This window comes from Pinus tabuliformis, chromosome 3_1 (assembly GCF_031772625.1).
Source record: "Pinus tabuliformis cultivar Carrire ecotype Pingquan chromosome 3_1, CPIR1, whole genome shotgun sequence".
NCBI classification, from domain to species: domain Eukaryota; kingdom Viridiplantae; phylum Streptophyta; class Pinopsida; order Pinales; family Pinaceae; genus Pinus; species Pinus tabuliformis.
Window position 1 is genome coordinate 866,037,393 of NC_142301.1, and position 72,089 is coordinate 866,109,481.

A 72,089-nucleotide genomic window follows, 5' to 3' on the forward strand; every position below is an offset into this window, starting at 1 on the left:
GCCTTACGTAAGTACAGCTGAAGCACGAACAAGGTGTAAAATGACCGATTGGAACCTAACATGACGATGAAAAATCTTTGAATGATGGTACACTCAGCTGAATGGTGACATGAACCAATACTTGAAAGACTTTGGAAGGAGTGAAAAAAAATCCTAGACCTAATACCTAGTGACCAAATTTTACTTGAAGACTCACTAAAATGACAAAAATTTGACTTTGACACCCTAAGACCACTTTATAAGAGCATATTTGATCACTGGTGGAAGACTGCAAAGACTAACACTAAGATTGGCTCCATCGGGATGGTAGCTCCTTGGAGGTTCCAAGAACACTGTAGACCTAGTAGCCTTATCCATTGGGCATGGAGTAAAAGAAAACTCAAGCTGAAATTACATGACTGAAAACTGATGACTCAAAGACACAAACTGACTTTACTCAACTATAAACTGACTCGATACTAAAACACAATTGACAAACTAGAAAAGATGCTCAAAATGGAGCTTATTAAATAAAACCTACTCTAATTGTTCAATTCATCACCTGATCAAGTGAAATGAAACAACCAATGCAACCAAGTAAGCATTCTGGTTGTTGTTTGAATTCTCCTCAAGTGCTTGTTTATGAGCAAGAAAAGAGAACTACTGAAATGCAATTCCCATGAAAACTTGTAAACAAATCCGTTGAATAATATGGATTCTCTATCCGACTCCAAAAATATTGCATAAGGATCTTGAAATTCATGTGCACTGGGACTTAGCTCATCCAATGGATTACTTTGCTTCTCCTCATACCATGAATGCAAACTTTCATCTGAGCTTTGTGACGAGACTCTTGCTAAAAATGACAAAGAAACCAGCTGTTGGATCAAATTTGTATCAATACTTGTTTCAAGCTCACATTTAGCTAATGGAGAAGGACTTTGACTGCAGACATCATCCAACACATCAGCTATTGGATTGTGAAAAACTTGAAAAGATTGTTGCAACCCATTTTCTATTGGTTCCAATGAGATTGCATGATTTTTGACAGGCTGCTCATTTGAAGATATACTATGCAAATTTCCCTTCAAAAATTGAAATGATTCAAAACAGAATGGTATGGAATCATCTTGCATCATTTGATCATATGTTCCAGCTTCCAAGTCTTCATCTACAACCTAACAATCAATGGAATTCGAGGGTGGAAAATCTAGATATGGGAAGTCTTGAACAAGGATTTCATTGCCCTCTAGATGGTCTAGATCAAAACTTATTGACGGTTGATTTCTGATTGCATGAAAGTTGTCTCTGATGAACTGAAACGAAGTAAAACAAAAAGGCAAAGATCCTTCACTTACTTCAAAATTTTCTGCACTTTCCTCCTCACTTCCATGGCTGATATGTAACAGTTGATCACTGTATTCGAGTGAACTTCCTCCTTCCACAAACCAACTGCTGATTCATCTACAAGATTAGCTTCTGTTTGGAGAACATAATCATCATCATACTAATCAAACTTAGTGAAATAATCAGTATAAAACACATCATCAAGCATACATGTCAGGTCAACAGATCTCTCTTCTCCAAGATGGTCTATAAAACAATCACTATTAGATCTATGACAACTGGGAAAAGAAAGAAAATGTTTTGGATCAGCCACTTGTTCTTCTTCAATCAGTGAGCCATGGTCTTGAACATCATACTCTTTCCTTGTGGTGATATTTCGCATCATCTCTTCCACTGCACTTACCAAAATGTCGAGCTTTACCTCTAAAGATGTTGATTCCTTTGGATATATGTTCTTCATCTTTTCTTCCTTCAACTTTGCCCTTCTGATCAGTGGATTAGCCTCTACATCTACTACACTATTTTGCATCTCTTCAAGTGTTGCAATGTTTCGTTCCCTCAGCTGAAACTCCATTTCCGGATCAAAGGATTTTGGTTAGTGTAAGAGAGCGAGTCTAGGAGGAGGTCTTATATTAATAGGCATTGAATAATATAATTGGTTAAATCTGGCAGAAAATTGTTGTACTGTCTTCCCTGGCTGTCTTTTTAGCTGGTTATACTCTTCTAGAATCAAGAAAGGGTTCTGTCTGACCACCCACTTGTCGAGGAAAATTTTGATGAACTACTGGAAATCTGAGATACTTGCATCAGGTAGGGTTTTGAACCAACTCTTGACTTTGCCTTGCAAAGAAAGAGAAAAAAGCCTAATACTGACATCCTCTTCATCAATTTCAAAAAGGTCAAGAAAAGACTCAAAATTCAGTACATGTCTCTCAGCAGTGATGTTGTCACATTCACCATCAAATCTTGGTAGATATAGGTAATGGTTTTTAGGGAAAGCATGGGATATAGGGGTAAAATCAGAGGCTTGTATATATATGGAATTTTACAAGGTATAGGGGTATATACAAAAGCTATAGAATCAGTCTTGGTCTCTCTAGGCTCATCAGTTTGAAGACGGTCATCATAAGATTTGGAAGAAGGGTCTTGATCAAGATCAAAGGCATGCGAATATTTTGTATTCACAATCTTCAAAGGGAAAGAATCAAATGCAGGTCTAGGATCTTGTCTCAAATACAATATACTTTGTAAAGCCTTCTTGACATTCTCGAGAAAAGAGAAGAAATAATTTATAACAAAGAACATAATGTCTTGGATGAAATTCCAACTTGAATACTTGATCTTTCCATATTGTCCTTTCATGCTTTTGTTGGTCATGTTCATCCTCCATTGGAGTCCTTGGATCTGATCTCGAAACTGGTTTAGAGTCGCCAGGTAAATGATTTCATCCTTTAGATGTCTGATTGTTGTCCACCATCAACAATCAGATCGAAACTTGATAAATTTTGTTGAGGAACATAAAACTACATTCCCCAGTATGGTCGCCACTATGTTATCACCTAGATTGACCTCAGACTGAAGGGAGGCAATTTATAGGGTAACCACAAACCAAGCTTAACCTAGTAGCTAGCCCTACTAGGTTAGAATAGGGTTCTCTCCTTATGGATCTCAGTTAAGATGACTGGATCAGGAATAAGATTTTATGCTAGGTATAGTAGCTCAAAGGTTTTGATAGGTTTTGTTGGTGTTTGCCAGATCAAGAGGAGTTGGGCAATTTAGGTCTAAGAAACTAAGTTAGAATTGCAGGGTGTTCTATGGGGAAAGGTAGGCATAAGCTTTAGCACCTTAGGCTTGATGAGGTGAAGTTCTAGACTGATGAGGAGCTAAGAAGGGCATGATAAATTCATGAATCCTTCTTAAACAGTAGAAAAGACATGAAATACTGGTTTTTCCCAAGGCAGAGCATCAAAACTTAATGGATTCCACCTATCTGACTTGAAAACAACCAATCAGAAGCAATTATATGAAAGAGGCATACATAAATAACATGAGAACATAATAACCAAAAAATAAACACATGCTAAAGGCCATACCACAGGGATCCCATAAAAATAGCTGCAACTTTATTAATTTCCTACCAAAACTGCTACAAAGTGATATGTGTTCAGTACATGAACATCCAGCTGAATCCAACCTCACCAAATTACCAAGAAAACACATACAATATACATCTAAACTAATCATCCTGACCTTCGGGGGTCGAATCCATGAGAAGAGGGGTTGTTTCAACCATTTCCCAACAAAGAACTAGAATATAGGCAATCAAACAACCTACCTCTAAAAGAGGGGAAACTGATTCATTTGCATCAAAACCACCTCTAACTAATGAATCTACCCTCTAACACTATTTTACTATTACATTTACATGCCATGTCATCAATTACATTAGTGAAATCATCCATGAGGAGAGAGAAATCAAATTCACAGTCAAAACAGGTGAATTCTGGTTTCTTGAGCAAAAAGGCCATAAGTATGGTGCCACTGGCCAGAAGTGTAGCGCCACTTTCAGGTCACGTTTGGAGGCCTTCCCGACATCCAAATTGAGCCCATGATAGCTCATTGGAAAGATCGTCAAGTCTAGCTTCTGGAACACCTAGAATTTTTGAATTTTGAGGTCATTTTCCCCCTCAAAGATTGAATCTCCCAAGACTGCTTTTGTGTGTCCAAAAAGAGACGGAAAGGTCATTTTTGGTAGTTTTTGGACCTTTTGGTGAACCAGATCTTCTCCAAAACCTTTGAAAATTGTTAGGGTGCATGTCCTCATCATTATGAATACAAAAATGTCAACGTTTACTCCAATGGATGCCTAAGGAAAAAGCGCAGCATCGGTGGCGCTGCGCTTCTGGGCAAATTTTCTGTGTTAAGAATTTCAAAATTTCAAAAATGCAAAAACTCCTCAAAATTTGGCCAAATTTGGCATGGAACACCACCATCAATGACTTTGACGGGCTAGGGAGGCTTCAGCCAACATCTTCAATCTATCTTGCTCTTTCTTGCACTATAAGGCTCTCCTCAACCAAGCTTTTAGCTTCCTGATCCTCATGTTACAAATTTTGTTATGAGCCATGTAATGGTATGCCATGTGTCGGAGAATTTCCTTATCCTTGTTGGCCTTGTCAATGAGCCCTTCAAGATGTAGGTTGACTCTTTCAAGCCAAGTTTCCCTATGTTGTTCAATTTCTTGCTCAATAGGAGTCAAAGTGACATGAGCCTCTTTGTGACTTTGTCCTTTGTATTCAGTAGTTCAAGTTCCATGAGGACCTATTTATGAATTATTTGTTTGTTTTCTTGCTCCACGTAAGTGATGACAAACTTAGCTCTCTTCAAGTTGTCCGTCAAAGCTTGTATTTGGGCTTCTTTCTCCTGACTAATGACATCTTTGACATTTTCCCTCTCTTGAGCCTCTAGATCAATGATCTTAGTGTCATGCTACTCGGGCTCATCATCATGCTCCTCCAACTAAAATTCCCTTTCATGGTCATCATCCAAGTCATCTTCTTGTACCTTTTCCTTGCCTTTGTTCAGCTGCTCAACCTGTACCTGTTTTGTCGATGTAGAAGGCAAAGCCCCTTCCACAACTTGTGGAGATAACATTTACCTATGGAATGATGAATAAGGTAAGGTCCCTTCCACATCTTGTGGAGTAAACACTTTCTTGGCAGCTGCAAACAACTTCCTTGAACATCTTTGATATGTCAAGAACACCGGTATCTCAACAGTTCGAGTCTCTTTGGCCTTCTCATTTGTCTTCACCGGAGCACTGCTGGAAGGTTTTCCTTGTCCATGTTTGCTAAGTTTTGAAGTTATGTACCCCTAGAGATGGTATGGAAGGAGTGATTATGGTTGATTTAGGAGTGAGGGGATGGGAGATGACCTTATGGGCTGGAAAATGAGTGAGGGAGTAGGAATGATAAAAATAAAAGGGAGGGCTTGATTTGTTTGAGAAATTTCCCTTTGGGAAGAGGGATAAAGGGATAAAGGGATAGGGAAATAGGGATAGGGAAAAAGTTCAGAGTTGTAGTGATAGGTGATAGGAGGAACAATGAGTGTTTAGGGTTTTAGGCATACTAGGGGCAAATTTAGGGTTTCATATTTACCATGGGAAATGATGCTTAAAAGTTTGATTTGCAAACCAAAACTAAAGTGAGGGAGGTAAAATTACTTGCAATGAAGGTAAGAGAGATAAATTTTGAATTTTCTTGAAGTTTTGAGGGCTTTTAAGCTCTCTTGCCAAAAGCGCACCGCCATTGCCAAAAGTGCAATGCCACATGGCCAAAAGCGTAGTACCACTTTCAAACAAATTTTGACTGCCTTCCCGGTGTCCAAATTAGGTGTGGGATAGCTTTTTGGAAATTTTGTCGAGTCTACTTTCAAGAACAGCTTGAATTTTTCAATTTGGATTTCATTTTCCCTGTCAAACGCTCAGTCTTCCAAGACTGGTCAAAATGTGTAAAATAAGGCTGCCAAAATGCATAGTGTTGTTGCAGTCAACTTTTGAAGGTCTTCCCCAACTCCAAATTGAGATCATGATAGCTCATTGGAAATATATTTGTGTCTACTTATCATTTGACTCATAAAGCAAGTCATTTGGTCATTCCATCTAGGAGAAAAATTGATTTTACCAAGGTCACTCCATAGGTGCATTAACCTTCCTGAGGCAAATGATGTTTTCGACATTTCTCAAAAATATGAGACCTGTGTAAAAACTGAAGGAGTTTTTTCTTCTTGGGTCAATGGTGGAAAAACGCCTCTCTCACTTTTGTCAAATTCATCTTTTCTTGCTCAGAAACATCATTTGAATAAAACCTATCCCGATATGTGGAACAAGGGATTTGTAGAAATGAAGGGAAACGAATGGGATAAGGGGTTTCTAAATTCTTGAGAAAATTTTGGGAAGTAGGAGAAAGTGGAATTTCAAATATTGAGTGAGGGGAAGGGGTTCAAAAGGGAAAAATACAGGCCTAGCATAGAAAATTGTCAAATTGTAGCAATATGCTAGGCTTTGTGGAAAAATGATGAATTTGATGTATATGAGCGATGGGAAGTGTTTAAGAAGGTATATTAAGGATAGGGTAAGGTGTATGAGCATCAGGATACAAGTTTTGTTGATGATTTGACCATCCAAGAAAAAGTACATTCAAACCCCTAGGAGAGGGAAATGAGCCTTACGTAAGTACAACTGAAGCACGAACAAGGTGTGAAATGACCCATTGGAACTTGACATGATGATGACAACTCTTTGAATGATGGTACACACTGCCGAATGATGACATGAAGCAATACTTGAAAGACTTTGGGAGGAGTGAAAACAAATCCTAGACCTAATACCTAGTGACCAAATTTTACTTGAAGACTCACTGAAATGACAAAAATTTGACTTTGACACACTAAGACCTCTTTATAAGAGCATATTTGATCACTGGTGGAAGACTGCAAAGACTGACACTAACAGAATACCTCAAAACTCTGCTTCCCACTATACCAGTAAATAGTTGTGGACCCAACACTGAAGATAGCGCCTGAAATACTTTTACTATCTAATGGACTCCCTGCCTAATCTGCATCGGTGAATCCTTGAAGCTTCACTCCCTTTATCCTCTTGTACCATAATCTATACTTGGTTGAGCCTCTAAGGTAACATAACACATGCTTTGTTGCCTTCCAATATAACTTGGTAGGCCTCCCCACAACTTGAATCAATTGGTTTACTGCATAGCACATATCGGGTCTTCTATTCACAAGATACATCAAAGACCCCACAAGCTACTTGTATATGGTAGCATCAACCTCTTCACCTGATGTGTCATTATCCTTCCTCCATTTTGTAGATAAAGGTGTGTCCATGGGCTTACAATTCTCCATGTGAAATCCTTGAGAAACAAAAAAATTACCATCACCTTACCATACTTCCAGCCCAAGGAAGTAATGCATTAGGCCCATGTCTTTCATCTCAAATTCCCTTGCAAGATCCTCTTTGCAAGAGCGGATCAACTGCTCATAACTTGTTAATATTAAATCATCAACATACAAAACAAGAATAAGCAACTTACCATCTATCACAATGTGATAGAGGTTCACATCTACTTTACTTTTGGTGAAGCCTAATCCACTGAGATAATTGTTGATCCAAGTATACCATGCTTGGGGTGCCTGTTTGACACCATACAATTCTCTCAGAAACATGCAAAATGGGTAGAATATCTTCAAAGTTTTAATTTTGTATTGAAGCATATAACTGGCCAATCAAACAACGTAGCAGATGCCTTAAGTAGAAAAAGTGTTTTCGTTCAAGAAAGTCAAACTCAAGTGTTGGGTTTTGATTTTCTTAAAGAATCTTATGAGAAAGCTTTAGATTTTAAAGAGGCATTTGAAGTCTGTAAATATCCTGTTTTGTTAGACAAAAGTAAGTGGCTGGATTTTTTCTTGCAAGAAGGATTGTTGTTTAAAAGAAATTAGTTGTGAATACCAAATTGTTCTATGAGAGAAAATTTAATCAAGGAGAAACATAGTGGTGGACTTGGAGGAAATTTTGGTGTAGACAAGACTTATGAGCAGGTGAGTCTGTTTTATTTATGGTCGAAGATGAGGTCTGAAGTGGAGAAATATGTTAAAAATTGTAAAGTTTGTCAGTATGCAAAGGGAAGGAGCCAAAACACAGGTTTTGTATGTTCCATTACCTATTATAGATAGACCTTGGGATATGGTAAGTAAGGAATTTGTTTTTATTTTACCAAAAACTCAAAGAGGAAATGATTCAATTTATGTTGTGGTTGACAGATTGTCTAGAATTGCACATTTTATTCCATGTTATAAAACCAGTGATGCTACTCACATTGCTAATCTATCTTTTAAGGAGATTGTAAGGTTGCATGGATTACCTAAGAGAATTGTTTCAGACAGAGATACCAAATTTGTTGGTCATTTCTGGAGGACCTTGTGGAAGAAACTTGGTACTAAACTGAGTTTCAGTTCAGCTTATCATTCTCAGAGTGATGGGTAGGCTGAAGTTTTAAACAGAAACTTGGGTAATCTTCTAAGAAGTCTTCTAGGTGAACATCCAAAACAGTGGGATAAAATTTTGGCACAGGCTGAATATGCTTATAATGATTCTCCTAGCAAGAGTACAGGGCAGAGTCCATTCCATATAGTTTATTGAATGCACCGAAGAGGAGTGTCTGAATTAAGAGACTTGGGCAAAGATCAAGGAAAAGTTTAAGGATGGAAAATTTTCTTGAAGTTTAAAACATTGGCGAATCTCACTAATCCCTAATATGCAAATTATAAATGTTTATTGATATGTTTGTAAAATTAATCAAATTTATAATTATTTTATATATAGTCTCTATATAATGTTGGCGATTTTTAAGGTAAAATAATTTTATATTCTAAAATTTGGGCGAATCGTCTTTTATAAAATTGGAAATTGGCGAATCTTTTTTGTGGAAAAATCATGGAAATTAGCCCACTGGGCGAACATTAGCCCCTAAAATTTTCCATGGCAAAGATGAAATGAGAAATGCTAAAGGAGAGGATTTTGCTTCAGAGATTCAAGCAATACATGAACAAGTAAAGCAGCAGTTACAGGACAACAATATAAAGTACAAGAGCAGAGCATATTTGAAGAAGAAAGAAGTTAATTTTGAGGTTGGAGATTTGGTTTTAGTACACCCGAGGAAGGAAAAGTTTCCAAAAAGGGAGTACAAGAAGTTAAAATTTAAGAAAATTGGACCATGTAGAGTCTTGAGGAAATTTTCGGCAAATGCATATGAAATTGAATTACCCCCTGATATTGGAATATCTCCAACTTTCAATGTTGTTAACTTGTATAGGTATGAAAGTGGAAATGCAGATGATACAACATAAGACAATGAAGAGCAGGAAGTTGATTGGGTAAAATAGTTACCTACAGCAAAGGCATTGCAGCCAAAGAAGATATTGGATAAGGGAGTGTTTAAAAGGACAAGGGGACATGATTATTTTTAGTATTTGATCAAATGGAATGATCAACCAATTGCTGATGCTACCTAGATGACAGATGCCATGCTACAAAAGTTGGGCAGTTTTGTAGAAGAGCTCATGGACAGGAGCCCATGAAGAATTTTGTCTTTAGGAGTCTGATGCAGGAGCATGAGGCTTGAAGAAAAAAAGCTTCAATTTTATTCCAAAAATACAAAATAAATTTACAAGCAAAGGAGTGGGGACAAAAGGCTTCAATTTTATTCCAAAAATACAAAAAAAAAGTTTACAAGCAAAGGAGTGGGATCCTTTAGTTGTCACTTTATAAAGCTTTCTAGATAGGATTAGAGCTAGAATTCAGGGATTTGAATGATTTTGTAATTAATTCAAGTAGTTTAGACTTAGTTGAGATTCTCAAGGAGAATATCATGCAGAGTAGGTATTATCTAGGATTAGACAGATTTGATCCATTGATTGAGGATCTGATTTTTTGTATGTACTAGTATTTATGTAAGTTTTGAATTATTGTAAAGGGATTTTTTGGTTGCATTTGGCTATGGAAGATTAGACTGAGAAATTGAAATATCTCTATGTCTTTATGTATTCTGCGTATGAATGGTCAATCCCGGAGGTTTTAATTTCCTTCGAAATATCTGAGTTTCTGTTGATTTCCAGTTTGGCCTTTTTATAATTAGATTTTGGATAATTTTCTATTATCGTGTTTAAAACCTTCATTCCCTGTGTTTTGAAATAATTCAAGGTTCTTTTTCAAAGTCCCGGATAATATAAGTTAGAACCAGTCTAAACTGGCAAAAGTCCAATTTTTTGGTGGAACGAGAAAACCCTGACAAAAGTCGTGAGAACCTAGGAAAACGACCTAAACCGTCCGATCGACAGGCACAGATCTAACAATGATCGCATGCTCACAAGCGTGAATGTTAATTCTAAAATTGGACGCGAGAAATTATTTAATTGATTTGATAACTCAGTGAATTGGGACCGTCCGCTTGAAGGAGGCCGATTCGACGGTAATCACATGGTCAACATGCACGTGGTTTAATTTGGAAATCGGACACGATATTGTATGAATTGTGATTTAATCCATTGAAGTATGGATTGATCATATCCGTTCGCTATGAAGTTATGAGATCCAATGGATATCGCATCAAAAAATACACGGGCTTTAATTTAAATTTCAGACTCGAGAAGTTACAAACTCCAAATTTGTTTTCCTTTCAGTTCTGTGGGAAACGTAAAGGTTTGCGGAAAAGGTAGATGCGAGAAGTTTATAAACGGAAGCCTTGTTTCCTTTTGGTTCCGTGGTAAGCGAAGTTTTTCCATATTCCGGGTAATTTTAACAATAATGTTGTTTTAGTAGAATATCTACATTTGGAGGCGGATGACTGAAACTCCAAACGAAATTCGAGAAGAACTTCCGCCTGCGCTTGAATAGATCATTTCTAGATTTGAATGATTATCCCTTACACCTGCAACTAGACCACCATGGATACTCTATATAAATTTCCTCCTCAACAACACCATTGAGAAAGGTAGTCTTCACACCCATCTAGTAGATTTTCCACCCCACCTATGTTGTTTATGTTGGAATGGATCTGATTAAGGAATATCTTGCAACTGGTGCAAAATTTTCCTCATATTCCACTCCCTCTACCTGAGAGAATCCTTTGGCCACAAATCTGGCCTTATATTTCTCGATGATCCCATCAGCTACTTGCTTCACTTTGTAGGTCCATTTAGAACCAACCACTGATTTCCCTTCTAGTCTCGGTACCACCTCCCGTACACTGTTCTTCATGATAGATTTGTATTCTTCCACCATAGCATCAACTGAAACATGTTGAAAAATTGCTTCCTAAAATGAAGAAGGCTTTGTCTCAATGAGCTCAGTCATGAGATCCATGTAACTAGTGTACCTATCAAGTGACCTCCTCTTCCCGCATTATGATGTCAGGGCTCCAACATTATCCCTTACATCCTGCAATGGTCTAACAACTTCTTTGGTTCTCTTTCTCCCCTCTCTAGAAGATTCTAGTTGACTAGGTGCCTCCAATTTTCCTATTCTTTGATCCACTACATGTGGTTACTCCACAACCTCCTAAAGCTCATCCTAAGGCTCCTCCTTTGGAGCTAAAATACCATGCTCCTGTGGGATACTCAAATCTCATTCTAGAGAGCATATCATAGCCTTCTCCTCATCGAACTTGACATCTCTCCTCATAAATGTCTATTGGAAACTAGGACAATACTTGGGGGGGTGGGGGTTGGCGTTGAATCAATATTATAGGAATTTTACTGATTTAAATTTCCTCTTACCTTATGCACACCATTAAATACTTCAGTAATAAATTTAAATAACCATAACAGAGATTAATGTCAACATTAACGATGGAACACACAAGAACAAGTAACTTTCAGAACTGTTCTTTAATTCATTCATAGGGCAAGCTAAAACTTGCTATTAAGAAGTGTTGGCTACAACCAACAGGAATATACAAATTCGTAGTTTATTAGCTGCAATTGTAAGGAGATACAAACCCAAATATTCTCCAGCACCCACTGAAAGTAGCACCAACCCCTAATCAGCGAGATTCAACTTGTTCGACACTCATTGTTTCAATCTTTCATTCATTTTCAAACTCAAAAACATGAATTCCTTATCTGCTTACAAAAAAATTGAATCTCTCAACCACCAACACCTGCAGTAATCCCTGATCATTAACAACACCATACCCATTCCTCTCTGCAACATAATCTCTGTATAAAAAAAAAATTTCTATTGCATTCTACTTAATTAGGCCATATTTTATAGTTTCTTTGATTGCTTGCGTGCTTCTTTATTTTTTTCATTTTTCATGTTTAATTTAGTCTTGTGGAGTTTTTCACCAAGTTCTCTAATCTTATCAGCCACTTCCTGTAACTTAATCTGAGTTTATTTTCCAATTTTATCCATTCTGGTCTTTTACAGGATTTAGTAGTACACATGATATTTTTATTTGCAGTTAAGTTGGATTAACCTCCAAAACTGCTACTAAACTAACTATTCCGTTGTTTTTGCCTTTAGCCCCTTTTCTTCGGCTCCCTTACCTGTTTTACTTGTCATAAGACTAGTCTCTACAAAAATGGTATAATCCATTGCCGCTTAGCCATTTTAACTCCTATCAGGGATCTATTTCCCTGTATTAATGGCTCTGCATCATTCGTCACACCTCTACATGAGGTGACCAAACCTTAGCCCAAAGGTCAAAGCTCCTTTATTTCTACATGAAACAATCTACAGGTATAGCGCTTAGCTGCTCTTGGAGCCTTCGTGGCTCTTTTATTTTTCCACACCCCTGGTCCTTCAACATCTACATGGGACCCTATGCAAGCACGTAGCGCATAGCCTCCTTCCTCTCGACACATACTCTTTGTGTGCACCATGATACCCCACCGGGGTCTTTCTGTCAGGTTGACGTGTTCGTGGGTACCACCTGACACTTTCTCTATTGGCTACCATTCTGCCTCTATGGCTTGGTCTCTTTTACCTGGCACTGCCACAAAATTATTTCAACAAACCTATTAGGGAAATACCTACGGGATGAGTTGTCATGTGGGTCCTTGATCTAGATATTTTCACTTCAATGATGCATACATTATTGCATTTACAAGAGCATGTAACCATGTGATGTATACGCATAAAAGAAACAAATTTCAAAAGTAACCACGAGAAAATAAAGGCACAAACAAGTTGATAATGGAGTTCACCTAGTGTTGGTTACGTCTTCAAGCCCTGCTTAACGTGGGCAGGCATCTTTCATTAATCTTCAGCGCAAATCAAATTGTGTACCTTTACATAAGACACCTTATACCTCCACTTCTAGGGATGATATGAAAATTCACACCTCTAGTGAAGAAATGGACTGCATAGTTAAGTACCTGGCGAAAAATTGTGAAAAACGACTATAAACTCGACTTCTTTCTGGTTTAGTCAAAACATGGAGCCATAGGAATCGCAAAGATTCCCCAAAGATTCCTTCCCATTGGTTGAATATAATTCAGTTTCCCATATGACAAATCTTCCCTCACCACTACCCTCCTTGTGAAAAAGTGAGTTGAATGAGTATAAATTCAGCCTATTTTTGAGTTGGTTAATTTTGGGCTCTAAGGAATCTTTTAGATCCCCTGCAGAATCTTGCATGAATATTCGAGGGAATATTCCCTTGGAATCTTTCTTGGATTTTGTGCCTGGAAGAGACCCTGGGCACATGTTTCCACCTCTCAGTTCCCCAATTTTCATTCCTCTCCAAGCCAGCTGTGTGGTCTGCTTCACCTGCCCTAGTCAAAGAGAGGGTTTAAATACCTCGGGGCAGTGGGCCTACAAATGAGGGCCACTTGGCCTATTGGTATTGGCCCTCATGTTGGGTCGTTAGTGTTCCCCTCAGTTATCGATTCAAATCCAAGCTGTAGTTTTATGGTTGGTGACGTTTTTGTTGTTTTGGGCAATCATTGGAATGTTGTCGGTGATCACGCTGGGGGGTTCAACTCCCGCCGAAATTATATATATATATATATATATATATATATATATATATATAAACAATGTATTATAACTGCCTACCAATTGGCTAGTGGGGTTTGACTGGCCACCAGCTAGTGGTTAAATTTTATTTTTATTTTTATTCAAATAGGCCCAACCGACTGTTTTTCCCGTTGATTTTTTTAAGGCCACTAGACAAATTAATCAAGAAACAATTTGGTCGTCGCCAGTAGGCGGAATGGTGCAAAATGTCTCGTTAAGGAAAACTGACAGTCGGCGACTAGGTTCCTAACTGAGTTGTTGACATCATGATGAAATCACCTACCACATGTCGCCTTCTGATTGGCTACTAGCCAATTGTATCACCACATCACCTTGTTGATGTCAGCAACTGTATGACTGATGTTAGCATCTTTATTGCTGATGTCAACACCATGTCATCATCCCTTTGGGTCCTACCTGCAATATTTTTAGTTGTTTCTCAAAAACTTCAACGGGCCATAACTTTTTCATACGATGTCGGATTGAGGTGTCGTTCATGCCATTGGATTCAAAACAAGAATCTCTTCAATTTGAGATTAGTTTTGCTACATTTCAAGGACTTGAAAAAATGGCCTTTTAGGATCATCCTAGATCCATCTGCTCGACGCATTTTTATGTGGCTACCGCTACTGTCAACAGGCTGACATGTTCCAGCACTCGTTGCCTAGTAAAACCTCTTGTTTTTCACCTTGTTGAAAATCATTGGGGTCATACCTCTAGGATGATGTCACTATGACATTACTCTGGCCACATTTCGAACTCTCAGTGGTGATACATGTCATGCGAAAATGGCCCCTTTAGGTAACTGAAAACCTTGAATCTTCTTTCCACGTGTCCATGCTGATGTCATCCTCTAACGTTGTCTCGGTCAATCACAAGTTGCAACCTGTCTTCCAGAGGAGAGTGAAAAAGGTCCTCTGAGGCCTTGTTTTACCCCGTCGGGCCAACCTGTACTATGGGTTCCACCTTTGACTAATGGGACTGCTTTCCATTGCTACATTATCTCTCCATGTCATCATGGAGTTTCACGTCGAGGTTCTGCCGTTAGTTTTGGCACTTGTGCCAACTTTGGCTATGCGCCAAAGGTTCCTATAAACTCTGCTAACTTTTTTATGGAGTCCTCGGGGTCAACAAACTTTGATTGGCTCTATCTCTCACACCAGGAAGCCATTTTGGGACTTCCATATACCGTTAAAAATATTTTCATAGCTTTATCCATTTGAGTGGCTTCCATCCGCTCCTGAGCTGACATGCTGAAAAAAATTGGCTCCAAAGCCTCTACTCCTCTTTATTGCTATGTTGCTCCATTAGTCTACTCCCTTAGAACTTCTCTGACTCGTGTGCCTCTTGTTGCCACCTGCTAACACCTGCTGCCACTTTTTGACATTAATGAAAACCTATTTCCAACATTCTACCCCTTTTGAATTAATGGCAACACCAAAATCAAACAAAACTCATTTTTTCTCTTTTAAGTCCTCCCCCTAAAATAGTCACTACATCTTTCAACATTTTGTCTTTGTCATGTTGATCCTATGGACCTGGCAGCTACACCTTGATTTGTTGATGATTCAACAACTTCCCTTATTCCTTTTAAAGGCATAGATAGTGGAGGAAGGAAAGAGCCACAACTCCCAAGCTTTACCTCAAATACTCCAATTGTTATCCAGGAAGTGGCTTGGTGAATATATCAACAACTTTTTCTTTGGTATATACATACTCCAACTTCACAACCTGAGTTGCAACTTGCTCTCTCAAGAAATGATACTTGATGGGGATGTGCTTGGTCTTTGAGTGAAAGACTGGATTCTTTAACAAGTTGATTGCACATCTATTGTCACAAATAATGGGAATAGGTTGATCATAAAACACTTGGACATCCTGTAAGGTTTTCTTCATCCACAATAGTTCAGTGAAACAAGAAGCTGCTGCAATATATTTTGCTATAGTTGTAGATAAGGAAATGGAATCTTGGTTCTTGCTCAAACACGAAACAAGACTTACTCTAAGAAAGAAAACACCATCACTTGTGATCTTTCGATCATCTATATCAGTTGCCCAATCAACATTAGTATAAGCAGTGAATGAGAAATCTTTACCTTTGGGGTATTATAGGGCCGAGGAAAAGGTATGTTTTCTCCTCGTAATAAATTAATTAAGAATTTGTCTTCATGTGTTTATCTTTGTTTTAGGAATAAATATAGAAGAAACAATAACAAAATTTGGGTAAAATCGATTATTAACAAATTGGATAAATCTGGGCATGAAAAACTAACTTTCACTATTTTTATATGTACGGACGCGGATTGGAAGATTGTTGTTCAAACGATAGAACAACAGCAGCCAGGAAAGAAAAAGGGCAACGTCTTGAGTATGGAGGACAATGGAAGACCAGGAAGACCAATGCTATTTTGTGATGAAATGAGATCAAGGGTTGCGAAACCCTCAGGATCCCTAGATCCTGAGGATTCGCTTCTATCCATTTATTTTTCCAAAATTTATATAAAGCCATTAGGCGAATTGAACATCTAGTTAGGAATTTTAAGATTTTAACTATTCTTTTGGACACATAATACTTCCATTACAGTGATGTTGTAACTCTGTTATTAATTTTAATGAGGAAGACTATGTTTCATCTATAATCATATTTTGAATATCTTTCAGCGGGGACTTCTGGAGACTTTGGGCGCGGTCGATAAGAGATCTACTGCCTCAATTATGTTCTATTTATTTATGTTTATTCTTATAATTGTTCGTTACTATTATTTTGTGAAGTTAGCACTATTCCGATTGTTGTGAGGATTGATGATTCTGGTTTTTATTTGTTTTTTAGGCGAGATGCCAGATCTAGTTTTGTGTTACATCTGCGTGATAATCTTTATCGATTTGATTATGTTAATTTAAGCATTTGATTGCTCTTCATTCTAAAGTAATATTATCATAGATATCAAGGCTATAGTTGATTTCTTTCCATGAGATGTTTACATAGTTACTTGTTGTTCAATTATTGTACCTTTCCTTCATGTTATATGAATTAGTGTCACTACTGGTTAGATTGTTTAGAGTGATTCTTTCTAATTGCATTCTAATTCAGTTTCTTACAGAATAGATTAATTATATTTGAGAATGCTTGAAAGGTTTCTTTCATAATTGTTTGGATTTAATTTAATATTAGTGATTGCAATGATTCCAAATCATTTCATTATGAATTGACCTCTGAATTCACTGCATATACAATGGTGACAATATTGAAATAGACAGAGTTACCCTGGGTTGATGATTAATGTAGGTATTAAGATTGCTTTAAAAAAAACATCTTAGTGCACTAACATTTTGGCGCCGTTGTCAGGGATAGTGTTTCAATGAGATTTCTTTTTATTTTGTTGTAAAAGAATTGGGTTTTAAAAATGGGAGGTAAGAACCTACGTAACCAGTAAGTGCTTTCTCATCAGCCCGCTTTTCAGCAAACTCATAGAGCTTAAATAGGAATAGGTTTTTTATGAATGACTAGGAATAAAAATATAGAAAAAGATCATAACCCCCCACCTAAATCCAAAAAACCCAAGGGATCAGTGAATCTCGGGAGATCAAATTTTATAGATGAAATTGTAAGAAAAGAAGAGTCTCAAGCATCAGTGGGACCCTAGATTATATATGGAAAAAGCCCTACTGTAATCTCTCAAGTAGCAGGCTCACCATATGCAGCTTATGTTGAGATTCATAGCCAAATTGGAGGATTTGAACAGAGCTTTTAGGGTACAGAAAATTTACATTCTGATCCTTTACAAGAGGGAAAATCGTGCAATTTAAGAGAAGGGGAGGGAGAAACTAGTGGAACTACTAAGGCAGGGCCACAATTGTCTAAACTAGGATCTCCTATGATCCCAAATCTAGGCAGTGCTGCAAAGCGATCTTGGGTTGAGTATTCCCCACTTACTCAAAAAGCACCCCCTGAAGTCCCTGAAGGATATTGGCACATTTTTGACCAAATTGTGAATCAGCGACCTCCAGGTCAGACTTCAACATTGGAATACCCCATAGTCAATCCAGTAGCCAATGCCCCTACGAAAGCTATTCCCTTGCAAAACCTCCCAACCTTTCATGGGATGAGCATAGAGGATCTGGATGCCTTCTTATTCGAGTTTTATGTCCTCTGCAAAGGATACGATTACACCACTGACCATCAAAAATTAAAGTTGTTCCCTTCTACTCTTAAAAGGAGCATATTTGAGGTGGTTAATGGGTTTAGGCAGATGTACTATTAACTCTTGGGATGACATGAAAACTTCTTTCCCAACAAGATACCAGGACTTTTGCAGGACTCGGGAATTAAAATATGAAATCTTTAAGAATCATGGCTGCAAATGATATTGAAACTCTATAAGAATATGTTGAACGGTTTCACTACAATTTGCAGAGATCCCCTCACTCCAAAATACTAAAAGAAGTCTTGAGAGCCATCTTAATTAAGGGAATGAAAAGAAGAATGGATAGAAACTCTCAATTTGATGGGGAAGGGAGATATTTCTCAAGAGTATTATGATGAAATCAATCGCTTGTGTATTAGGTGTTCGCGAGGTAGCACACGTGCCGGGTCAGGAAGTCGAGATCCTATGAATAGAGGAAGCAAACCACATAGTGGAGGCATAACAAGAATGGAAATCGGTAACCTCCTGGAACACTTCATGACAGACATCCTGGGCACCCTTACAGTGCAGTTGGACATCCTGCAGGCTAAACGGAAACAAGCCTTACCAGAATAGAACTTGGCCATTTTTTTCCCACCCAACCAGAAGAAGCACAACCAATGGAAGTGTCCATTGGACATGGTCTAGACATGCATTATCTGCACCAAGGGCCATGCCACTGAGTAGTGCTTATCACTTCCAGGGCTGAAAGAAATTTTCAAAGAAGCAGAAGAAGAGACAAAACTAGTATATTTAATGAACTAGCGTCGACAGTGGCAGGGAAAACCCATAGGTATGTCACAAGACACATCACAGTTTTTTCCTTCTTCATCATTCAATTAGCAGTAGAATCATGGGGCAGCATGGCAAGGTCAATCACCTTACTCAAATTGGAAATCCCAACCATTTCCTATGACACCTTGGCCAACCTAGTCCTTTCTGGGAAATGGCTGGCCGAATTCTCCTTTTACTCCTATTTGGCAAGGTAATCCATATCCATACCGGCGGTCTACCTCTACGTCACAAAATCCAAACTGGTCTCTGAATTGGCAGCGACCTTTAGGGATAATAAATATGCCTATGGGGACAGGTCCTCAACCTCAACCTACATTATCAGCCCCATATCCATTACAACAAAATCCTCAGCCCCTTCTGTGTCCCCAATTGCCAGCCCAACCGAATCCAAATCCCAATAATAGACCAGTTCAGTTGGTGCAAATTGTCGAAAGCTCAGACTATGAGATTGAACAAAAAGAATGTAATGAACTTAGACTGAGGTCAGGACGCATTATCACTCCTGAGGAAGACAGAGACTAGCCATCAATTGAGTTAGAAACCCCACCTGTACATACACCATCAACTGTGATTGACACAGAAATAAAACAAGGAGAAGATACAGTTGAGCATAAAGACCCTGAAAAACTCATAGTTACTTCTCCCCCGTTCCCTGAAAGATTAACAATACCTAAACCAGTTGTTTATCTAGACTTTGATCTTGTAGGGGAACTGAAAAATATTTGCATTAAAATTCCTCTCCTCCAGGCCATCCAAGATATTCCTATTTATGCTAAAACAATTAAAGAGCTATGTGCGAAAAATCCTATGAGGAAAGAAAAAGATCCACCCATTATTTATGTTGTAGGGACCTTATCTGATTTTCTTTTGTTTGGCGAAACTCTGATAAAGTATCAAGATCCTGGGAATCCCATAGTTACCGTTCAAATATATGGTCACTCCTTTCCAAACACGTGTTGACTTAGGTGCATCCATTAACATATTTACATCATAAACCTGTAAGACACTTGGTATTATAGCTCTGGAACCAACCACCACCCTGCTAGAACTTGTTGATCGTTTGGTGGTAAGACTAGAGGGAGATTTACAGAATATTATGGTTTTTTTTATTCATGGGAGTATCCAGTATATTTTCTCGTTATAAACCCAAATAGTCAATTAGATGGGCAGCCTTTGATTTTGGGCCGACCTTGGTTGGCAACATCTAATGCTTATATAGTTTGCCGAGAGGGCATCATGACCATTTCTAAGGGGGATGTTGTAAAAAATCTTGTTTTATATCCTCCTGCCAAACCAAGTCTGCCCGTTGTAAAAATACATAAACAACCACTCGCATACCTGTAAGAAAGCATTCGTTCACCGCTTATAGTAGCAGAGGCACTTGAATTAAAGAATCAGACTGAAGATGATGTAATCAATAACTTTATCAATCAATCAGCTAATATGAATAATGTCAAATGTCAAATGTTAAAATAAATTCTTGACAATGGAGCCTCAGAAGGCCCTTTGAAAGATATTGATGATCAACATATCTAGACAACTGTTGTTCATAACAGCAAGCCTGTCGAAATTGAACCAAGTAGGTTTTAAACATTAATGATAGTATGGACAGTGACGAACAACAAAAGCTCATTTAGGTCCTGCAAAAATATAAAGGGGCTTTTGCTTGGGACTATCCAAACATGAAGGTCATAGACCCATAGTTATGTACACATCATATCTACATCGAAAAGGATTCTCGTCTTATCTGACAACCTCAATGGAGATTGAATCTGCATCTCAAAGATATTGTAAAAGAAGAGCTACAAACGTTGTTGGATGTGAATTTCATTTATTCCATTTCAGATAGTAAGGGGGTCTCTCCGCTGGTAGTTGTTCCCAAGAAAAATGGGAAGTAGTGCATCTATGCGGATTATCGGGAATTGAAAAAGGCCATAGAAAAATATCACTTCCCTCTTGCATTTATTGATCAAGTCCTTGATACACTAGCATTAAAACAGTTCTTTTCTTTTCTAGATGGCTTCAACCGCTACAATTAGATTCAAATCGCCCCTAAAGACCAAGATAAAACTACCTTTACCTGCCCATGGGGTACATTCGCTTACAGAGTGTTACCGTTTGGCTTATGCAATGCCCCAGCTATGTTTTAAAGAGCCATACTCAACATTTTTGTTGATCTGATAAATGAAGGACTTGAAGTTTACATGGATGAATTTACCTCGTATGGGGATGACTTTGATCAAGTGCTACAAACATTAGAGAAAGTTTTGGAATGATGCATCGCCACCAAGCTGTGTCTAGGTAATGTCAAGTGTCACATGATGATGACAAAAGGCGTAATTCGAAGACACTACATCTCTGCAGCTGGGATACAGGTAGATCCATCAAAGATACACGTAATTCTCCTACTACCTACACCTTGTACTCAAATGGAGGTATGTAGCTTCCTTGGATATGAATGTTATTATCATAGGTTTATAAATAATAAAAAAATCAAAAATTGTTGCGCCTTTATATGATTTAACAGGAAATGTTGACTTTAAATGGTCTGATAAATGTGACACAACTTTTACATATTTGAAGAAATTAGTTTCGACGGCTCCAGTATGCATGGACCCAACTGGCAGCTACCCTTCCACATCTCTATGGACCCGTCAGATGCAGTAATAGGCATTGTCCTTGGCTAAGAGGAGGATAGAAAACCTTATGCTATATATTGTATCAACAAAAATATTAGTGCTACTGAACTTAACTACACAGTAACAGAAAAGGATTTCTTAGTTTTCATTTATGGCATAAACAAATTTAGACATTATATAACTCGCTATCAAGTTTTTCTTTATATTGATCATTCCACCATTAGATACTTAGCTAACAAACCTATTACAAATGGTTGAGTGACTCGTTGGGTGTTACTTTTGTAGGAGTTTGATATCACCATCAAATATCGTATGGGGAAGGAAAACCCAGTCGCTGATTCTCTGTCTTGGGTTCCAAAGATAAATGATCCATTGGCAGTAGACGACCAGTTTCTAGACGAAAATTTGTTTTCCGTAGCAGTCAATACGCCATGGTATGCAGATGTAGCAAACTATCTGGCAGTAGGAAAGCTACTCAGACACTTGACAACAAGGGAAAGGAAACAGATTGTCCAGCACAACACCTGATTTTCTTGGATTGGCGGATATCTTTTTCATACAGGGTCTGATATGTGTATATGTAGATGCATTCGTGAGGATGAAATTTACGACATCCTGAAGGCTTGTCATGACGAGCCCTGCATAGGACACTTCACAAATCATAGAAAGAGACATAAGGTACTACAGATGGGTTATTATTGGCCCACTATTGTTAAAGATTCTAAGAGATATGTCCAGGCTTGTGATAGCTGCCAAAGGATGGACTGACTTGGTCAATATGATGAAATGTCGTTGCAGCCCCAATTGGTAATAGAACCTTTTGAACGATGGGCATTGGATTTTGTTGGCCCATTTCATCCACCATCAAACCAAAAAGTCTACATACTGGTTGCCACAGACTATGTAACCAAGTGGGTAGAAACAATAGATTTGCCAAGGGCTACAGAAGAAGTTGTAATTAATTTCCTTTTTGGGTTATTTGTGTGGTATGGTTTACCTCATGAATTGATAATGGATGGAGGAGGGAAATTTATAGGACACAATATTACAACCACTGTAAGGAACCACCACATCACACATAGAGTCACTTCCCTGTATCACCCGCAAGCAAATGGGTAGGTTAAAAGCACCAATAAGATCATCAAAGCAATTCTGACCAAGACAGTTTCAACACATTGGTGGAACTGGGCTGCTAGACTGCCAGAGGCCTTGTGGGCCTATCGAACAACTTGGCGAAATACTACTAGATATTATCCATACCAACTTTTTTTGGCAAAGAACCTATCTTTCCTATTGAATTTGAAATAAAGACTCTCAGAACAGCCCAGGAAGTGGGGTTGGATATGACAGAGGCCCAAACCAAACGACTTCAACAAATAAATGAATTGGACAAGGTTCGACTACTTTCTCTACAATGCAACACAATTATTCAGCAGCAAAGGGCAAAGTGGCACAACAGTCTTATTAAAAAGAAGACATTTCAGAAAGGAGATTGGGCACTCCTCTATGATTCCAGATTCCAAGACTTTCCAGGCAAGTTACAAACAAGGTGGCTTGGCCCTAATAAAATTCAAGAGGTACATAACAATGACACTCTCACTCTGACTACCATTGATGAGTCTGTCCATTCTTTCAAGGTGAATGGACAACGGGTGCATCTTTATCACAAACCACTCACCAAAGAGTCTTTCTCTCAATAGGTACGTGATGATCCCTCTATGAAAATTTTAGCTGCAGGGAGTGATGACCCAATAACTTTACTTTCATAAAAATGTATCTTTCTTCATCTGTAAATAATGTATATATTTTCTTACGGTTGATTGCAATTTAGTTAGGCATCACCATGTAAATATGAGGATTCCTCTTGTTTTTGGGTGTGTTTAATAATTTTTGTTCAATCGATCGGATGATTTTTGTTCAATCCAGCGAACATCACCAAGTTATTTTTGCATGTTTTTTTGTTCAATCGATTGAAGGACTGTTGTTCAATCAGTTGAACATCACCGATTTCCTTTCTCGTGTTTTTTTGTTCAATCGATTGAACGACTGTTGTTCAATCAATTAAACAACACTGATTTTTTTTGTGTGTTTTGTCATTCAATCAATTGAATGATTGTTGTTCAATCGATTGAACGATTGTTGTTCAATCAATTGAACAACATCGATTTCTTTTTTTCATGTTTTTTTGTTCAATTAATTGAATAGCACCGATTTTTTTGTGTGTTTTGTTTTTCAATCGATTGAATGATTGTTGTTCAACCAATTGAACAACACCGATTTCTTTTTCGTGTTTTGCTGTTCAATTGATTGAACGATTGTTCTTCAATCGATTGAACGATTGTTGATCAATCAATTGAACAACACCGATTTCTTTTTGTATCTTGTTGTTCAATCAATTGAACAACCCCGATTTATTTTTGAATGTTTTTTCAAATCAATTGAACGATAGTTGTTTAATGAATTGAACAACAGTGATTCATTTTTATGTGTTTTCTGTTCAAATCGATTGAACAATAGTTGTTCAATCAATTGAACAACACTGATTCATTTTTGTGTGATTGTTGTTTAATTAATTGAACAACTATTGTTCAATCGTGTTAGGTTCCTATAATACTAGTGATTACCCCATTACTATTATAGTTGTATCCCTTATTAATATTGTTGTGCCCCTATTGTCCCCATATTATTATTATTGTGCCCCATAGAATCCCTCTATTGTTATTTTTGTGCTTTATATTATTATTGTTAGGCTGGCTGGGTTATATTTTGACTCCTTAGACTCCTATATATAGAAAGGAGGTTTTGTCATTTGAATCATCCAAGAATTGTTCATTTGTGTAATGTAAAGGAGGTTGCCCCCTCGAAGAGGCTAAATTCGAAGGCGTTCAACTATCTTTTCTGTCTTTTTGTGAGCTGGTTTCATAACATTTGGTATCAGAGCATCGGATTCTAGGATTTCACTGCTTCAAATAGGTCATCGTGGCATTTTCGCTATAACTTTTTTTTCTGCGACGTTTCAGAAGCTAAAAAAAGTCCCATTTGACACGAAATTTCACTGAACCTCGGGTCTGAATTTTAGAGCTTTTTGACCTATATTTGCAGAGATATGATCTGAGGAAGTTGGTCTTTTTGCAGACTGTTGAATTGCATTCCAAACAGGTGACCTGGGGAAAATAGTCATAACTTTCTCTCTGAGCATCGGATTTAAATTTCATGAGAAGGTACAGAAAGAGGACAAACTATAGTTTCTTGTACATATTTTTCAGAGCAAAAGGTCGAAACAGTGATTCGTGGCACATCGTACACGTTCGCTCTACTGAACTAGTCTATAATGAAGTCACTGTGGGAGATTTGGCATAAATCTTCCCTGGACAATCCAATTGGGATCAGACTAGTGGCATTGGAAAGAGGACACAAAGGGCTACTGCAGGTCACAATTTCAAAACTGGATGATTTGAAATTACAAAGATACATCAGATCCAATGTCAAGCTCCTACAAAGTGAAAAAAGGTGTGTAGTTTTTTTTTAATTTTTGAATAAGCTTGGTTTGAAAATTTTCTTTGAAGAAATTCAAAGTGCACAGTAAAGCATTATTATCAATAATTGATGCCTCGAGGAAAGAAAATGCAAACACATAGTAAGCAACCTAAAATCTCTAGCATGACTCATGAAGAAGAGGAAGAAATGCAACATGATATATCAAAATTACGAGACTAAGTGCAACTAGTGTCACTTGCACAAAAAGGAACATAATCTAAGATGGATGGTTTAAAGAAAGATGTAGAAGCTAAGATGGATGGTTTAAAGAAAGGCGTAGAAGCTAAGATGGATTTCTTAAAGAAAGTTGTAGAAGCTAAGATGATTGACGTGGAAGCTAATATGGATGATTTGAAGATAGACATGGAAAATTTGAAGACATGCATGGAAGATTTGAAGACAGATTTGAAGATAGATTTAACAAAGTTTCTACAAGAAATGCTTACTAATGGTGAAAGGGTAGTAAAGGAAACTCATGATGAGAACAAAAGAAATGTTAATCATGATTTCATAGACTCTAATGTTGGATCGAAGACCCACCATATTCCAAAAATCGATATGAGGAAGTTTGATGGCAAGGATCCCGCAACATGGATATTATAGATGGAGCAATTTCTTGATCTCAATAATGTGCAAAACGCACAAAAGGTATGTATTGCAACTTTATATTTGGAACCAAATCAGTTTGTATGGTATCAATGGCTTCGCTCTCGTAAACAAATTATCACTTGGGCAATCTTTACAGAAGAATTGACAGCACATTATGAGGATACAAAAAGCAACACTTTTTTTAGCCAATTGATAAGTCTCAAACAAAAGGGTTTAATAATGGAGCACATTGAGGAGTTCCAAAAATTGAACATAAGGGTAAAAAATATTCCAGACGAGCATAGGATTGATGTGTTCATAGGGACTTTAAAGGATAATATCCAACATGATGTTCGCCTTTGGGAACCTGATTCATTAGAGAAGGCATTCAGGTTAGCAAGAAAAATGGAAAGCAAAATTATGGCAACCAGGAAGCATACCACTCACAACTATAAATATGGAAGTGTTTTTGCCCCTAGTCTTCCACAACCTATAAGGTTGACACCACAACAATAGGAAGAAAAAAGAGCAAAAGGGCTTTGTTACCGTTGTGATAGCAAATACACTAAAGGTCATAAGTGTTTTGAGAAGAAATTATTTTACATAGATTGTGAAGAGGAAGAAGAAAAGGAGCAAGAAAGGTCAAAAGAAGAGGATATACTCCAGGAACAAAGCCTAGATAAAGAAGAAATGAATCCAACCATATCTTCTAATGCATTGGCTGGAATTATCACTTCTCAAACCATCAAGATATAAGGACAAATCAAGAAGAAAAAGGTAATAGTGTTGATTCATTCAAGAAGTACCCACAATTTTATTCATTGTAAGATAGCAAAAGAATTGAATTGCTTCCTATATCCAGCACCAGAGTGTCAAGTGATGATTGCAAATGGAGAAATGATAAATTTCTCTGGAAAGTGCCATAATATCAAGCTATCCATGGGAGAATATGTATTGACTAGCCAAATGCTTTCCATTCCAATGGGAGGTGTTGATGTTGTACTAAGAGTCTAATGGCTACAATCCTTGGGTACAATAGCTTTTAATTTTCAAGAACTTTTCATGAAATTTTCTGCAGAAGGAAAGGAAGTTGAATTAATGGGTATTGCAGGGAAACCGGGAAAGATAATAAGCTCTAACAGTATGACAAAGCTTCTAAAAAAGTAACAAAAAGGTGTAATTGCACAATTATGTTCGCTAGATGTTTCCACATCGGAATCATCTACTTCTCTAGATCTCCAAAAAGTCTTGGACAATCTATTAGGTCCATAAAATACTAGTGACTACCCCATTACTATTGTAGTTGTATCCCTTATTAATATTGTTGTGCCTCTATTGCCCCCATATTGTTGTTACTGTGCCCCATAGAATCCATCTATTTTTATTTTTGTGGCTTTATATTATTATTGTTAGGTAGGCTGGGTTATATTGTGACTCCTTAGACTCCTATATATAGAAAGGAGGTTTTGTCATTTGAATCATCTAAGAATTGTTCATTTGTGTATCTTTTGTGAGCTGGTTTCATAACACAATCATTCCAAGGTATTTGAGACTCCAAAAGGTCTTCCACCTATTCATGATCATGATCATGCTATTCATCTTATTCCAGGAAGTGTTCCTCCAAACATCAGGCCATACAAATATCCCTATGCCCAAAAGAGTGAAATTGAACGTATGGATGTAGAAATGCTAGAGGCTGGTATAATTCAACCTAGTCAAAGTTCTTTCCCTGTTCCAGTAGTATTGGTGCACAAGAAGGATGGATCATGGTGCATGTGTCCAGATTATATGGAGCTCAACGAGCTCACTATTGAATATAAGTTTCCCATTCCTATCATTGATGAATTATTGGATGACTTACATGGATCAATTTACTTCACCAAGTTGGATCTTCGTTCAGGATATCATCAAATCAGAATGAAGACTAAAGACATTCCGAAAACAACATTTAGAACTCATGACGATCATTATGAATTTTTGGTCATGCCTTTTGGCCTTACCAATGCACCTTCTACATTCCAATGTTTGATGAATTCCATTTTCAAACCTACACTTAGAAAATTTGTGTTCGTATTTTTTGATGATATACTAATCTACGACAAGTCTTGGAGGGATCATGTTGAACATGTTGACAGGGTGCTACAACTATTGGAGGCGAAACTATTATATGCAAAAAGTTCCAAATGTTTCTTTGGAGTACAGGAGGTGGAATATCTGGGTCATATTGTATCTCATGAAAGAGTTAAGGTAGACCCTAGCAAAATTAAAGCCATTAAGGAATGGAAAATCCCCACATCCATAAAGCATCTGCGAGGATTTCTCGGGTTGACAAGGTATTAACGCAATTTTTTTAAGAATTATGGGAGAATAGCAGAACCTCTAACAACATTATTGAAGAAAGATGCATTTTCATGGACTCCAGAAGCAACAAAGGCCTTCGAACATCTTAAAGAGGCAATGTGACTAGCACCAGTCTTAGCTACACTAGACTTCACAAAAACCTTTATTGTGGAATGTGATGCTTCAAGAAATGGAATTGGTTCTATTTTAATGCAAGATGAAAGACCCATTGCTTTTGAAAGTCGTCCAATCAAAAGAAAGTTTTTACACAAAGCTATTTATCAGAAGGAAATGTTGGCAATACTACATGCACTTAAGAAATGGTGACCCTACCTAATGGGAAGACACTTCAAGGTAAAAATGGATCATGATAGCCTTAAATACTTTTTAGAACAAAGATTGTCCTCTGAAGAGAAACAAAAGTGGGTCACAAAGATGTTGGGTTATGACTTTGAAATCATCTACAAAAAAGGGAAGCAAAATGTGGTGGCAAATGCACTCTCAAGAAAGGATGAGGATGTGGAAGCATTGTTGTGTGCCATTTCTATTATCTAGCCAGATTGGATAAATGAAGCAAGGGAGGAATGGAAAAATGACGAAGAAGTGTGGGCACTTATTCAAAAGTTACAACAAGATTCTAATACATCTGATACATTTATCTGACAAAATGACTCGATATGGTACAAAGATCGCTTATACCTCTGTAATAATTCCCAACTCAAACAAAGGATTCTTATGGAATTGCATACTTCTCCCTTAGGAGGGCACTCAGGATTTTTAAAAACTTACCACAAGGTTAAGAAGGAATTTTTTTGGGATGGCCTTAAATCGGATATTCAAAAGTTTGTGGCGGAATTTTTGGTTTGCCAACAAAATAAAGTGGAAACAATTAAGACCCCGGGTCTATTACAACCTTTATCCATTCCAAGCTAACGTTGGGAGGAGGTTTCAATGGATTTTATGACATGTTTACCCAAGTCTGAGGGAAAGAGTGTCATCATGGTGGTAGTTGAAAGAATTACCAAGTATGCACGTTTTTGTGCATTATCACATCCATTTAAAGCCAGTACAGTTTCTACTGCATTTATGGAAACAATTAAAAAGCTACATGGAAATCCAAAGATTATTGTAAGTGACAGAGATCCCATTTTCACTGGAAATTTTTGGACAAAATTATTTTCTTGTCTTGGTACTTAGTTAGCTCATAGCTCATCTTATCATCCTCAATCTGATGGGCAAATTGAGATAGTAAACAAATGTTTGGAAGGATATCTTCGTTGCTTTGTATCTGATAAACAAACACAATGGGTCAAATGGTTGCCTCTGGCTGAATGGTGGTATAACACTTCCTTCCATACAACAACAAAAATGACCCCATTTATGGCTCTTTATGGATATCAACCACCATCCATCACATCATATTTAAGAGAAAATTCAGCAGTTGAACATCACATTGAACATCAACAACAAGTCCTCCAACTCTTAAAGGATAACCTCGTGTTGGCACAGAATAGAATGAAACAACAGGCAGATCAACATTGCAGCGAAAGAAGTTTTGATGTAGGTGATTGGGTATTCCTACCGCTACAACCATATAAACAAATGTCCCTCAAGCAAGCTAAGCAGGATAATAAATTATCACCAAAGTATTATGGTCTATACAAGGTGTTGCAAAAGATTGGTACGATGGCATACAAATTTGAGCTTCCTACAGCTTCTAGAGTGCACCCAGTTTTCCATGTTTCATGTTTAAAGAAGGTTATAGGAGACAAGCTCCTAGTTCAATCAATATTGCCAGAACTTGACGAGGAAGGAAAAATTATATTGGAACTGAAAGCAGTCATAGAAACAAGAACTCGACAGCTACGAAATCGATTAATTTCGGAGTATCTCATCAAGTGGAAGAACTTATTTGTTGAAGATCCCACATGGCAGGATGAGAATTTTATACAGAAGCATCCAGAACTGCTCAAGTGTTGAGGACAACACTTTTTTTGAAGGAGAGGGGCATGTTAGGTCCCTATAATACTAGTGATTACCCCATTACTATTTTAGTTGTATCCCTTATTAATATTGTTGTGCCCCTATTGTCCCCATATTGTTATTACTGTGCCCCATAGAATCCCTCTATTGTTATTTTTGTGGCTTTATATTATTATTGTTAGGTCGGCTGGGTTATATTATGACTCCTTAGACTCCTATATATAGAAATGAGGTTTTGTCATTTGAATCATCCAAGAACTATTCATTTGTGTAATGTAAAGGAGGTTGCCCCCTCAAAGAGGCTGAATTCTAAGGCATTCAACTATCTTTTCTATCTTTTTGTGAGCTGGTTTCATAACAAATCGATTGAACAACCGTTGTACAGTAGAATGAATAGCTGTGATTTCATTTTTGTTTTTCCATCGCTGGTCATTCTTTTTTCCATTTTCTTTCTCTTCCATGTTTTGAGTGACAACCATCTAATTGGATTTGGAATTTGTACCCGAGATAAATAAAAACAGTAATATTAATACCATTGTGACTTATGAAACCTTTTGATGGTCATCTTTATTCCAAAGCTGACATGGTGCACCTATATAATGACTAGTCGAATATCTTCTCTTTGGACACATCATAAAATGATTTATTATCTTAATACTGTGCTAGTTTATCTTTCACACTTTCAAATAGATAAATCCCTATGATACGATGATATAAGGATAAAAGCATAACTTTCATTGGAAGTTTTTTTACTTCTTACGCTATCCCTGACTCTTAATGAATATATGAACCTCCCTCCCTTTACAATAAAAGTATGAAAATATGACAATGCAACAAACATTGTCTTAAAAAGGATACGGGGTCTCAGTACGAGCCAACCTACCATGATCATAAGGATGTAACAGGTGACATTCCATTATGTCCACCACACCAAGGTAATGACCTTCTTGATGGTTAAAACCATCAGAAGGACAGGGGGTCTCATCATGAGCCAGTCGGATCACTTCGTTATATCCTGCTGAATGGCACTATGATTATCTGGTTACCATGCCAGCATAGTGTTCTCTTTATAGCAAGGAAAAGGAGAATCATCTAAATAACTAAAAGGAGGACTCTGGCTCATTTTTGGGGTTAAAAATCAACCTCGTCGAGGCTATGAATGCCTACTGGCAGCAGTGGCTCTGCTTGTGGTATTGAAGTACTATGTTACATTGCCAAATACTCTCTATCCTATTACCCCCTATGGATTCATTTCTAAAGGATAATTTTCCATTTGAACAACATTTCTAATTCGATTAGCCAACATGCATGGTAAACTATATATTTATATGCATTATATCATTATTGTCCAATCACTTTGCTGACAATCATTAACATTTATCGTCGGTCATGCATTTTTCACCTTTCCACCTAAGGTAAATATATATTTGCATAATGATATGAATCTATGTTTTATTCTTTTTACGAGCATTTCAAATCTTTTGATGTGTACTACTCTGATTACCTTTGTCATATTTTACGCCGCTTTAATTGATTGTTCTCCTGCATTTATGACTTACTGATGCTTTCTCCCCTTTTCCCATGCTTGGTGGGTGTGGACTCCCTTTTTTGGTTGGAGGGGGGATGGTCTGCATTATGAATAGCATGAGAGATGATTTATGGATATCATGTGTGATGAATATTAAACTAATTTTTGGTTGAAGGACTGCATTATGAATGTGCATGTGTAATAATTATCAAACCATTTTCTAATTAGAGAGAGAAAGGCAAGCATTGTGGATAGCATGTGAATTAATTGTGATCCTACGCCAAATATTTTTGATGAGATAAATAACATAATTTCCTTTGATATTGACTCTCAAAAAAATGTCACTGCTCTGTCAATAGCTTTAACGTTCTATGGTGTTGTTCCAACCTATGAAAGTGTGAGAGGAGTGCATGAAAAATTGCAAGTGAACCAACCACTAAGAAAAATTAGCCATGGGAGGAAAATCCATTCAAAGTGAACCCACAGTGCTTAGGGTATCAAACTAGGTTCATGCGATTCTTGAGCGTGCTGACTGACTATGATACTTGACCAAATTACAGTGATTTCATGAGGAAATGACACTTGAATTTCTGCATAATTTATAGAATTTATGTACCACGGTGAAAGGAAATAATATAACGGTCTCCGAGGTAGTCATAGTTGAAGTCTCCAAACTTCCAGTAGAAGGAATGAGATGGACGGACAAACATGTTCTTTTGCAGGACGTAGTCAGAGTATTCCATGACCCAGAGGAGAAATTGGTGCGAAAAGGAAAAGGAATTCACCTTACAGCTTTAAGAAAACCATGGTAGGAATTGGCAGCCATTGTGAAGAGGTATATCACATGTGACGGACGTCAGGACGTGATGAAACCTCGTCAATTTAATCTGTTAGTTATTTTTAAATAGAAAATTACAATTAACTTACCATTTTATTTAAATTTTGTATTGCATGACGTTGCTCGTCGGGTCAGAAAGGAAAAGGACCCACATATAGTCATCAACCATCATGGGCTGATCAAATTAATCATCATTCATGGACTAGCCTAGTAGCAGCTAACCTGGGATAACCTTGTAAATCCTACTTTGACCCCACCTGTAGAAAACCCAGAGACTGAACAACAGGGGGCAAGAGTGACAGGTCCGAAAAGGACACAGAAAAGAAAGAATCCTTCTTTGGCCTCGGGCCCAGTAAAGTGAAGACGCTCTACAAGGATAAAATTGCAATGACACACCCCAATTCAAATAGAAGAGGTAGGGCCATCTCACATGCCCCCTCCAAGTCCACAAGATGACTCTTTGTAGGATTATGGGGAAGAGGTTTCCTGAGTACTAGAGAATATGGGGAAATTTTGTGAAGAAAGGGAGCTATCTAGAAATTCCGAAGGGAAAAATTATGCCCCTAATCAGTCTGCCCCTGATGGCAGTTCTGGTCATGATGAAACCCTGCCATTTACTAATAATCTAGAGGGACAGAGGGAACCAATTCCTCCAATGGAGAAGCCAATTGACACAGAGGTTCATGCAGAGGAAACCCTTGGGGAGGGAAATCAAACAGAAGCTACTGCTCCACTAGAATCCCTAGCAAAGGAAAACCCTACAGGATAAACCCTAGAAGGTGAAAATCAACTAGGGGGCACTAATTTTATGAAGTCCCAAGAGGACGAGGCCCATATAGAAGAAGACCCATAAGATGATAACTGCTCAGGAGACACCATTTCATTGGAGTCTCCTGAGAGGGAAGCTCATGAATAAAAATACCTGGAAGGCGAGAATCCATCGGGAGACACGATTTCATTAGAATCCCATCTTGATATTTTCACAATTCCACCCGAACCTAAAATAAATACAGTTGTGCCACCACCGATCAAAGACATCATGACAAAGAAAACATATAAGGATAGAAAACAGTTAAGCAATTGAGAGAGTGGTTGAAGGAAGCAGTTAAGGTCTGGAAATTGAAAACATAATTGGAGACAATGGGGACCCAAATAGAACACTAACAATGTAAACTTTGAAAAAGGAACGGATACTATTCCCTGTTTCGTGGAGATAGCAAAAAAGTGACCCGATTTTGAAAAGGGGTGATGTAGAACACACATGTTTTTTTTAGAGCATAGTTTTTGGCACTTTAAATTTTTTTATGTACATTACGTGTTAGAATGGTAGTGATTTTTATGTTGATTTTAAAAAGTGATAATTTTGCATGAGTCCCTTTTTTTAAAAGAAATATTTTTTGACTTTAAATTTTCTGATGTATGAAATGTAAATAATTATTTTCTAAATTTAATAATTTTTGAAGTGGTTTTCTTCTTTATATTTTTTTGTTTTATTTTAATTTTTTTTTTGTAGTGAGGTTTTTATTGTTTTGTATATTTAAAGAAGAAGGTTAATATTTTGAATTTTCGTTATTCTACATATTTATACATCATTAATTAATATTTCAATCCACATGAAATAATTGCCTCTAAAAAACAATAATTTTTAACAATTGACATAAAAATAACCATTTTTAACATAAATATAACTAAAAAACTACACATTTTGATAGTTTTTTGTAATTTTTTTGCTAGAGATGACATGTCAAAATCATAATTTTAATAGAAAAATTTTAACTAAAAATGGTTAAAAATAGTTTTTTTTTTTTTTTTTTTTTTTTTTTTTTTTTTTTTATGAATTTCATGTCAAAAAATAATGATTAACATAAAAATTAATGCGAAAATCACATAATACAAATATTGAATGCATAACAACCTTGAGTGCTTATTATTCTCATAAAATGTCAAAGTCAAAACATTACAAGTATAACTAATTAATAGTTACAAAAAATGAGCTTGATTTCCAAACATAACTTAAATTTAATCAACAATGTCACGTAATCCAAACTCTTTGTCCTCTAGAGTTTCATCATTGTCTTCTTCCACAATATTTTTTGTTTCATTTTGCTCATTTTCCTCCTCTAATGGATCTTTGATGTCTACAAATCTCCCAATGTATGCCTTTCCAATCATTCCATGTAATGGTGGTTGGGGTTCCTTTGCCTTTTTCGCCCCACGTGATTCACTAAAGTCCACTTTCCTCAATCCAATTTCTTATATTGCATTTGGAAGAGATTGAAGAGCATTAATTCTTTGTTGAATAAAATTGCACTGTATTGGATCTTTTTCAATGGCAATGCAATTTCTCCATTTTTGAAGGCAACATGCTAGTGTTGTACCTAATTATCAAGCACAAAAGAAATAATGAAATAAATAAGTACAATGACATATAAACTAATAAATAACATATTAAAATTCAATTCCATATAATAAAACTTACCTGAGCCAGAAAATAAATCCAAAACCCAATCTCCTTCATTTGAACATATATCTATAAGATAATTAATCAATAACTATCGTTTTTTATAAATGTTAACTATCTCTCCTTTTGCTTCTTTGTCTTCATATGTTATTTTTCTCACAACAACATCATAAGTCAGTATTTGGCTATGAATATTTCCATCTACCCGATTAAAAATCATATACATATAGCTATCATCTTTTGCCCAACTATTAATATGGATGAACTCACAATCATTTGTAAATGGTTGATCTTCATGGTTAGGAATATTTGACTTTTTTGTGTAACATGAAATAGTAAAAGTTCAATTAACTTGTACATAAATAAATTTTTTAACATTAATCAAATATACATTTTAAACGTCTTACCATGTAAGCTGTATCCTTGAATTTGTTTTCCCCTTGAAGCTTGGCAATAACATTGCCAATTGTGTGTCTGAATGAAATGTCACAAATCTCCATAATGGTGATGACGTGACTTCTAGAAATCCTGCAACCACTTTATTAAGAGCTTGATAAGTATAAGGGTCACTATCATAGTCAATGTTTGGAATATTGAAACCATGGGGAATATCTGCAATAACTAGGGCATAATCCTTTTAGGTATGAGTTTAGAAATGTCTTCACAATCGCCTTGTATTACTTGATATTGAATAGTGTCTAGCCCATTCCAAATGAAATGAGTACGAGTTGGATCAAGTTCAACATTCTTAAGACGTTGCTTCTTCAGTCTTTCGATCTTTATTTTTTCAATAAATCTTTTGAAACTATCTCATTCTCTATTTTCATCCTTCTTCATCTTTTATAAAATAAACAAATATGTGTGTAATTTATAAATTAAAAATAGTATATAGATGAATAAAAATGAATGTATAAATCAACATACCTTTTTAAATGCAAGATATTTTATTTTTTAATGTTGATGTAGAACTTGAATATGGATAGTTGCGTACAACATCATCCCAAATATCTTCATTTAACATTTTAACCATTTGTTCTTGAATTTTCATGTAAGATTTTTAACTGCATAGATAAAGTAAAAAAAGTTAATATAATGATATGTATAACAAATACTACCAAGAAAAATATATTATATTTAAAAGAAAATTATAATCTAGAAATAAATAAAAATAATTCAACAAAATTACTTTTGAAATTCCTCAGACATTTCTTCCAATGATAATTCCCCTGACCTCACACGAGATAATATTACTTTGACAAGTTTTTCATCCTTCACTCCTTGCAATTCTCTCCAATGTGTGATAGTCATATCTTCTGGAAGCTGCTTCATTTCAAGACCTGATTTACTATTGCTACTTATCAATGGCTTAAAATTTTCGACCTTCTGGTTTTTAATGCCAATGTTCTCCCACATGCTAAAAATCTCATTAATCAACTCCCATATTTTCCAGTTCTAAATGCCAACTGGAAAATGTTATCAACACCTTTGAATAAATCACTAAATTTTCCACTTTTGATGCCTTTTGAATTGATTTTCTTTTCAATTTGATAGCCTATTTCCATACAACATTCCTTTCGGAAATCTACAGTAACATTTCTCTTATCCCCACCAAATTTTTCTTCAAATTCATTATGAATAAATCTAACCTTTTGGATGAAAGTCATAGACATCCTATATTCATTATCCGAATTATGATCCCATGCCACTAACTTTGCTTAGGTATATGATAAACCAGCATAAATGATACATTTCATTGTTTCAAAACGTGAGTTATCGGGATATTCATCCATCAATTGTATTTGAGCTTCTACAGAATGGTTCCCCCCAAGCACATAATAATTGTATTCAAAACATTTTGACTTATTAAATGCTTCTTTGTTGGGAACTTGAACTGGATCAACAAGAAGCACATAATTAACCACATGAGCATATGGATTGTACCTTATCAATGTCTTCAAGTTGTGAACATGCAAATGGTGTGGCTTTTTAATTTGATATTGACATTGTCCTTCACTTTCCTTATAGATTTGTCTAACATTAAGTTGAAATGTACGACCACCCTCAATTAAGTTTCTATTTGTCATGTTTTGTCGAATGGAATTTTGTTTTGTTTTGATAATGCCATCCTTTAAATCAGCTCCTGGTGTAATGATTTCTTTACTTTATTTTGAAGTTTCACTAGGTTCTTGACTGTTGGTAATGACTACTTCAAAATATTCAACTTTACTTTTCTTCTTCATAACATTCTCATCATTAACTATAACAGATTTATTCTTGGGCATTGTTACTTTTGGTCTTTTACAGCTCTTCTCAGTTCCAATGTCATCCTCAGTAATGATAACATATTCTTCACTGTCAGTTTCAACTTTCTTGTCTTCAAAAGTAACTTGTCTACCCTTGCTAGATTTATCCACTAAAGGCTTTTTTTCTAATCCCTTGGATGTAGTTTTGTAGCATCGTGAATTACTATATTTTGCTTGTTTGCCATATCTTCTTCTGACACTAAGTAGAAACTGTTGACAACTTTCATAATATCATGCTCTATGAAATGAATGCCTCCCAACCTAATAGAACAACTTTCAACAAAATTATGCCAAACAAAATATCATATGTCAATAAAAACAAAGTTAAAAGATATAGTGAGACAATTATAAGAATGCAAAACAAAAATATAAATAATAATGCTTACGATATTTTGTTTCATATCATTTATGATTTTTTTAGACAACTTTGTGGATACCTCTCTCGTGTCATACAATGAATATGATAACCGGTATTTAATCCTTTCATGTGACTTGGGCAATTTTGTAAGTATGTAAACAACTTCACTGTCCGATACCGAACACATGTCTATGACTGTTCCCATCATGTCATAAATTCCATTATCATTAGGTATATCAACATATAGATATATTTGCACATTTTGGCTTTCTCTTTCTTTCACATACCAGACTTTTGATGGAAGTTCCAATTCTTTTGATTTCTTCCAGTATGAAATCATCTTCTTATCATTTGAGGCACTTGAAAGATTTGTAGCTATCAGCTCAGGTGAGGTTTGTTCACCAATGTTTTTTGAAGATCCATCTTTAAGAGTCTTTGGTCCAAAAAGATTCACAGAAATCTTCTTTGATGCCATTTTCTTGGGAAAAGAAGACACATAAATCAATAAATGACAAAAATATAGTAACTTAAATCAACAACGAAAACGATAAATGATAATTAATTTTATGAACCATAAAAATTTAGAAAAAAAAAATACATCGCTCTGCCACCCCACCCTGAATATCGACTGGCCAACCGAGACAGCCGTTGGGTCTGGCCCTCTAGCCCACTCTGGCAGCCCAACCACTGCCCCCCACCCAATACCAGTGGCCCTGACAGCCCGCAGACCGTCGGGCCGTCAGGGTGGGGCAGAGGGGCTACCTGTGGGCCGCCGAGTGGCCAATTCCCCTGCGCCACCTTAGCAGCACGCCCACCGGCAGGGTGGCAGGGCGACTCTTGCCACCCCACGAGCGGGCGGGATGGGGCAGAGGGCTGGGTAGCCACCCCCATCGCCCCTAACCTACAGGCTCGTTTGGCCGATGTGACCATTATCGGGCCCGTTTGGCTGCCATGAGCATTATCGGGCCCGTTTGGCCATCATAAGCATTACCGGGCTCAACATGCCCATTGCAGACATAGTGGGTAAATTTGGTCCACAAAAAGTTTTAATTTAAAACAAAAATATTAAACTTCATTAAACTTATTTAATTTTAAAATTTGCAAAGAAAAAGACTTAACTAACCTTCCAAATGTGAGAATCCTCCGTTGAATATGTTGTTGATAGCAATTTACTTGCTCCACAAATTTGCTCAAGTCTTTTAATGAACCTCGAAAAACCTTGATGTGATGTGAGTAATAGTGATAATGAAAATTATATAGGTGAAATTACAGAGATGTTTTACCGTGGATTAATTTGTTTTAAAAAAAATTAACATGTTAAGTTTTTTATGGCGATATAGGAAACTATGATAAAGTGAATATTATGGAATTGTTTTACAGTGTGACAAATGTGGGATTAATTTGTTTTAGAAGGTAAAAAAAAAATAAAAAAATAAAAAAATAAAAAAAAATTCAATTTTTTAGTAAATATTATATAGTTTAACTATTAAAATAATTTAGATAAAAGTTTTTGTTTACAATTTTAAATTTAATTTCATAAAAAAACTTAGTTACAATTTTTCAATAAATTGTAGAATAAAATAATGAAGGGAAATATTTTGGTGAAAATTTTTGGAGGGAAAATGTCATTCTCTAAGCTATATAATATATTTAGGATAGTCTGCATTTGTATCATTCAACCTTTTCTATTTGAAAGGGATGGATTCTTCTAATAGTGAAGTTTCGCTTTATAAAGCATCAATATCTTCATCGCGTAACAACTCTAATCATATTAATGAATATAATGGAAATTCTTCCACTATGAATAGAAATTCAGTTCTTTCACTTAGTCCTAATCCTAAGGACTATGAGAGCAGCACTAATGAAAGAGGGGATGAAGAATTTAAAATAAATAAAGAGTCACGGATTCCACTTAGTCCTAATCCTAAGGATTATGAGAGCTACAGTGATGAGGAGCATGATGAAGAATTTCAAAAGAATGGAGTGTCACGATGTCCAATTAGTCCTAATCTTATGAATTATGAGAGCAACAGTGATGAATAGCATGATGACGAATTTCAAAAGAATGGAGCGTCATGGTGTCCACTTAGTCCTAATCCTATGTACTATGAGAGTAGTAGTGATGAAGAGAATGATGACGAATTTCAAAAGAATGGAGTGTCAGGGTGTCCACTTAGTCCTAATCTTAAGGACTATGCGAGAAACAGTGATGAAGAGCATGATGAAAATTTTCAAACGAATGGAGTGTCATGGTGTCCTCTTAGTCCTAATCCTATGGACTATGAGAGAAGCAGTGATGAAGAGCATGATGACGAATTTAAAAAGAATGGAGTGCCACGGTGTCCACTTAGTCCTAATCCTAAGGACTATGAGAGCAATAGTGATGAAGAGCATGATGAAAAATTTCAAAAGAATGGAGTGTCATAGTGTCCTCTTAGTCCTAATCCTATGGACTATGAGAGCAACAACGATGAAAAGCATGATGGCGAATTTCAAAATAATGGAGTGTCATAGTGTCCTATTAGTCCTAATCCTATGGACTATGAGAGCAGTAATGATGAAGAGCATGATGACGAATTTCAAAAGAATGGAGTGTCACGGTGTTCACTTAGTCCTAATCCTATGGACTATGAGAGTAGCAGTGATGAAGAACATGATGACAAATTTCAAAAGAATTGAGTGTCACAGTGTCCACTTCTAATCCTAAGGACTATGAGAGCAACAATGATGAAGAGCATGTTGACGAATTTAAAAAGAATGGAGTGTCACGATGTCCTCTTAGTCATAATCCTATGGACTATGAGAGCGGGAGTGATGAAGAGCATGATGACGAATTTCAAAAGAATGGAGTGTCACGGTGTCCTCTTAGTCCTAATCCTATGGACTATGAGAGCGGCAGTGATGAAGAGCATGATGACGAATTTCAAAAGAATGGAGTGCCACAGTGTCCTCTTATTCCTAATCATATGGACTATGAGAGCAGCAGTGATGAAGAATTTCAACTGAATAGAGTGTCACAATGTCCACTTAGTCCTAATCCTATGGACTATGAAAGCAGTAGTGATGAAGAACATGATGAAGAATTTCAAAATAATGAAGTGTCAAGGTGTCCACTTAGTCCTAATCATATGGACTATAAGAGCAGCAGTGATGAAGAGCTTGATGAAAAATTTCAAAAGAATGGAGTGTCACGGTGTCCTCTTAGTCTTAATCCAATGGACTATGAGAGCAGCAGTGATGAAGAGCATGATGACAAATTTCAAAAGAATGGAGTGTCACGGTGTCCACTTAGTCCTAATTATATGGACTATGAGAGCAGTAGTGATGAAGATCATGATGAAAAATTTCAAAAGAATGGAGTGTCACGATGTCATTTTAGTCCTAATCCTATGGACTATGAGAGCAGTAGTGATGAAGGACAGGATGAAGCACTTAGTCCTAATCCTAATGACTATAAAGGTAGCAGTGACAAAAGACAGGATGTAGCATTTTCAGTAAGTAAACGGTCACATTTTTGACGTAGTCCTAATTCTATGGACTATGAGATAAGCACTGAAAATGCACATGGGGAAGAATATCCAATTAACATCGAGTCAAATTTTCCATTTAGTCCCAATTCTAAGGACTATGACAATAGCACTGAAGAAGGGGAAGATGAAGGATATCCTCCAAGTTGGTATTTGAAAAGCACGACTGATCAAGTGTGGATAACATTCCTCTTAATGATGATGAAAATGCTTATACAAATGATAATCCAATGATGGATATGTTGCCAAGAAATATTGTATTGAGGAGTAGGAGTAGATCTTTTCGTATCAATGCAAGATGTTCTAGTTATACAAGGGGTAGAGCAGAATATCTAGGGAGAAGAAGTTTTATTAGCACTCTCATTTCAAGTGAATGTTGTCAAAAAAATTGTTTGAAACATATGGATTTCAAATTTGGATTAGAGAAAAGGAAGAGATATTTGTCAATGAATAAAAGAATGCAAAATTCATATTTAGATGGGTGCATGTAATCTACATTGTCAGGTTATGATTATCATATTGGCTCTTTATTTATCTGTAGAAAGGCTTTCAAAATGTTTCATTCGATGGAGAATTTTCATCTCTCGAGAATTCAAGAAATTTTGGAAAAGGATCCCACATTTTATTCAGAAGTGCGTCATAAACGACAGTTTGGGCCATTATCAAATACTGCAATGTCATGGATGAAAGATTTCTTTTCAAAGCATGGAGAGTGTATGCCAAATAAAGAGACAACACATTCCAGATAATTTTTCAAGACAAGAAATCTACATCTTATACAAAGAATATGCAGAAGGTGTTGAGGGACATGGTCAATTTATTACATATCAATATTTTGTGAAGGTATGGAAGAAAGAATTCAACAGTGTCTATATTCCTAAGAAGACAAGGATGGGGATTTGTAGTACATGTGCTTCTCTTAAATAAAAAAGGGACAATTGTGAAGGGCCAGAAAGAGGTAAGCATTCGTAACTTTAACTTTTAAAATTGTATAGTCATCAACTATGAAAACATATTTCTTAATGGATTTCTTTTATGTTGTGTAGATTCAATTGTCAAAGAACTTCAGGAGCATCGCGAACAACAAACAAGTGAAAGAAAAAAGTTGTACAAGCATCGAAAGAAGTGTTATGATAATCTGAATAAATATTTTTGGTTTTATAATTGATGGTATGGACCAGAAGAAAACACGTTTACCACATTTTGTTTGCACACCCGAAAATTTACAGGAGGAAAATTTTATTCAGTATCACTTGGTCGGTTTATGGTCTTCAATGGGAAACGGTTGCCAGAGGTGTACTTCACAACTCCAAATATTCATAATGATGCAAATTTGACAATAACCATAATTCATGATGTTCTTTCTCATTGTTTTGGTAATCTTCCTGAAGTTTTTTATCTACAATTGGACAACACTTTCCATGAAAAAAAATCAAGTTGTTTTTGGATATCTAAACATGCTTGTTGAATTGAGAAATTTTCAGAAGGTAAAGGTTGGTTTCCTTCTTGTTGGGCACACTCATGATCATATTGATAAGATGTTCAGTTTTTTTTCAGTCACATTGAGGAGGAAGGAAGTTGGGAGCTTGCCATCATTAATTGAATGTATTAAGAAATCATACATGCCAGATCGCAGTGCTAGCAGATGGAGATTCCAATGGCTATCCATTCTGGGTTTCTAAGGTTATAAAGGTCTTTACAGAAAATGAGGATGTCACAGGTGTTAAAGTACATTGGCATGCCACAAATACACACCCATTCAATGGTGTGTATAAGCCAGAGATGGTAGTTGACAAAAAAAAACGGCGGAAAGATAAAAAGAAAGGGTACAAATATAAATCGCCGCTGCATAGACATATTAAAATTAGAGGATGTTGACATACTTGTTTATGACTTCAATTTAACAAAGAGAGGAACTCTTCGCTTCCAGACGATAGAGATTCTAAAAAGGTTGTTACCAGAAGGAACAGTGTTGAGATGGGAGTCTGCTGAAACTAGTCATAGATCTAGAAGAATTTTGAAACCAAAAATGGTGGGCATACATGTGGACTCAGATGGGGCACTAGTTGATGAAAGAGAAGAATATGGAACATCTTCTTCAGCATCCAATCATTCATCTGAAGATGTGAATTTTGATGGTGTGCAAGAAAATATGAGTCATTTTGAATAATTGTCTAAAGCAGTTTATATCACTGATGTTTGCATTGTATCTTGAAATAAAAATTTTGATTTCCATATGGTGTTATATCAAAAGTTATGAGTCATTTTTATGTTGTTGGATTATGTCTTAATTACGATATATTTTATTGTTTAGAATACCTACAATGCAACATTAAATTAGAGATATAATGTATGTTTCATTCAATATACAAATAATGACATTTTGATTAATTTAGTCATGTAATTTGTTCATAATGTCATGGTTTTTTAATTTTATGGTTGAAAAAATTCCAAATTTTTTTGTATCTAGCATGTTATGGTTGAAAACATGTTGAGTTTATGCTTAGGAAAGAAAAATGTTATTCTACGAAAAACATTAGTGTGTTTTTCCTCATAAATCACTGTTTTTTTGCACATAAAAATTCGGTTTTACTAGCATTTTTTAAAAATGTTCAAAATTGACCCTAAAAAAAAATCATCGTTCCAATATCAACACTTTTTTGTTTTCAAGGTGTTTTTTGCATAAACATTTCGTTTTCACTGCGATTTTTAAAACATGTTCAAAATTGACCCTAAAGAAAAAACCATCGTTCCAATATACACACTTTTCGTTTTTAGCATTGTTTTTTATGTTTTTTCGGGGTTTTTTGGCCAAAGTTCTTGTTTTGAATTTATATTCCTCGTTTCAAAGTTTACATTGTTCAATGCTCTTGGGAAGATATTGAAACCCAGACCGAGACCCCTTTGGTTTGTTCAAAAGAAACCCAAACAGAGCAATGTATTTTAAAGAGTAGTGAAATGTAGACATAAGATCCTTGCATTTGCCCAATGGAAACCCAAACTGATTTTTCCACTACTGATGCTACTATCTAAATGAATTATGCACATAATATTAAGGAAGACTACCATATGCCCCAAGGAAAAATTGAATTTGATGTTCAAACTGATAATGAAGAAAACACCCAAGCTTATTGTTGTATGACCTAAGAAGCAGCTGAGGCTTCTGTTCAAACTGACTCAATGGTAACACAGGATGATGAAGTCCAGATAGAGGAAACACCTGACTACATTCCTATGGTAAAGGAAGCGGTCATTATAAAATTGCAAAATGAACTAGCCAAGACTCAACAGGAGTTGGATCGACATAAAGAAGAAGTAGTGCTGCTACAAGTACACCATGAATTGCGAAAGAAATTTGAGGCACTTACTATCACAGAGGATGAGACTTTTGCTAATTACAAAGATGAATAGAAGAAAGTAAAAAAGGAACAGGCCAAGCTATAGAATGCTAAGGAGCAACTGGAGACTGTTTGCTCTCTCTACTCAGATTCTTTGTCGTGCCAAGCACCTACCACCAACTATGCACTATTCTTGCTAGAAAGATACCTCTTATTGAAGGTTAAATCCATTAAGGTTGGTAAGTTAATGGAAATTAAGACCACTCTAGACTTTGTCAAATGTTTCAAAGAACATAATGAACAGGTATAGCACCTTTTATGTGAATCGTACATGCATAATTTTTTCTCAGAGGATGACTTAGATAGTAATTATGGCCCCTTCATAGGGGATATCCAGTTTCAAGCTTTTCTTTCCTTTGCCACTAATCAGGTTAAATGGGATAAATCCCATAATACTTTTCAAAATAGGGAATATGGTATAGACTTATGGGTTAGGGGAGAACCCACAAAACCCCTACACCTCTCTGTCCAGTATAAACAGTTCATGAAATTAACAGGTGTTGTGGGTCAATTAGGACCACTCCATACATAAATCATACAGGTAGGGAAGTAATACTTTTAGGAAATTAAAGAAGAAGCTTTTTCTGTAGCCAGACAAAGATGGGAAGCCTCCAGTAACAATGTCAAGAACAGGGAACCATGTGGGTTTAGAAATTTCAAAATTGCCTCCACTCGCCTACACAAATACAGAAATATGGTCCTAAGCATGGGCCTTGACTGGATAGGGTGATAATACAGAAGTCTGATTATCTAGTATCCTCGTGATGGGTATTACAATGATTATAACTTGCCATATCACTGAGTGAACTAGGCTTTTGCAGTGCTCAAACAGAAAAATAGTTTTAGGTTGTATAAGGAGGAAGTATATCCTGCTTATTCCTTGACTCAACTACACCTCAACCATCTTATTGCATGAGGACATGCAAAAAGGTAAGCAGGGGAGTATGTTTGGCTGAGGAAAAGGTATGTTTTCTCCTCATAATAACTTAATTAAGCATTTGTCTTCATGTGTTTATCTTCTTTTTAGGAATAAATATAGAAGAAACAATAACAAAAGCTGGATAAAATCGATTATTAAAAAATTAGATAAATATGGGCATGAAAAACTAACTTTCACTATCTTTATATGCAGGGACACAGATTGGACAATTGTTGTCCAAACGAAAGAACAACAACAACCAGGAAAGGAAAAGGACAACGTCTTGAGTATGAAGGACAATGGAAGACTAGGAGGACCAATGTTATTCTGTGATGAAATCAGATTGAGGGCTGTGAAATCCTTAGGATCCCCCGATCCTGAGGATTCTCTTCTATCCATTTATTTTTCCAAAAATTATATACAGCCATCAGGTGAATTGAATAGCTAGTTAGGAATTTTAAGATTGTAACTATTCTTTTGGACACATAATACTTCCATTACGGTGATGTTGTAACTCTGTTATTAATTTTAATGAAGAAGAATGTGTTTCATCTATAATTGTATTCTGAATATCTTTCAACGGGGACTTCTAGAGATTTTGGGCCTAGTCGATAGGAGATCTACTACTTCAATTGTGTTCTATTTATTTCTGTTTATTCTTATAATTCTTCATTACTGTTAGTTTTTGAAGCTCACACTATTCCGATTTCTATGAGGATTGATGATTCTGGTTTTCGTTTGTTGTTCAGATTCTAGATCTAGGTGTGTGTTACATCTGCATGATAATATTTATCGAATTGATTATGTTAATTTAAGCATTTGATTGTTGTTCATTCTAAAGTAATATTATCATATATCTCAAGGTTATAGTTGATTTCTTTCCATGAGATGTTTACATAGTTACTTGTTGTTCAATTGTTGTAGCTTTCCTTCATGTTAAATGAATTAGTGTCAATACCAGTTACATTGTTGAGAGTGATTCTTTCTAATTGCATTCTGATTCAGTTTCTTGTAGAATAGATTAAGTAGATTTGAGAATGCTCTAAAGGTTTCTTTCAGAATTGTTTGGATTGAACTTAATATTAGTGATTGCAACGATTCCAAATCATTTCATTATGAATTGACCTCTGAATTCATTGCATATACAATGTTGACACTCTTGAAATAGACAAACTTACCCTGGGTTTATGATTACTGTAGGTATTAAGATTGCTTTTAAAAAAGGCATCTTAGTGCACCAACAGGTACCACATTCCATAGTCCATTATTGCTCTAAGATATTTGAGATTTGACGTCCATTTGATCATTTTTTTTAAATGCCCAAAAAATTATGATTGATTCTAATTTGGCAACATGAGAAAAAGTTTCATCATAGTCTAATCCTTCTATTTGAGCATAGCCTTTGCATACCAACTTGGCCTTGTTTCTTCTCTCTTCTCCATGCTCATTCACTTTATTTCTGAATACCCACTTCGTGCCAATGCCATTCTTATTAGAAGGTCTTAGAACAAGCTCCTAGGTCTGATTTTATTTGGTCCAATTCTTCATTCATGACCTTCGACCAATGTTGATCTTGACTGGCTTGAACAATATTTTTTGGTTCCCCCATGGAAAAAAATGCAACATGTGCTTGTGCAGGGGCATTGAGCATATTCCTTCTTGTCTGCACTCCAGAATTTAATTCACCAACAATTTTTTTAGTTAGGTGATGTTTTTGTACATACCTTGGGGGATTTCTAGCTTGACGAATAGAGGTATCTTCCTCACTTTCTTCTGCAATTGTTTCATCATTTGCATTGCCAATTCCTAATAGTTCATTAGCATTGGCTTTTTTGAGTTGTTTCACTTCTTGATAATCATTCTCATCCACCTTCACATCGATATTGTCAATAATACTTTTTTTGACTTTGTTGTGGCATTTATATCCTTTATTTCTATGTGAATAACCCAAAAAAATTCCTTCATCAACTCTAGCATCAAATTTCCCAAGCTTCTCATCGTTTCTCTTGATGTAGCACTTGCTACCAAAGGTTTTGAATTGTTTGACTATTGCTAGTCTACCACACCATGGTCCACAACTCAAAAGGAATTTTGTCACTGTTAGGTCGAAAATGAGCCTTGTTGAGAATAACCATTGTTGTATGAATTTCCTCTACCCAAAACTTTTGCTGAAATTGCTTTTTTGTCATCATAGCTCTCACTAACTACTACACTTACATGTTTACTCTTTCTACAACACCATTTTGTTGGGGAGTCTCTACTAGTGTAAATTGTCTTTTAATTCCATTCGATTTATAAAAATCATCAAATTCTCTTGAAGTGAACTCACCTCCATTATTTGACCTTATGCTTTTTATTTTGCAATTAGTTTCATTCTCAGCCATAGCTTTGAATTCTTTAAACTTATCAAAATATTCATATTTCTCTTTGAGGAATGCATACCATATCATCCTACTGAAATCATCAATGATTAGCATAAAATATATCTTACGAGTGGTTGACCGCATTCTAGATGATCCACACAAATCCATATGCACCAGCTGTAATGGTTTTCTTGTGGTGTTTCCTTTCCCTTGAAGGAAACTCTATCTTGCTTTCCTAGCAGTCAAATTTGCGAATAATATTGTCTATTTTTGAAATCCTAGGGTGGTCCTTGACTATTTTTTTCTTTCTCAGCTTGAAAATTTGGTCAAAGTTCACATGTCCAAGCCTTTTGTGTCATAACCAAATTTCATCAATTTTTTTCAAGCAACACTTTTCTGTCTTCTCCTTCAACACATACACATTATTGTTTGTCCTTATAGCCTCAGAAACTATTTCACATGTACCTGTGGACTTGATTTGACAATTTTTGGCTTTAAAAACCACATCAAATCCTTAATCACACATCCAAGACACACTAAAAATATTATGTTTCATCCCATCAACATACAAAACATTATCAACTTTACCTTTTCCATTTAAGAGACTAACCACTCCTTTTGAAATTATTTTTCCCGGAGCATTGTTACCAAAAGTAACATTACCTTTGTCTATTGGCTTCCAAGTGAGAAACTTGATTTTGTCTCTTGTCATGTACCTGGAATAGCCATTGTCCACACACCAATGGATCCCACCATTGTGAGCATACAAAGAAATATCACATTACTTTGATTTCTCTTTCTCTTTCCATACTTTGGGCTTCTCTTCAATTTGCTTAATAACTTAAGTATGGGGGTTTACGCAGTGCATTATATTAGATATCATTTTGGGATTCAACTGCGTTAAGTAAGTCATTCATGTATGACCATTTCCATGATAGGTAGTCGTAACTGACTAATTTCTCATGATTTTTGAATAGTTCACTTAGCACTCATTGCATAGGGTGATGCTCACAGGGGTGAAGAAGTGGGATTGAAACTAGTGAAATGAATAACAATCATCACTTCTGGGGCTTGCACCCGGTAACCAGGACTTCCCAGGAGGTCACCCATCCCAGACCTCCTCTGGCTCAAGCGCGCTTAACTGTGGAGTTTTCCCCACAATCAAGCCCACTTAGCTTGCTACCCCATTTGCAAAACCTTCGCAAGTATTGTGCCTCATGAACCATTCAAGTAGAGATCCCTTGACTCTTTTTTGAATTTAAGTATGGGGGTTTACGCAGTGCATTATATTAGATATCATTTTGGGATTCAACTGCGTTAAGTAAGTCATTCATGTATGACCATTTCCATGAGAGGTAGTCGTAACTGACTAATTTCTCATGATTTTTGAATAGTTCACTTAGCACTCATTGCATCGGGTGATGCTCATAGGGGTGAAGAAGTGGGATTGAAACTAGTGAAATGAATCACAATCATCACTTCCGGGGCTTGCACTATTTAACTCCTATGTGCCCAAAATTTTGGTAGTTAAAGCATTGTATTTGATAATTCAAGGGAGCAAAAGGATAATTATACCTGGGTCTGCTTCTTCTCTGCTGAAATATTCTCTGGGATATTAGTTTTCTATATGATAGATTGACTCTGCAGTTTGCATCTTTATGGCCATAATTAGTACATGTAAAACAATGCCCTAGGAATATATCCTTGTTCCTTGATGATTGCCTTCTGCACCGAGAAAAACTTTTGGAAGTTCGAAATGCATGGACAATGTACTTCCTTTGTTGTTGTTGATTTTTCTATGATTGAGTAACTATCTCTTATTGTTGCATGGGCACATTGTGGAGGAATGTCGTAATGATAAATCCAACCTCTTTTGTTGCTTTCTAGACTTTAGAAAGGCTTTTGATACGGTTCCTAGAAACAACCTTTGGAATAGATTAGAAGAGCTAAAGGTTCCTTTCGAGTTGAGAGCTGCCGCTATAAGGTTATACGAGAATGTAATTGCCAAGCTAAAAAGCAATGAGGGGTGGTCGAAAGATATTAAATGTAATATCGGAGTTAAACAAGGTTGCCCCCTCTCCCCTACCCTATTTGGCATTTACATCGACAAGCTTGAAGGTTATTTAGAGGAAGCAGGATGTGCTGGCACGATCTTAGCTGGGATAGTCATCATCCTTCTTCTCTATGCTGACGATATTGTTCTTCTCGCAAGGTGCCCATCTGATCTTGATAAGCAACTTAGGCTTCTTAAGGATTTCTGCTCTACCATGGGTATGATTGTTAACACTGACAAAACAAAAGTTATGATTATCAAATCCAAGGACACTTACACTATTTTTATGTATGACAATAATAACTTGGAGGAAGTGTATTCTTACAAGTACCTAGGAATTGATATTCATCACAAGCTCAACTAGAACTATAGCATTGAGAAAAGGATTCATGGAGGGTGGAAAGCTTATTTTGGTCTTGAAAATAATTGTAAAATGACAAACCTCATAATGTGGGATAAAAGAAGTTCTTCTTTGAAACTTTAATCACTCCTATTATCTTATATGGATGTGAGTTCTGGGGTTGCAGCATCTCTAGAGAATCATGGAGAAAGATTGAGCAAATCCAGAAGCATTTTATAATGTATAACTTGAAAATTAAAAGCAATACACCCTATCCTATTCTCCTTATAGAAGTAGGTCTTTCCCCTATTGAGAGCCTAGCTATGACTAGGCTTCTGGTGTACAAGCACAAACTCAATAACATAGGAGATCATAGACTTCCTAAGCCAGCTTTAACTTCCAGCCAAAACCACCTAAGGCTCAAGTGGGGGTGGTATAAAGACACGAGGGCCTGGTTAAACCATTTGGATATCAACGAGAATGATGCATTATAAAACATTAATAACATTAAAAATATTATTACTTCTAAGTTCAAAGAAAAAATGTGGTGTGAGAAAGATTTAGCAGCTAAAATAAAATTAAGCTATTATAAGAAGGTCATCAACCCCACCCTAGAAGATCAAAATTATCTCTCTGTTTTAACTAGCTCAAAGAAGAAAATTAATATAGCGAAGATTAGAACGAACTCTCATGAGCTCCATAGTGAAATGGGTCATTGGGCAGTCCCTAAAACACCATGGATGGAAAGGATCTACCATCTCTGTGACAATAGGAACATCGAGGATGAAAACCACTTCCTCTTAGAGTGCCCCATGTACAACCATATTAGATCTCAGTTTCATAATCTCTGTTGCAATACTGACCTTCCTACCCTTTTACGATGTCAAAATTATAGTGAGCTCGGATGCTTCTCTCCAAGATTTTTGAGCATAGTGTTTCTGGGAAAACTAGTGTCCATTCAGAGCTACTAGTCCCACTAAGACAGGTAGCTATCTTAGAAACAAACAATTCAAAGTAACTTGTGTTTTCCTTTATGAGAGATAGATGAGAGAGAAGCAGAGAGTACCAACCTCAGTCTTTCACTTGGCTCCTTGCTTGTTTCCTCTCTCCGTTGATAGAGCTTCGCCACCCCTTTCTCACTTGTCCGGCTTCAAAGAACACCTGTAGCGTCAAAGCAACAAATACCATCAAAGCATAGAGATCTATAACCATAAACAATGTAGAATCAGATGTACATTAACCATACAAATGCATACACAAATACAAGATTCAGAAATATACAAATATATGGAGGAAAACTCAAATAGCTTTATTGATAGAAGTAGTAGAAGAGAGGATTACAACCCAGCTATCTAATCCAACATCATCCTCCCAGCATGAAAGCACTCTTCACCTCATAAAAAGCAAGATCACCCAATAATACAATGTCTCAAAGAGAAACCAACAACACTTCCTTACAAATTACAAAATTCCAGCCTCTGGATCTCTAAGATGAGGGATCCATTTATAGATGTCTAGCAAGGGTGTGAGTCAGCTCTGGGTTTTTGATTAGTGTCATCCCACTGATAGTTCTTGGTTCCACTTGGAGATTTCATTGATCTCTTACTCATCCCTGCGCGAATTCAGAGAGGCAAGTGTCAAATGAGAAGTTTCTGGAAGATTCTATGATCATCCACTTAGCAAAATGTCTCTGCCATTTGTCTATTCTTGCTCATCGTACCCTACAGAAGGCCTTTCCAGTATGCATCGCACCCCTCTTGTGTATAAGGTGAGATGCATCGCACCCTGACCATGGAGCAGTCAGTATGGTCCAGTTTTGGCCAGTTCTGAGTAGTTTTTCAAGCGAAACTTCTGGGGGATGATGTAATCAATTGACCATGATCCTTTAGGGTATGAAACAACAATTTTAGGGACTAAAGAGCCCTTGGTTTATGGAAATATGAGTTTGGGGTTGTAGTGCCCAAATATGTCTATAACAGCTGCCCCCTATAGCATGATGTCGTAAATATTCTCATGTCAGGTGAAATGCTTTATCATGAGGATCCGAGGTATTCAAACTGGAAGTTGACCTGTATAAGATAAAATACAATACATCTTCATCATATTATTTTCATGATCTAGCTGAGGCAGGAATTCCCATGCTCAGCTTTATAAATTCATTTTCATGTACATAGGACAGACAATCGTCTGTTGTTGCAGACTGGTGATTCTTCGCATGAAGAGTCATCTTCCTTGGCTTAGATGACTATCTATGCAGCTTCTGTGTACAATTGATGTCTTTATTTTCCTGAATATATCGCAGCCTGGATGGATGAAACTAGATCTGGGGTCTTCAAAACTCGTCCAATCTTCACCCGATGTACAAGTCAATCCATGTGAAAAGATGTTCTGAAGTCAAACATGGAAAGACATCGCCTGATTACTAGCCAATGATGTAAGATGTTAACAGATGCGAGAGGAGTCATCGATAATGATTATGACCCTCAAGGTACTACAGTAAAATTCACGTGGTGTGAATATATGAGCCAATGTTGAACACCACGCAAAGTCTTTCGGTCGAAGGTCATTGATGTAAACTTGTCGCTGGAAGTGAGAAACTTGCCATTGAGGCATGCAAGCTTCAAAATACTGAAAGGGTTGTTTCTAAGTCAACTTCTTGGATAATGAGCTGATGTCGACAAGAAGTGACCTTTCATAGGAGGGCCTTGATGTATCCCACATCTACGACATGAAACAGAGCAAATGAATTTTGTGGAGGTGAAAACGATCTGATGATACAAGGTTCAGGGTGGCAGTCATGAAAGAATTGAGCGTGAAGGTATTGCAGCAGATGAGGCATTAGATGGGTTGGTGAATTCTCTTAGTGACTTCTCTTGAACATATCGATGACACTGGAATGGATTGGTAGCTTTAACCCAAAAATGGATGGTACGAAGGACCAATGGTGATATGACCGGTGAATGGAATAACCCAACCCGACTCAATCATGGTGATGGAGTGAAAGTGTCACGTTCAAGAGTGACCTGCTACCAATGAAGTTCTTCAAGTTTTCTTCCCTTTTTCCCCAGTCATTGCTGACCAGTACCTCTTTATTTTTTTCAAGCCTGAGGAGGATAACATATTCTTGTTCTATAATTTTCCCTTTGGGAAAACCTGTCGCTATGTTTTAGCGAGCCTAGCGACAGTGAAACTTGCTCTTGTCTGTATGGACAAGTTTTTCACTATTGTTTTAACGAGTTTAACAACAAATATAACTCTGTCCTTTTGAGTTTTAGAGAGTCTGAAAAGAGACAGAAAAGAAACTCCAGTAGTCCTTTTTCGTATTATAATTCCTTAAGTCCAAAAAAGTATAAAATAATACGAAAGGGATGACTTTTCCAATCACTTTAGTGAGCCGAAAAAGACAAGTGCTCGATCTTTTTGTGTAATGATCCCTTAGGTCCAAAAAGATTAAAATATAGAGGAGGGATGGCACTTCCAATCACTTTAACGAGCTGGAGAGGCCAATTGCTTGGCAATCTTTTCATATTTTACAAGTCTAAAAAGAGCTTAAAGGAGACTCATTTTTTAGGAACGAGTGATGTTTTCGGATAGCAACTGATTCCAGGTAAGGTTTGGAACTTTTCAATCACGACAGTGTAAAGAAGGTGGCTAATAGAATCACTCATCGCAGCTATTCCTCAAAAGGGTAAACAATCAAGTGGAGGCGTATGATCGGCTAAAAAGTGGAGGTGATGGTAAGAACATGACCAAGGCTCAAAAGTTGATAGCAATGCAATCACAAAGGTTATTTACCGAAGGTGGGTTCATTTTTTAATGAGCTTGAACTCTGGGGGAACATATGCTCATTGTTAGGTTTATTTTTTAACGAGCTTGAACTTTGCGTAAACATGCTTGTCTTTCTTTTTATGTAAGCTAGGAATGACCAAACTATAAAGCTAAAAAGCTAAAAAATGAAATTGGTTGTTTTTGCTTGTATAAAAAGGTTTGTATGCCCCCAGCATAAAAAAGTCTTCAGTAACCATATGGAAACTTACTGTGGTTAACCAGGATGATTTTCTATCAATACTTAGACAAAACACTTCCTGCACTTTGTCTGCCAAATAGACAAAGGTGAAAGGTCACTCGGACTGATCACATAACCCACAGGGAAACTTATCTCTACAGCTGGGTTTGTCCACAAAATAGACAAGGGTGCATGCCCCCTAAGCTTTGTTATATTCACCAGATTACTCGTAGTAATTAGGTGGATGGAATGAAGGTTCCTTTATGAGATCAAGTGAAAGACTTGACTTGGAACTTTGCTCAGCCTTGTTTCATTTTTTAACGAGCTTCACACAAGACAATGAATTCTGCTTAGATCCTTGGTTTCATTTTTTAACGAGGTTGACACCAGTCAACGAACTATCCTCTGGCGACCTTTGATCACAACTCATAAGGGGTCATGAAGAAAATATTTGGTTCCAATGCCCCCAGTACATAATGTACAACATCACTGAATTGATCTTCATATGATGTAGGTATGGTAGGGCTTGAAGGCAATACCTCGCGATGATCCACACTATCAAAATGTTCAGAGTTCTTTTTCATCTTTGTTGATGTAGAAGATATCATGTGACAGGTTTCCACCGTGGCCACTTCCGCCAGATTACTCGGAGGCGGAAGGGAAAAAGTACCCATTAAGGAAGGGTCTTTTAGGAGACCTACTCCGACATTTTGAAGCGATTGAGAGCTTCCATGGATCAAAGGAATACTTATGGTAACTTGAGAACTATTAGGGAGGAAAGTTAGTTGGCCAATGATTGTGATTCCACCTTGAAAGGGGAATGCAATCTTTCTAAAATATGTTGACACAATAGCAGCCATAGCATAAATCCAGGGCCTGCCCAATAGGATGTTGTAGTCAAGGTTTCCATCAATGACCTCGATTTCAATTTCTACTCTCTTGGCCCCCAGTTTGACTTGAAAGTTACTTAATATCCCATACGGCGTGTATGTTTTTCCATCGAATGCTTTTAATGTCATTGATGATCTTGACAAGGGTGGCGAGCCTAAAGTTTTTCAGCAACTCATTGACATAATGCAGGTAGATGCCCCCTCATCAATAATTGTTCGATGAACAATTTTGTTGAGGGATTTCACTTGTATGAGGAAAGCGAGTTGATCTGGTAACTGAGGTTCGTATCCTTTATGATTAAAGGCCACAAGATTAGAATCCACTGGGTCAATCCCACCTATTGCTGATAATAGAGCCTACTTTTGGGAGGGGCAATTTTGTAGTACTTCAAGCGTCGACATAGCAGATGGCGATTGGGCCAGATCCTCTACTATATTATAATGCTATGCTGCTTCAGCACGAGGATTAAATGTCAATTTTTGTACTACTCCCTTTGGCGGCTTTATTGTTAGCTCAGGAATGATGGGTGGCACAACTTATGTTGAAGTTGTTGTCGAACTACTAGGTTGATCTGTAGCCTTGTTGTTCGACATCTATGGATTCCCATAATCTTTATTCCTTGTCGATATCAAAGCATCATTTTGTTGTTTCGAAATGGATAACATAAGCACTTGGGATGGGGAAGCATTGTCGCTAGCAAACAGATTGGTTTCTGGGTTTGGAAATGGATCAGTCAACACCACTAAGGTATTTGAACTCTTAAAGGACTTCTTAATCTCAGCTTTATGCGGAAAATCTCTCGTCCAATGGTCCTCATTGCATATGTGACATGGCCGATTAGGTTTATTTTGCCCAAAAGGGTGTTCAAAAGATCTTTCAGGAGTTGAATCTTCCTATTTCTTCTTTTTTCTTTTCCCTTTCTTCTTGCCCCTTGGTTTCTTTGGTTCTTTGCTTTTGTTGATCGACACGACATTAACCTTGGAGGCAGGAAGTTTGTCATTTGCCTTTTTAGTGGAAACTGCAAGGGCTTTACCAGATGGGGCCTTTGCGATTTGCATACTTGAGGTGCCAATCACGCAATCGCCAGCATGAGAGTCCCTGTCTGATTTAAGAGGAGGAATGGAAAATTTTGGTCTAGGAGCATCAGGAATTTTGTCATAGAGCGTGCCAGACTGAGTATAGATCAAGTCTAGATATTGTGCACAAGCAATGACTTGCTCTTCAGTGACGACTCCTCCCTTGTCCACATCTTCTATAATAGAAGGTAACAATGACTTAATAAACCATTCAACTAGAAGCTGATTAGGAACATATGTCTTTACCATTCAACGAAGACGTCGCCACTCATGAATATGATCAGATATGTGAGTGGCTATTGTTTGTTTAAAATTGGTAAGGAGTTCCGTTCCTGTTTCGTACCTTATGGGTAACTAAAAATGGGTTAAAAAGGTGGTGGCAAGGGTGCTGAAGTTATCGAATGAAGCTCTAGGCAATTCGATGTACCATTTCGCTACCGGACCAGTTAGCGTTCGCTGAAAAAGGTGAAGCTTAATCGAATCATCATTGAGGGTGTTGGACGAACACCACAAATGAAATTTCATCACATGATTCGATGGATCTTCACTCGGATTTCCATTGAATTTAGGAATATTTGACGAAAGTTTATGAGGAAGCACTGGCCACCAAGGGGCGTAAGCAATTGGATCATTTGTCAGCCGATTCAGATCTGGTAATTCTAAAGTTGCTATGAAGGGCAACTGTTGATTCAGGTTTGGCGAAGCATGCCCAGGATAAGATGGGATCACCTGAGTAGTGGGTCTTTGCATACCAGCATAATGCATTTGATGTTGATAGCTTTAATAAGGTTGATGGGCATAACTATTATAATATGATTGTTGGTAATCGTTTTGAATATATGGTTGCCCATTACTTGTAAAGCTTTGTTGCTCAGGTCCTCCGTAAGCTTGCTGGAATTGCGGTTGTTGATATTGCACTAGCAATGGCTGTGAGACCATTTGTTGTTGTCCAATACTGGATGTTAGACCAAGATGAGGGGTGATAGTACCTATTTGAGCCTGAGTCACTTCAGTTAAGGAGCCACTAATCGGTGGTTTTGATTGAGTCACAGGGACAAGAGGCTGTTATATTACGACCTTAGAGACTTGAGGTTGACATACAACAGGCAACGCTTGTACTTGCGGCACCATCACAATAGCCGGTGTAGTGGGAATGTTCGACACAGGTTGAGTTTGTTGCATTGAATATACAACTCTTGGTTGTTGAGGCAGTATTGGCACCCAACCACTGGATGTGATTCTAGCTTGGCTCGAACTTTGTTTTAAACTCTCATATGGTTGCTCCCCCGGAGGGAACAATGAAAAGGCATACTACCCCCCATATGGTGGCAATCCAATGTGCAAAGGGTAAATTGGCCTTTAGAGACTAGATTGCCCAAATTGATACTGGTGTGAAGGATCAATTTGTTGAGTCTCAACATAAGAAACTCTAGATAAGATTCCAGATGAACAAATAGGAACAGACCATTCCGTCGAAACAATTCCTGGGTGGACTCCATCTAGTGGTTGAGAACTAGTTGGGACAGATGGTATATTAGCGAACATTGTCAAAGTAGCAGAAGGAAGTTCTGCTACTGCTGTATCAGAGGACACAGTCCTAGATGTCGATGGTTGTTCAGACATATTGAGTCTATCCAAAATATTTCCTACCGATTCGACATGAACTTGTGATGAAGGGTGATCAAAAGAACTAACTTCTGTAGTAGAAGCATATAGGTGGATCCCAGTTCCAAAATGCAATGGGGTACTGGATGGAAGATCTTCTACAATCTCTTCTATAGCAATCAGTCCAGGTGGAAGAGGTAGACCGCCAAGTCCATAAAATATTTCTGGTGTCGAAGAAGGTGTAGACTCTGCAGCGATAGATGTTGGAGGGGTGACACCTTCTGAATCAGCCCTAGATGGAGTTGGTTCAAGAATAGAAGTGTTTACCATTACACTAGGATCAGTTCTAATGTCCTCTTGTAACTGCGGAACTTCTTATATAGAGGCAGGGGTACCATAAATAATTGGATTAACTGGAGTCTCTGAGGATGTTGAAACACAAGTTTCAAATAAACCAGGAGACTTCGACCCAGTTAAACGAGATCGCTTGGCCCGGAATGGTTTCGTTAGTCTCTACGAACGACGGGGTTTTGATTGACTTTCTTCCATGATTGCGGATTACTTGATCAAATCAAAATAAAAATGGGAAAATATTATTTCGAATTAAATGAATTTTATGACGCTTTGACACAACTTTCTTTTTCAGTTTTTAAGAGTCGAGAAAAAGCTAAAGATGACTCTAGTCGCCTTTGATTTTTAATGAGCCTAAACTGACAAGTGCTCAGATGGACCTTTTCTTTTAAGGAGTCTAAAAAGGAACGAAAGTGACTACTCTGGAAATCTAGACAGAGGGATTACCAAACCAATCGCAAAATTGCAATAAACACCTCGGTGGTAAATTATAGAGAAATTACTGAGGACTTTAAGTACGGCAGTCAATCTTCCCGAATGTTGTGTTCAGTGCATTGCAACTGATAGGGCGGTAGACATGGCTTCCTAAGGATAAAGGATATCAGCCTATTGTGGTCTCCCAATATATACTCGACGGTACGTGGGAGCACAAGTCCGTACTAGCACCTGTCATATCAAAGAGGAGGAATCACCCAACCTACAATGAAAATGATAGTTACCATGCTTTACGACGCCGGAATACATCTCTAGCCTAGACTTCTAGATGTTGTGCATTAGGTTCCAAAGCGTTTTTATGTTCATTGAGGTTTATTTTATAGTTGATCTTTCTTAAGAAGTTTGCTTTTCAAGGTTCACTGCGTGATGTAGATGTACAAATCCTAAATATGCAATCTAAAATGATAAACAGTCATTTATTTTCTTTTAGCAATGAAATCCTAGCTACTAAGGAAAGAAAAATATGACTCTTTCAACATAGAGTAGAGAGCACACACTAAATGCACTTTCCTAAATCAATTTTTGCATGCAGTCTAAATGCAAATGCACATGCATGTATTTGTTTTTCAGTTCCTTGAATGTGTGAATGACAAAAAGGAAAGCTAAGAACAGACCCGAACTATTTTATTTCAAAGTGACAGTATTAACAATTTTCTCTTTTCAAAATGAAAGGAAGACTAAGACGAAACTTTACGATTTCGAATTGAAAAAACTGTTTTTGACACTTGAAATACTAATAATTTCAAAATCAAGTACAATGGAAAAAGTGTAATCAACTATCTAGAAGAGGAAGACTTTACGACACTCTTTTTATTGACTGAAAATGATAGTTATGACACTTTCAAATCAAAAGACGATCATTCGATTAAGCTATTGTTTGCAAAGGAGGACTGTAAATGATGAAAAATACATAAAAAGCATTCACAATTCCTAATCAATGGAGGCTGAATAATATGAAGGAAGAAGGTTTCAATAGTGATATACTGATCATAGACAGCAAAACTACTGAATATAGATGAAAACAACGAAGAAAAAACCAAAATCTGGAGGCAGAAACAATCTCATTCAATCATCGCACCTGCCCTTAAGGAAAACAGGGATGCATCTCACTTGTAGCAAACGGGAGGTGCGATGCATCTAGACTGCTAATGAGAGACAGAGCGATGGTCCAGGGATGAGACTAAGCTTGGTTTTTACCCACAGTTTACAACTAAGTTCAGCGATTTAGGCCAATCTTATCATAGAAAATAAACACAAAGTATAGGGGCTGATCTAATGAGGTTATTGAGCTACTACCAGGGCACTTAGGATGTTTGCAAGTTAGATGTTTAGTTCATAAACCAACCCAGAGATTGACTGAAGCAACGTTGATCTACTTTGCAGTTTCATAGCAAAAGCAGTTCGAAGGCTAGCTAGCTTAACTTCAGGCTCCATCTGTAGTTTATAAAGCAAACAACAGTAACAAACAAACCAACTATTCACTCCCCAGTGGAGTTGCCATTTTTTTTCCGGGAAAACTAGTGTTCATTCAGAGCTACTAGTCCCACTAAGATGGGTAGCTATCTTAGAAACAAACAATTGAAAGTAACTTGTGTTTCCCTTTATGAGAGATAGATGAGAGAGAAGCAGAGAGTACCAACCTCAGTCTTTCGCTTGGCTCCTTGCTTGTTTCCTCTCTCCTTTGATAGAGCTTCGCCACCCCTTCCTCACTTGTCCCGCTTCAAAGAACACCTGTAGAGTCAAAGCAACAAAATACCATCAAAGCATAGAGATCTATAACCATAAACAATGTAGAATCAGATGTACATTAACCATAAAAATGCATACACAAATACAAGATTCAGAAATATACAAGTATATGGAGGAAAACACAAATAGCTTTATTGATAGAAGTAGTAGAAGAGAGGATTACAACCCGGTTGTCTGATCCAGCATCATCCTCGCAGCATGAAATCCCTCTTCACCTCATAAAAAGTAAGATCACCCAACAATACAATGTCTCAAAGATAAACCAACGACACTTCCTTACAAATTACAAAATTCCAGCCTCTCGATCTCTAATATGAGGGATCCATTTATAGATGTCTTGCAAGGGTGTGAATCAGCTCTGGGCTTTTGATTAGTGTCATCCCACTGATAGTTCTTGGTTCCACTTGGAGATTTCATTGATCTCTTACTCATCCCGGGGCGAATTCAGAGAGGCAAGTGTCAAATGAGAAGTTTCTGGAAGAGTCCATGATCATCCACTTAGCAAACTATCTCTGCCATTTGTCTATTCTTGCTCATCGCACCCTACAGAAGGCCTTTCCAGTATGCATCACACCCCCTATGTGTACAAGGCGAGATGCATCGCACCCTGACCATGGAGCAGTCAGTATGGTCCAGTTTTGGCCAGTTCTGAGTAGTTTTTCAAGCGAAACTTCTGGGAGATGATGTAATCAATTGACCATGATCCTTTAGGGTATGAAACAACACTTTTAGGGACTAAAGAGCGCCCTTGGTTTATGGACATATGAATTTGGGGTTGTAGTGCCCAAATATGTCTATAACACAAGAATAAAATCTTAAATCAAACTAAATAATTTGTTTCTTTAGGTCGGATAGACCAAAGTTTGGTCTCAGTGGACGTTAACCATCATCATCATCATCATCATCATGTTATTGTGCTAGACTCAACTTCATAGCCTAAACCAGTTCGATTTGAGGAGGTTCTATGTGATTCCAGTATAACATTCAAATCTTCAGTCCCTTTTCCAATTTTTTTATTAAAATTGGACTGCATTTTGGCCTTCTCTACCTCCTTCCTTAGTAGTATGATTTCTCCTTCCACATTCTCACATATTTTAGCCTTTTCATTCAATTTTTGTTTCAAGGTTTCTTGGATTTTCTTACTTTCTTCTAATTGCAGAAGCAATGGCTCAACAACCTCAGCCTTATCCTTTAATAAAGACCCCTTCTGGGTTTTGTTTTTCTTTCTCAACCTCTCTATTTCCTCAAGTGAACTTACCATCTCTCCTTTAAGATCAAATTCTCCCTCTTCATTATTAGAGTTAATAGCCTCAACTTGCAGGTTTTCAATGGCCATCAACATGAATTCCTTAGATATTTTATCATCTCTATCGTCATATGAGGATTGGATGGGCTCACTTTCAGAGGAGCTCTAATCTTGAGCATAAAAACCTTTCTTATTATTCTTATTTTATTCCTTTTGAACCTTCTTAAAATTTTATTTTGGATCATAATCCTTTTTCTTCTTTTCAAGATACTTTATTGCATAATTACCAACTTGGCCACAGTTAAAACATTTAAAGGGAAAATTACCTTTATACTTGCCCAATCCTCACTTGAGCCTCCTCACAAAGTTAGCTTCTTCTTCATTTGATTCATAGCATGTATCATCATGCTCATCCTTGCAATTATTTTCTTCTCTGAAGGTTGATTCTTTGGCTAGAGACTTTCCTTTAGAACTCCTCATCTCATAGGCAGTGAGTATTCCAAGGAGTTGATCTAGAGTGAGAATGTTCAGATTTTCCATTTCTTTAATGTCTTATACTTTGGGATTTAACCTCTCGGGAAGAGATCCCAACACTTTTTTGACTACCACATCTTCATCTAACTTCTCGTCAAGTCCTCTTATGGTGTTCACAACTTCATCAACTCTTTGAAAATACTTTGCAATCTCTTCATCATCATACATGCTCAATGTTTCAAATTTTGTCTTAAAACCTTGAAGTTTAACTCTCTTTACCTTGTTGTATCCTTCATAGTAGCTGCTCATCTTGTCCTAGATTTATTTTTTAGATTTGCAATCCATCACCTTGACAAGTTCTGATTCATGTATGCCAGCAAGCAGAGCATACATTGCTTTAGCATTGTATGTGAACTCCTCTGATATTTGGTTAGAAATTTTGAGGGTATTTGATATTCTTCTTCCACAACATCCCATACATCAGCTACGATTGATTGAATATAGGTCTTGATCCTCACTTTCCAGAACACATAATTTGTTCCATTGAACATAGGTTCCTTATTGGTAAATCCTCCTTCCTGGTTCACCACGATCCTTGATATTTCTTCCAACTGTTAGATTGATTAGAAGTAACATGGCTTTGATACTAATTATTGGAAAGAAGGACAATATTGATGGCGGGGGGGGATGGGGGAAATAAGAATTGGAGGAATTTTACCAATTTAAATTTCCTCTTACCTTGTGCACACCATTAAATACTTCATCAATAAATTTATATTAATTTCAAAAATCACAATGGAACACACAAGAACAAGTAACATTCAAAAATACTCTTCAATTCATTCATAAGGCATGCTACAAATTGCAATTAAAAAGTACTAGCTACAACTTCCTAGTTTATCAGTTGCAACTGAATGGATATACAACCCCATCTATTCTCCAGGACCCACTAGAAGGAGCACCAACCCCTAATCAATAAGCTACAACTTGCTAGACACTCATTATTTCAATCATTCATCCATTTTTAAACTCAAAAACATGAATTCCTTCTCTTCTTACAAAACAATCGAATCTCTCAACCACCAACACCTTCAGAAATCCTTGATCACTGATAATTCCATACCAATACCTCACTACAATAAAAGCTCTATCTAAAAAAACTAGTATTTCATTATGCTTGATTGGGCCTTATTTTATAGTTTCTTTGATTGCTTGCATGCCTCTTTATTTTCCCTTTGTCCTATTTGGTTTAGCCTTAGGGACTTGTTCAACAAGTTCTCTGATGTTATCAGGCACTTTCTGCAACTTAAACTGTGTTTATTTGCTAATTTTAGTCGTTATGGCCTTTTAGTAGTACGCCTACTATTTTTATCTGCAGTTAAGTTGGCTTAACCGCTGAAAATGCAACTAAACTGGTTGTTCTGTGATTTTTTACTTTAGCCCATTTTCTTCGACTCCCTTAGCTATTTTACTTGCCATAAGACCAGTATCTATGATTACGGTCTAAGCCATTGGGCATTTAGCCCTTTTAACTCATGTGTGAGATCTATTTCCCTGTATTAACGGCTTTGCGTCATTGGTCACACCTCTACGCGAGGTGACCAAACGTTAGCCAAAAGGCCAAAGCTCCTTTGTTTCTACGTGAAACAATCTATGGGGCTAGCACTTAGATACTTCTGAAGCCTCTGTGGCTCTTTTATTTTTCCGCACCCCTAGTCCTCCAACAACTACATAGGACCTTGTGCAGATGCATAGCCAATATCCCCCTTTCTCCCGACGCATACTCTTTGTATGCACCATGATGCCCAACCAAGGTCTTGATGTCGGGTTGATGTGTCCGTGGGGACTGCCCAATGCTTTCTCTTTTGGATGTCACTCTACCTCCATGGCTCGATCTGTTTTGCCCGATGCCATCACAAAATTCTTTGAACAAACTTGTTGAGGAAATTCCTATGAGATGAGTTGTCTTGTGGGTCCTCCCAGTGCCCTTTTAATTGGCTACTGCTACTTTCAATAGGCCAACATGTTCTGGCATCCACTGGTTGACAAAACCTATTTCTTTGCACCTTTTTTAAAACCATCGGGGTCATACCTCTTAGATGATGTCACCATGAAATCACTGGTAGCACATGTTGATCTTTGAGTGGTGACACATGTCATACGAAAATGGACCCTTTAGGTACCTAAAAACCTCAAATCTGCTTGCACGTGTCCATGCCGATGTCATCCTATGACGGTCTTGTCCAATCACGAGCTCCCACCTATCTTCCTGAGGAGAGAGAAAAAGTTCCTCTGAGGCCTTGTTTTGCAACCATTTCCTTTGTTATTTCATTTCTCTAAAAAATTGTCAGGTTCAAGCCTTTATTTTTCGGCTTGACTTCCTCATCGGTCCATGTTATGCTATAGTGGCTTATTGTTCACCATCTAGCTCAAACCCTTTGTGTGCCAAAAGGATAATGTTGGGGTGAATCCTGTGGGGTATTACTGCCGGGTGGGCTCCACATGCTAGGTCCCCATTAGACAATGTGTAGATGTCGTGTCATTGCTCTTTCCTCCTAGTTGCATAGACTTGGGATTTAAAGCGATTCCACTAGGTATATATGTCGGGGTAACCCCATCTAGCCAACCTGTACTATGGGCTCTGCCTTTGACGAATAGGACTTCTTCTCGCCGTTGCACTCTCCATGTCAGCTCGTAGCTTTGCATAGAGGCTCCACCACTAGGTTTGGCACTTTTTCCAACTTTGGTTGCATGCCAAAGGCTCCTCTAAAGTCTGTTAACTCTATTATGGAGTCCTTAGGGTCAAAAAAATTTGATTTGCCCTATCTCACACTAAGAATCCATTTTGGGAATTCCATATACTTTTGGAAATCTCTTTCAAAGCTCTATCCATTTTAGTGAATTTGATCGGCTCCTAAGATGATCTGTTGCCCCATAATTGGCTCCAAATAATTTTGTCATCTTTTATTCTATGTTGCTCCATTAGTATACTCCCTCAGACCATCTTTGAATCCTGTGCCTCCTTCTTCCACCTGCTACCACCCACTGCCACTTGTTGACATCAATGACAACCTATTTCTAGCACTTTCATCCTCAGTGAAAGTAAACACACTCGGTAATTATGTGGCGTTTTTGTATATCCTATAAAAACACCCAATCTTATTGTAGCCTCAAGTTTCTTCCTCGAATCGTTGGAGACATGACAATAAACTGAAGGTCCCACAATTCTAAAATGAGACACATCAAGCTTTCTCCCAAATAAAGCTTCCTTTGGTGTGATCATACCAATTATTCTTTGAGTAATCTAGTTCTTCATGTAGACTATGGTGTTTCATGATTCTTCCCATAGATGTAATCGCATCCCCTTATGGCTCTCACTGCTCCCACTATGATCCTATTCTTCCTCTCATCTAACCCATTCTACTATGGGTTATTAGGTTTTATCAGTTCCCTTCGAATACCTTCTTTCACAAAGAAATACTTGAAGGCATGTGAAATAACTTCACCTCCATTGTCGCTCCTGAGATCCTTCACCTTCTTCCCAGTCTCCTGCACCAATGCCTTGAATTAAAAAAAAAATTAAGAAAACTTCATCCTTATTCTGCATGAAGAATATCCAACATTTTCTAAATACATCATCAATAAAAGTAACATAGTACTTATTATTTTTTGTGGAGGCTATGTAAAAGGGCCCACAAACATCAAATTGGACTCACTCCAAGATTACGTCTGCTCTTCTCTCCCGATATGGAAAGTGGATTTGACATATTTCCCCAATGTGAAACCCTTGCAAACATCCTACTGGTCAAGGGAGCCTTTAGGGAGACCGATGGTAATTTGTTGCATTATTTTTAAGGCACCATGGTGTAGATGACACAATATTATGTGACAGCTTTCTCCAACATCTAGACTTTGAATTTTTTCAACCTTGCTGCTTAATGCAGTGCAATATCCCACCTCAATTTTGTATAGGTTCTTCACATGAACCCCGATCTGCTTCACTTTTCTGGTAGCTATATGTCTCGGAAAGGCTTTACCCTGGTTAAAAATAAAATCATAGTCACGATCCTCTGATATTGCTACAAATCTTAGGTTCTTCTTCTTCCTAGGTACAAACATAACATCTTTGAGGTGAAGAGGAGATGCTTTCTCTCTCTCAAAGGTGACAGTACCAATTACTGTAGCAATGTACTTCCGATCATCCCCCATTTTGATATGCATCTGGAGATCCTTATCCTCCAGGCTACTGAAAATCTCCTTGCACCTTGTCAAATGGAATGAGGCACTATAATGGTGGTACCACACACTCCCCATAATAGTGTTGATCATGCATGCTATTAGGGTGAAGTCTAAATCAAATTGTGAAGTTAGTGCTTCACCTCCTAATCTTCATAAAGGATTCTTGGTAGACTTCTTGTGTGGACATTTTTTTGCAGAGTGCCCGAATTCGTAGTAGTGGAAGAATTTTCTCTTTCTCAAGTATTTCTTCTTGCCATTATTTTGGCTATATTCAGAATTTCTCTAGGTCTTGTTCCCATTCCCCTTCTTCCCCTTTCCATCCAAGGAAAAATTCTCTTCGTCCTCAGATTTGGATGATGTTCCATCTCTGTTATTTCTCCTGAACTACCAAATTGGAACACAATGTTTCCCAATTCGGTCATTTTTCCCTTCCATTCATAGGTTCTTGGTAGTTGTTCTAGGACTTTGGAAGGACTAGAAGAGCTAGGCTCCAGGTCATATTACAGAACATTCACCCCAACCCATCTAAGCTCATGAAAAACTTGAGTAAACTTGGAGAGATATTGTGGAATAGTATCATTCTTATGCATTCTTATGTTTCAAAGTTTGTCTTTCAAGGCCAATTTTCTATGGTCACTTCTATTTTTGAATAGCTCAGTCAATGTCTTCCATGTAGAAAATGGTGTCTCTTTTCCATGGATATTTGAGACCACATGGTCTCTCACACCTTCCAGAAGAATTCTCCCAGCCTTTGCAACATCCTTCTTCCATTGCGCTAATTATTGTGCATAAGACTGTTGGGGTTTTGCAATGTCATTTTTAACAATTCTAACACACCATTGGCATCCATCACTACTTCCATTTGATCCTTCCAGGCTATGAAATTTGAGAAACCCTCCAAGGCATAGTCCAATCTCATTTCGTTGAAATACTTTCTTCCTATCCTGAAGAAAAATTGTTGCACTGAAGATACCAAATCAAAATTCCTAGGAGACAAGTTTGAAGTACTAGTTCTAATGTGATTTTAGGGCTCTAATACCATTTAGAAATTTGATAAAAATTGCAACTACTCAATATTTCAAATTGAAAAATAAGAGACACAATTCTACTTTATTGATCAGCGAAATGGAAATCACAATTTAGAACAACATGCATAGACATGCAACAATCAAAACCACAAGTACATAGAGATTTATAGGGGAACCCACTTAGCAAAAACCCCTAAAGCCTTTTTACATTAATTTGTTGAACAGATAAACTATTACAGTTTCTTGCTCCAGCTTTGACAACAACCTGCAAAAGAATAATTGTTCTCTCTGCTGAATGAGAAACTTTGGCCAACACTTATCCAATTATTTTCTCACCAAGCCTCACATTTCTTTACATGAATTGTGAGGAAATTAGCCCTTAAAATATAGGAATTTCCTACAAATTGATTGCATAATTCCCAAGGATCCTTATCCTGACTATATGCAACAAATCTACACTCAAACTAGTATTCAACCCATGTTACTTTGGCTTGTCATCTCCACTTCAGCTGAAGAATTCAAATTTCATGCATGCATTATGTATTTTGGGCTGATTGATTAGTCAACTAATAGATTTTTGAGTTAGACTATTGTCCCACTATACAATTGACCTTCAACTAACTCTATCAATAATTAGAGGTTATATAACTGAATACAACTAAAAATAACTAAACTCGATTGCTAAAATTTAAAAATCACACATGCATAACTGAACTCCATGTCCTCCAACTTGAATTTATTGAGCTATCTAAGTGACAAGAGCCATGTAACATTAGTTAATTGCCTCCAAGGTATCCCGTTGATGTGGAAATTCGATTTACTCAATTTGACTAAGGCTAAATTCAAATTGAGCCTTCCTTGCTACATTTTTTCAACAAATGGAAGCAGTTCTTGATGATAATTCTCTGTTATAATATTTTAAAACTCACTTTGTGAAACCCCAATAGTCTCATGTACAACAATTAGTCTAATGGACAAAGGATGTTGCAAAGACCAAGAGAATTCTTCTAGAAGGTGTGAGAGACCATGTGGTCTCAAAATATCCATGGAAAAGAAACACCATTTTCTTTATGGAAGACACTAACTGAGCTATTCAAAAATAGTAGTGACCATAGAAAATTGGACTGAAAGGAAGTCTTTGAAACATTAGGATGCAGAAAAATGATACCATTCCACAATATCTCTCTAGATTCACTCAAGTTCGAGATGAACTCAAAGGGTTTGGGGAGAATGTTGCATAAGGTGATCTAGTGAGCCTAGCTCTTGTAGGCCTTCTAAAATCTTGGCACAACTAGCAAGACTTTGTGAATGGAAGGGAAAAATTATCAAATTGGGAAAGGTTGTGGTCCTATTTGTTTCAAGAACAGATCAAGAGAAATATCAGAGATGGAGTATCATCCAAAGCATAGGATGAAGAAAATATTTCCTTGGTTGGAAAGGGGAAGAAGGGCAAAGGAAAGAAGACCCAAATCAAACCTAAATCCAACCAAAATAATGGCAAGAAGAAAGACTTGAGAAAGATAAAATGTTTCCACTGCCACAGATACGGGCAATATGCAACAAAATGTCTACATAAGAAGTATAACAAGAATCCTTCAAGACAAGTGGGAGGTGAATCACTAGCTTCATAATTCGAATTATACTTCACCCTAATAGCATGCATGGCCAACGTTGTTATGGGGAATTTGTGGAACGTTGATTTCGGTGGCTCGATCCATATGAAAGGGTGCAAGGAATTTTTCAGTACCTTGGAGGAGAAGGATCTCCATATGCATAATTAATTGGGGGATGACGGGAGGTACAATGCTATAGGAATTGTTATTGTCACCTTGGAGAGGGAAAAAGCCTCCCCTCTTCACCTCAAAGATGTTATGTTTGTACTTGGGCTAAAGAAGAACCTAATCTCTATAGCAGTATTAGAGGATAGAGACTATGATGTTGTTTTCAGTAAAGGGAAATCCTTTATGAGACACATAACTATCAAGAAAGTGAAGGATATTGGAGTTCGAGTGAAGAACCTGGACAAACTTGAGGTGGGAGATTGCACCACATTGAGAAGTAAGGAAGAAAAAGTGCAGAGTCCAAATGTTGGATAACTCTAGCATAGGAGATTGGGTCATCTACACCATGGTGCCTTGAAAATGATGCAACAAATTGCCACCGATCTCCCTAAAGACTCCCTTGACTAGTAGGATGTCTGCAAGGGTTTCATTTTGGGGAAATATGTCAAATACACCTTCCATGGTAGAGATAGAAGAGAAGATGCAATCTTAGAGTGAGTCCAATATGATGTTTGTGGAACCTTCTCTATAGACTCCACAACGAAACATAAGTACAATGTAAATTTTATTGATGATTTCTCTAGAAAATGCTAGATTTTCTTCACGAGGAAAAAGGATGAAATGTTTTGTAAATTTGTATAATTTAAGGCATTAGTTGAGAAGGAGAATGGGAAGAAGGTCAATGCTCTCAGTAGTGACAATGGAGGTGGATATGTTTCAAATTTCTTCAAGGATTTATGTGTCAAAGAAGGTATTTGAAGAGAACTGATAGCACCCCATAACCCACAACATAATGAGGTAGTTGAGAGGAAGAACATAAGCATCGTTTGAGTTGCAAGAGCTATGCTACACGATTAGGGGATGCCATTGCATCTATGGGTAAGAGCATGTAATACAATAGTTTACTTGCATAACCAAAGTCCTCATAGAATACTTGGTTTGATCACATTGGAGGAAGATTTCTCTGGGAGAAAGCCTAATGTGTCTCATTTCAAAATTTTTGGAGCTTCAATTAATTGTCACATCTCCAAGGATTCGAGGAAGAAACTTTATCTTATAACAGAGTTGGGAGTTTTTATAGGATACAATGAAACTCCACACAATTATCGGGTATATTTACCTTCACTGAGGATGACAATGGTGAGGAGAGATGTCAAGTTTGATGAGGAGAATGTTATGAGGGCTCTTTATATTGAGAGTTGAGTATCGCACCAGAGAAAGATTTTATAGCTCCAAAGGAGGAGCCTTGGGATGAGCTTCAGGAAGTTGTGGAGCAACTACAAATGGAGGAGCAGAAAGGAGGTTGAGTGTAGACACCCACTAAACAATAAACATATAGAGAAGGGATAAAGAGAACCAAATAAGTTGATATATTGTTGCAGAATGTTAGGGATAATATGGGAGCCCCAACATCAGTATGTAGGAAGAGGAGGTCACCTAAGAGGTACACTGGTTATATGGATCTAATGGTAGAGCTCATTGAGTCAATGCCTTCTTCATTTGAGGAAGTCATTTCTTGACCTAATTGGGTTGATTCCATGGTGGAAGAATATGAATCCATCATGAAGAATAATGTATTGGAAGTGGTGTCGATACCAGAAGGGAAATAAATGGTTAGTTTGAGATGCATATAGAAAGTGAAGCATGCAACTAATGGGGGCATCAAGAAGTACAAGGCTAGATTTGTGGCCAGAGGATCTTCCCAGGTGGAGGGAGTTGGCTATGAGGAAAAATTTTCCCTTGTGGCAAGCTATTCCTCCATTAGATCAATTCTTCCATTAGCTACGTAGATGGGGTGGAAGATCCACTAGATGGATGTGAATACCACTTTCTCAATGGTGTTGTTGAGGAGGAAATTTACATAGAGAATCCAGAAGGATTTGAGACATATGATTGGGAGTCACATGTGTGCAGACTTAGGAGAGTATATGGTCTCAAATAGGCGCCTCGAGCATGGTACAATCAGATCGACAGTTATCTTAGTGGATTTGGCTTCACCAAAATTGAATTAGATGTGAACTTCTATCACATTGTGATAGATGGTAAGTTTCATATTCTTATTTTGTATGTTGAAGATTTAATATTCACAGGTGATGAGAAGTTTATCGACTCTTACAAAGAGGATCTTGTTAAGGTATTTGAGATGAAATACATGGGCTTAATGCATTACTTCCTTGGGCTAGAAGTATGGCAAGGTGATGGTGAATTGTTTGTGTCTCAGGGGATTTCACATGGACAATTGTAAGCCTATGGACACACCTATAGCTACAAACTAGAGGAAGGAGAATGCCACTTCAGGTGAAGAGGTTGACGCTACCATTTACATGTAGCTTGTGGGATCTTTCATGTATCTTGTGAACACAAAACCCGACATGTGCTATGAATTAAACCATCTTAGTCAAGCTATGGTGAGACTTACCAAGTTATATTGGAAGGTAACAAAGCATGTGTTATGGTACGTCAGAGGCACTACCGAGTATGGAATATGGTACACGAGGACAGAGTGAGTGAAGCTCCAATGCTTCACAGATGAAGATTGTGCAGGGAGTCCATTAGAAAGGAAAAGTACTTCAGGTGCTATCTTAAGTTTTGGATCCACATTTATTTCCTAGTACATCAAGAAGCAATGGTCTATGGCGCGCAGCTCAATAGAGGTTGAGTACATGGCTGCAAGCCAAGTAGCATGTGAGGCCATATGGATGAGGAAAATAATTTTGGGTATTTTCAACCAAGAAATGGATTCAACAATGATATATTGTGATAATCAGGGTTTCATTAAGCTCTCTAAGTCTATGGTATTTCATGATAGGTCCAAGCACATTGATATCTGATATCATCATTTGCAGGACTATGTGCAGAGAAGAATTATGTTGCTACAATACATTCCAACTGAGGAACAATATGTTGACATCTTCACAAAGACATTATCAAGAGGTAAATTTGAATTCCATACGTGCAAGATATGCGTGGTGAAAAATCTCTTTCTTGCTAAGAGGGAGTTTTAGAAAGTGTAGCAAGAAAGTCTTAATTTGACTTTAGCGTTATTCAAATTGAGTAAATCGAATTTCCATAT